This window comes from Zosterops lateralis, assembly GCF_965231275.1.
Source record: "Zosterops lateralis genome assembly, chromosome: 34".
Classification (NCBI taxonomy): Eukaryota; Metazoa; Chordata; class Aves; order Passeriformes; family Zosteropidae; genus Zosterops; species Zosterops lateralis.
This window is the reverse complement of record NC_139794.1, coordinates 2,171,800-2,242,332: the sequence shown is the minus strand read 5'-3', so window position 1 is coordinate 2,242,332 and position 70,533 is coordinate 2,171,800. Positions and strand designations below refer to the sequence as shown.

The 70,533-nt window shown below is 49.6% G+C and overlaps 2 protein-coding genes and 1 long non-coding RNA gene across 5 annotated transcripts; 2 read left to right on the top strand and 1 right to left on the bottom strand.

Annotated features, from left to right (window-relative positions):
• The first annotated feature begins 30,068 nt into the window (after positions 1-30,068).
• Positions 30,069-36,915, top strand: LOC310921469 (uncharacterized protein). The gene is made up of 5 exons (XM_083881599.1): positions 30,069-30,179; positions 31,011-31,092; positions 31,277-32,025; positions 34,578-34,784; positions 35,825-36,915. Exons 2-5 carry the CDS (start codon positions 31,038-31,040, stop codon positions 36,737-36,739), a joined length of 1,926 nt encoding a protein of 641 aa, XP_083737725.1. The 5' UTR covers positions 30,069-30,179; positions 31,011-31,037; the 3' UTR covers positions 36,740-36,915.
• A 131-nt stretch (positions 36,916-37,046) lies between these two features.
• On the bottom strand, positions 37,047-41,252 carry LOC310921422 (cytochrome P450 4F3-like). The gene is made up of 12 exons (XM_083881551.1): positions 41,030-41,252; positions 40,610-40,754; positions 40,158-40,211; positions 39,638-39,765; positions 39,185-39,315; positions 38,607-38,874; positions 38,309-38,375; positions 38,106-38,235; positions 37,903-38,036; positions 37,757-37,821; positions 37,590-37,672; positions 37,047-37,490 (listed from the first exon to the last, which is right to left on the bottom strand). Exons 1-12 carry the CDS (start codon positions 41,213-41,215, stop codon positions 37,310-37,312), a joined length of 1,572 nt encoding a protein of 523 aa, XP_083737677.1. The 5' UTR covers positions 41,216-41,252; the 3' UTR covers positions 37,047-37,309.
• Positions 41,253-43,591: 2,339 nt separating this feature from the next.
• LOC310921381 lies at positions 43,592-57,150 on the top strand. Of its 3 annotated transcripts, XR_014592123.1 has the most exons (4): positions 43,598-47,797; positions 48,659-48,753; positions 49,114-49,298; positions 49,382-57,150. It is a non-coding gene; the product is annotated as an uncharacterized lncRNA (long non-coding RNA). The 3 variants fall into 3 exon arrangements; XR_014592122.1 differs by having other exon boundaries at positions 43,592-47,797; positions 49,114-57,150; XR_014592124.1 differs by lacking the exon at positions 43,598-47,797 and adding an exon at positions 47,926-48,203 and having other exon boundaries at positions 49,114-57,150.
• The last annotated feature ends 13,383 nt before the right edge of the window (positions 57,151-70,533 follow it).

Sequence of the window (70,533 nt, the reverse complement as noted above, 5' to 3'; positions counted from 1 at the left end):
AAAATGATGAGAGGAGTGGTATTTCACCGATGGCTGGGCCACCAGCAGGGGGTCATCCCACACTATTGAGAGTGCACCAGGCTCAACAGGGTCTTGCCCCACTGATTCCACCAAGCCCCTTCCCTTGGCTGTGGTTTCACTGGATAGTGGGTAGGGACTGTGGGAATCTTATTCATTCATTCATTCATTCATTCATTCATTCATTCATTCATGTCACTAATTAGATGATGAGGCATTTTGCTATTTATTGAGCATATATTTTCATACATGTTCCTTTTTTGGGTTAAATATAGGTGGCCCATCCACCTTGGTCCAAATCAGTAGAATTTAGTCTCAAATGTGGGTGAAACACAATGCTACATCCTTGGAAGAACTGTGTCCTTCCCACTCTCCTTATGTACCATACAGCTTTTAACTTTTTTTTAAATTAGGATAAACAATAACGACTCTACACAACCAAGCCAGCCTTGTTTCCAAACATATAAACAATATCAACCAAGGTAAAGAGTGCTTTGGAGGCCAGGGCTGGGGCAGTTTTCCCCTGCCTTGTTTTGGAGAGACCTTTGTCTTGTAGGAGCCCATTGTTTCTATGGAAACAATTCCCCTCTCTCCAATGTGAAAGCCCACAAACTTGATACCTCCTGCATTGGCGAGGTCCTGAATTTGTTTGGGAAGATGTTGATATTTTCTCACTTTCCCAGTTGCAGCTTTCTGTAAAGATGTGTCTGCATTCATATCTAATTGTCACATCCACCACAAATGCCTGTTTTTCTTATACCACTTTCCTCACGCTCCTATAAAAAAGCCCACGAATTCAATGTCTGCTACATTTGTAAGATCTTCAATTTGTCTATGAAGCTGCTAGTATTTCTTAGCCATCTCATTGGCAGCAACTTTCAAGGATAGGTTGGAGTGCTCATATCTGACCATCATGTCCACCACTAATGCCTTTCCTTCTTTAACAAAGATCAAGTCTGGCTTGTATAACTCGTTGTCATCATGTCTTATATGCAGCTCTTGGAATACAGTCCAATTCTTCTTTTTAGCCTTGCAGCTCACAGATGTGTCTTTTCGTGTCTTTTAATCCTGGCCTCTTGAGCGATTGGACAATTCCTGGTAACATGGGCTGATGTTTCATTATTGGCACCACAAATTCTAGTTTTTCACACATTCATCTCATGTACCTCTGGCCAGGATCTCTCTTGTGGGGTAGACATTGGCTCTCAGTTGTAGCACAGTTGCCAACTTTCTGTGAGGTGTGCCTCTGTACCTTGTTATCCACCAATTACTGATCAGCTGCAGATGTCTTGGGTTCATCTGTGTTTCTGTGGTCTTCAAGCATGCACTCAGCTGCTCCGTCCAGGGCAGACCTAGTTGGTAAGGTTCATATGCCTAGGGATACTTGGCCAACCCCTCCCAGTTTCCACCCAGTTGGATTCCCACATCATACTCAATCATGGAGTTAAAAAACTCCAAACACAGTAAATTGAGCTTCTCGGCTCCCACCGTGGAGGGTAAAGGTGGAACAATATCAGTTGCAATGATCCTTAGATCTAAGGGGTCAGTCTGAGTGGCCATTGATATGTAGAGCAATCTCATTGATTGCACCTTTGTTCCAAAACCAGTAAAAGATATACAGTCAAAATGAGGGTAGTCGAAGTTGACAGTGGACCCTCATTCACACTGCCAACTGTGTCCAACATAAGCCTGTGGACTGGGCTCTGGTTAACAGCAACATGAACTGCTACAAAAAAAATTTGTTCCAGCTAAGGCTTGAAACTATTGCTGGTTGGCAAATCCAAGACATAGGGATGGGCAACTATTAGACCCTCTCTCACACTGAGGTGGAAGCTGACTTAGTTACCATTAAGGGTATCCAGTAGAACTGCAGAAGATGTGTCTTCCACAGCTGAGCCCAGTTAGTAACTGTGCTCAGTAACTGTAACTTTTCTGGGTTAAGTGAAAGTGGCCTCTCCACCTTAGTAAAAATCGATAAGTTTTTGGCCCAAAATTAGATGGTGAATGGATGATGTCATGACACATGCCACACGGCATGCAGCAAAATGAGTTTCCCACCCAGGGTTTGGAGTCTCAGCCAGTCATGGACTGGGGTGTAGCCATACACTACCAGCGACGTCTGGGGTATAGCCATGCACGGACAAGGCTGTGTCTCCTCTGCTCAACTCCACTGGGTTGCAATCAGTGCAGATCATCCAGGTGGCAGCACACGTCAACCAGTCCAGTCTTTCCCCCATACTGTGGTGTTGAGGTTTGAAAGCAAAACGAGTGAGAGGCTCCAAGTCAGAGATATAATTTAATAAGAAGAAAGGTAAAAAGGTAAAAATAAAATAAAATAAATGCAATAACACAAAGGACCACTGACAGAGTCAGAATACAACCTGAGCAGGATGGTGGAAACAGTCCAGATGAGGTGGTCTTCCTGAAGCAGTGATCCTGTAGAAAGGTCTAGTAGCTCTGGTCCCCTGGGAATCCAGTAGGTAAGGGCTGCTTGTATTGTTCCAAATCCCAGATTCTATCCAGGTGAGAATGCTTGGCTCCTCCCCCTGGGTGGAGCATCTCCCAATGGGATGATGAGTGTGAAGTGGGTCTTTGATGGCCTGTTAAACAGAGATAACTCCTGGAGGGAGTTACCTGTCAGTCATGGGCAAGGCATTGATGGGCCATTAGCAGAAGACAGCCCAACACTACAGCACTGTCCCACTTGCTTTCAACAGTTCATGAAGATGGTGATAGAATAAATACTTTGTGTACATCCTATACTACAACCCAGGACATGTGGGAACAAGCGGCATACACACCCAGGTTCTGATGGATTAGAGTTACAGCCCTGCATGTACAGTGGCTTGATTAACAAATGCTTCCCTCAAAACACAGAGATCAACTGTTGCCCTGCATTTTCTTGCTTTCAAGTGTTTGAATCATTGCAGTCTGATTCTCAACTGCTTGAGGTAAACTATATGTATTTTTAGAAATTATCTACGTGTTTTGCGTAGTTCTTCTCTGAGAGGAGAACTTGACTGATGGTCAGAGTGACCAATGGAGTCATAAGGTTGTAATATTCTTTGGCCAATCCTGGCCTTCTGTAAAAAGTGTATATAAGTTAATGGAGTCAGAAAAATAAAGAAGCTTTCCATGTCTGACCTGTTGCTGCCTGCTGTCCTCTGTGTGGGTCTGCAACCACGTGACAACTTCTGACCCCTCTGAGTGAGGGGACCACAGTCAACCAAGCTGGCCCTGGGTAGGCAAGTGGTGTATCCTGCTCCAAACTGGCGGGTCCCAAGAGTCATGGCAGTGCTACCCTACAAGCAGCTGCCTGACTTTACCCAGCTCATCACCACCTGGGCAAAAGGTCGGTGGCTCACATAATGAGTCGCATGAGTTTTGTGATACCAGTTTATTTAATATAAACTGGGTGGTGAAGCCACTTGAGAGGGCCAGAGTTTCCTATACTCCCACACTGGGGCAGACAATGACCAGGTTATCCTTGCAGGCATCCAGGGGGACCACAGGGAGATGTGACCTTTGCAGCTGAGCCCAGTTAGCAATGTAGCTTCCATCTTTTTATTAAACATATATAATTATACATTTCTTTTCCAGGTAAAGGTTTGGACACCTAGTCTACCTAGTCCAGACTGGAAATTTAGGCCCAAAAGTGGGCAGTGGGTGACACAGTATGAGTGAAAGAATCAGGTCATTCCCATGTATTTAACCCACTGTTAAAGCGATGCTGTACAACCATATTATATTTTCAATCAGCAGATACAATTGAACAAGCTTTGCTTGCAAACATATGTAGAGTGTCAATGGAGGAGAGGAGCTCTCTGGATGCTAGGGCCCGAGGAATCTTCTCTTGCCTCATCTTAGAGAGACCTAGGGCCAGTAGCAACTCAGAATTTTTTCCATATCACTTTCCTTGCCCTCCTTTAGGAAAGCCCATGAATTCAACATCTGCTGGATTCGTAAGGTCTTGATTTTGTTTGAGAAGGCACCAATATTTCTTAGCCTTCTCACTAACAGCATCTTTCAAGGAAGAGTTGGAGTGCTGATATCTCACTGTCACATCCACAATGAATGCCTTGCTCTCTTAAATTAAGATAAAGTTCATTATCATCTTCTCTTATATGCAGTTCCTGGAACACAGTCCAATTTTCCTTCTTATCCTCATATCTAACAGATAGAGTTATGTCTTTTAATCCTGCCCTCTTGAGTAATTGGACAGTCCCCAATTACATGAACCGATGTTTCATAATCAGTGTCAGTGCCACAATGTCTGCAAGTTTTCAGGCAGTCATCTTGCCTATCCCTGGCCAGGAATTCTCTTATAGGGTAGATGTTAGCTCTTAATCATAGCACAGTTATCAATTTCTGAGGTATGCCTCTATACCATGTTATCCACCAGTTACTGATGTTATAATTTTCAAAGTTCTCAATACCAGGGCAATCAGTTGTTTCCACTGATAAAATTCATGGTTTTGCCAATTGCAAAGTTTCAGATAGCAGATCTTTGGAACAGCAACCTCCCATTCAGATGCATCTTCATCCTCACATAAAAAAAAACTAAAAAAACTTTCCAGCATTGGAATAGGCTCCCAATCAGTGGGATAGTCTCCTTATCACCCCCAGCTCATATCCACAGTTTCTCATGCATTAGTTCCAGATGTTCCCCTCTTAGAAACCTTGTCAAAACCTCATCCAAAACTGAGCCAATCTATGCAGCCTCTATGCTTCTATACTTGGAATAAGCACTGTCAACTTGATCATAGTCAGACCACCATCTTTACAGCCCAAATACAAGATGGCATCACGTGTGTCTGGTGGAAGATGAAGCCATTCCTTGACAGAAGAATGAATTGGCAAGTCAAGAGATTCGAGGAGCCCAACTTTTACTTTGGTGTGATCAGTGTGATATACTAAGTTCTGGATGGTGTAAGTTTTTAGTATATCAGTTTTCTGAAGAGGTTTAAGTGGTGCATCACCAATCCAATGGACCTGCTCTTATAATTTTTCAGATAGACCTGTATCTGCTATGCCAGTCCAGAGATCAATCCATAAACCAAGATATTTTTCAGTGACCCAGGTTAATCATATTAAGGGGGTGCCATTCATCATCCACACTGGACAATCATTGATGGTATACAAGTCATTGGTTGGTTTGATGTAGAAACTATGACACTTTTCCCTCCTCTGTCTTGAGACCAGTTTGATAACAAAAAGTCTCCAGGATCTTAATGTTCATATACATACACTCCCATTAATCACTCAATAACATTAAGTCATCTGCAAAGGCCATTGCAGTAATTTTTAATCTTCCTTGGTGGTAACCTTCCCCCAGGTTCTCCAGTTTACATAGTAGGGGGTTGAGCATGAGGTTAAATAACAAGGGTCACATTGGGTCACCATGTTTGACACTGGTAAGGATCTTAATAGAATCTCTCTTTTCCTTTTTGGTAACAATGTACGCAAAGATGTTCTTTTACATTTTGCCAAAAGATGTATAATGTGGGGGTCAGCCCGTCTGCATCAGATCCATGATAATATGCTGATGACATATGGTGTCAAAAGCTTTAGTAATGTCCACGAATACAATCCCAAGCTCTTTGTGCTCCTTTTTTACCTGTTTGACAAGAAGTTGCAACAGCTTTAAATTTTCAGAACCTCCTGCAGCACATATAAATCCCCTTTGTCTGGGGTTTATGGGACATACTTTGGTCAATCTTGCCATTAGTGTCCTGCAGAATAACCTAAGCACCATTGAAGCAATCATGATAGGTCTCCGGTTATTGTTGTCATTAAGTCTATATCCATCCATTGACTTAGGGATCAAGATTGTCTGGCATTCCCTCATTGTATCTGGGATAGTTTCACTTACAAGCCATAAATTGAATATCTCCATCAACAGAGAATACTTGAGGTCCATTCTGACAAGATGGGCCAACATAATCCCATCTGGCCCAGGAACAGAGCTCTTACTCATCTCTTTGATATTCTTTTCCACTATTTTTTCAGTAATCAGGGCCTGAAAAGTGGTGTTATCTGCTTCCTTTTGTGGCAGGAAGAATTCAGGGCCCACAGAAAATCCTGGTATTTCCCATCTGGATTTAAAGGCAGAGTAGACAATCCTAGGAGGTATTTCTCATTTCAAGGCTTCAATCCATGCTAACCTCCCTCTATGCAAAGAAAACAGTCTCTGCTACTGATGCCTTAAGTTTTAGATTTTATGTTTTTCAGATTCTGTGATGCCTGGGGGTGTAGTTCTGAGCCTCATATTAAGTGCCTGCTGAAGACCAAGGACAACAGTTACAAGTTTTCAGGCCCAAAAGCACAAACAGTGGATTGAAGAGAGAAAACAAGAAAGATGGGACTTTATAACCTGAAGCTATAATTGGACAATTAAACCCCAATATGCAAATGGACCAAAACTTATAAAAGTGTAAGACCTTGTTGTCCATTTTGCATCCATTTTGTGATCATTTTGAGTCCACCTTGGGTGTAGTCCTGGCCAGGCTCTTGTACTGCCCAAGGTGTATCCTTCAAGACCTTTTAATAAACACCTACTTTATTCTCTAGCTCTCATCAGGCTCTGTTCCAGGTCTGTCTTCCCAAGGCATCCATACCAAAGATATTTCCATTTCCTCATGGCTCTCTTTTCCATCCATTTAGTTGACATTTTGGCAATCTCAGACCATGGGATCTTTGCAATTTCTGATCCCTAGTGGCATTTGTTACCTGGCACAGCATACTCAGGCCTCCAAGACACTTGTCAAAGTTATCATTCACGATCACTTGTGGATCTTGTTCTTCCAAAATTCTCTCAAAGGCCTTCTGATAATTAGTGAGTCTGCATGATGATAACCATTCTTTGATGGTATCACAGTAATGAAGCCTTAATGGTCCCTCTCTTGACAAATCAACAGACAGGGAATGTTCTCTTCTCCCAGATTGGGATTGTCTTCTATATCTGGTTGAACAGTTTTAGAGGGATCTTTCATTACAAGATGTTTCCTATCACTTATCTGCTTTGCTGTTTTAGATGGAATATGCTCTGCAATCAACTTATTGATGTTCCTGTTACCATCATACTTCACCACCAATTGTCTCAGAAGTGCCTCTTTCTTCTCAGTCCACACCTTTTTGTGGGCTCCTCTAGCACGTGTTTCTTTAAGATGGGAGGCAGCAATTAGTTCTAAGTTCCTCAAAAGAGGATGTGCCAGCCTCTTGTGTTGGCCCAGGCCAATCTTAGTAGAGAACATGGCATACCTCAAAGACCCAATTGTCCCATGGAACCACATCCACGTTCCCTTTGCACTGTGGGAAGTGACAGGTGATATTGTGGTACTTTAGATTTTTTTTTACTACATTTGACTCACTTAAAAATTATCTTTGTTTTCCCATTAGTCCTCTTTAGATGGTCAATCAGCCCCAGCATCTGATTAAACTGGGTAGAACAGCATGGACAAGATGGATTTTTGTCAGGGATGGATAATACAGGAGTTTCAACTGGTCTCATGTCCGCACTGGTCCAGAGAAGAGCTTCAGATGCTTCTGGCTCATCTGTATCTCCATGACCTTTACATGCCCACTCAGGTTCAGCACCCCAGTCAGGCCTAGATGATAAGGCCTCATACGGTTTGGGAAACTTGGCCAGCCCCTCCCAGTTTCCATCCAGTTGAATTCCAACATCATAATCAATTGTAGATTAACAAACCCCAAACATATTAGATCGAGTTTCTCAGCTCCCAACATGGACAGTAAGGACAGAATAATATTGGCTGTACTGACCCTCAGATCTAAGGGGTCAGTCTGAGTGGCTGTTGATACATAACACAGTCTCATCAATTGTACCAGTGTTCCAAGCCAGGTAATTAATACGTGACAATCCAAGTGAGGGAAGTCAAAATCAGCAGCTAGCCCTCACCCAAGCTGCCAGTTGTGTCCAGCATAGGCCCATGGACTAGGCTCTGGGCAATAGCAACACAAACAGTGCCAAACAATTTTGTTTCAGCAGGAAACTGAAACTACAGCTGGGTGGCAAATCCAAGTGATAGGGAGGGTTAGCTATTACACCCTCTATCACACTGGGGTGGAAGCTGACTCTGTTACCACAAAGGGTAAAGCGTTTATAATGTGTTATCCATCCATTACTGGTGTCATCATTGTCAAAGTCCTCAATACCGTGGCCTCAGGCAACGAGTTGTTTCCACTTACTAGACACTTTCGGTCAGGTGCAAGGTTTTGGGTAGTGGACTTTAGAAACAGGAGTCTCCCATTTAGATACGTCTTCATCACCACTGACAAGACTTTCCAACATTGGAATAGGCTCCCAAATCAGTGGGATGAACTCTTTCTTACCCCCAGCTCATATAATTTCTCATACAACAATTCCAGATGTTTCCCTCTCAGAAAGGTCACCAGAGCCTCATCCGAAGACTGAGCCAATTTGTGCAGTCTTCGTGCTTGTATACTTGGAATAAATGTTGCCAATTTGATGACACCTAATCCACCATCCTTACAATTCGAATACAAGATGGCACTGCACATATTCGGTGGAAGGTGAAGCCACACCTTGACTGAAGTTCAAATTAATAGGTCAAGGGATTCGAGGAGCCTAGCTCTTACTTCAGTGTGGCCAGCCAGATATACCAGTCTCTGGATAGTATAAGTTTCCAGTATATCGACTTTCTGAGGTTTGAGTGGTGCATCACCAATCTGATGGAGTCAATCCTCCAATTTCTCCGATAAACCTGAATCAGCAAGGCCAGACCAGGAATCAACCCATATACCAAGATATTTATCAGAGTGCCTGCCCTGGGTCAATCATATTAAGGGGAGGATGCCTTTTATCACCCAAGCATTGGTCATAACTGGTGACAATCATTGATGGTATATGAATCCTTTGTTGGTTTGATGTAAAAGCCATGACACTTCTCCCTGTGTCTTGAGACCAGAATGTTCACAAAAGGTCTCCAGGATCTTGATGTTCACACACATACCATCCCAAGAGTCACTCAGCAGCACTAAATCATGAGCAAAGGCCATGGCAGTAGTTTTCTATCCTCCTTGACAGAAACCTTCCCAATTTACATAGTAGGGGATCAAGGGCCAGATTGAGTAACAGCAGTGACATAGGATAGCCCTGTTCGACATCGGTAAGCATCTTAATAGGGTCTGTCTTCTCCTTTTTAGTGTCTAAGTACGTAACAATGTTTTCATATATCTTACAAACAAGATGTACTGCATGGGGATTGACCCCTCTCTGAACCAGACCTCTAATACTTTGCTGATGACATATGGTGTTGAAGGCTTTGGTGGTTTCCACAAATACAATGCCAAGCTCTCAGCGCTTCTTTTTTGCACATTTGATCACAACCTGTAGCAGCTTCAAATTCTCGGAACATCCTGCGGCATGAATAAATCCCCTTTGTCTGGGGTTAATGCTTAGGTCAGTTTGCCATTATAATTCTGGAGAACGACCTAAGCACCGCAAAAGTAATGGTGATAGGTCTCCAGTTATTAATGTCAAAGTATTTATTCAAAACTGAAGACTTCGGAATCACAACTTCTGACAGTCTTTCAGTGCATCCGGGATAGTTCTGGTTACAAGCCAGAGGTTGAAGGTCTCCGTCAACGGGGAGTACTTAGGATTTGCTTTGACAAGGTGACCCAACATAATCCCATCTAGCCCAGGAGCAGAGGTCTTACTCATCTCTTTAACATCATTTTCAACTTCTTCCCCTGTAATTAGGGCCTGAAAATGAGTGTTATCCACTTCCTTATATGGCAGGAAGGATTCGAAGCCTCAAAAATTAACTGGCATTTCCCATCTAGATTTAAAAGCAGAGTAGATAATCCTAGATGGTATTCCCTACTTCAGGGCTTCAGTGTTATCCAAGATAACTTGCATCAGTCTTCCTCTATGCCAATAGAGCAGTCTCTGATATTGAAGATATTTTCCTCTTTTTCTAGCTCTCATGTACATCCAATTAGTTGCTGTTTTGGATGATCTCTGACCATGGGATCTTTGCAACTTTGTGTCCCTGTCCACCTTTGTAACCTGGCAAAGCATGCTAAGGCTACCACAGCACTCTTCAATGATTAATTAGATGATGAGGCATTTGGCTACTTAATAAACATATAAAATTATATGCTTCTTTTCCAGGTTAAGTAAAGGTGGCCTGTCCACCTAGTCCAAATCAGAATTTGGAGCCCAAATTTGGGCAAACAACACATTACAAAAGATGAACCCCTCCCTCCCAAGAACCGATTCCACTGTCCAGCAATACCACAGCTGGAAGGCGACTTACTTTATTCAATAGGTACAATTAACTGAGCTTTACTAGCAAACGTGCACAATATCAACAGAAGAGAGGAGCACTGTGGATGCCAGGGCCCAGGCGATCTTCCCTAGCCTTGTTTTAGAGAGACCAAAGGACAATAGCAACTGAGATGTCTTCTCATGCCACTTCCCCCATGCTCCTATGGGGAAGCCCACAAATTCAATACCTGCAGCATTTGCAAGATCTTTAATCTGTAGGAGAAGTCGCTGATATTTCTTAACTTTCTCTGCAGCAGCATCCTTTAATGATGAGTTGCTGTGCTTGTATCTCACTGTCACATCCACAACGAATGCCACAGCCTCCTCCACAAAGATCAAATCTGACTTTGATTTGAATGATATAATTCATTTGCCTCATCCTTATATGTGGGTCCTGGAACACTGTCCAATCCTGCCTCTTAGCCTCATTGCTAATGGTCTCACAGATGGAATTGTGTCTTTCAGTCCTGGGATTTTGAGTTATTGGACTGTTTCCAATTATGTGGGCTGTTGTCTTACTGAGTGCTGCAATGTCTGCAAGAGTGAACGCAGTCATCATGCCTGCTCCTTGCCAGTAATTCTCTTGTGGGGTAAACATCAATTGCAGTGCAGTTATCAGCTTCCAGTGAGGCATGCCTCTCTACCATATTAACCATCCCTTTTCAATACCATGGCCCTGGGCAACCAGATGTTTCCATCTATTAAATTCGACTTTCCACCAATTGTAAGATCTCGGATAGTGGATTTTGGGAATGAGGGCCTCCCATTCTGATGCACCTTCACCCTCACCATCTAAACCTTCAGTCATTGGAACAGGCTCCCAGATTGTCAGGTTGGACTCTTTCCCACTACCAGCTCGTAATTTCTCATATAGCAACTCCAGATGTTCTCCTCTTAAAAAATTTACCAGAGTCATCCGAAGAATCAGCTATCTATGCAATCGTCATGTTTGTATACTCAGAATAAGCGCTGCCAATTTAATGAGACCTAATCCACCGTCTTTACAACTTGAATACAAGATGGCATGACATACTTGGTGGAAGGTGAAACCACTCCTTGAATGAATTTCTAACAAAAAAGTCAAGGGATTCAAGGAACTCAGATTTTACCTCGGTGTGGTGAGCCAGATATATCAGTCTCTGGATGGCATAAGTCCTAAGTCAACTTTCTGAAGAGGTTTGAGTGGTGTGTCACCAATCCAATGAACCCAATTCCCAAGTTTCTCTGATAAGCCTGGCTAGGCAAAGCCACTCCAAGGATCAATCCATGTGCCAAGATATTTCTCAGACTTCCCTGGGTAAATCATGTTAAAGGGGGTGCCACTTGATACCCAGGCAGGACAATCATTGATGGTATAAGAGTCTTTTGTTGGCTTGATGTAAAAGCCATGACACTTCTCCCCCTGTGTGGGGAGACAAGTTCACAAAAGGTCTCTAGGATCTTGATGTTAGAACACATATCATCCCAGGAGTCCCTCAACAGCACTAAATTGTCAGCAAAAGCCATGGCCAAAATTTCAATCCTCCTCATTGGAACCCCTGACCTTCAGTTTCCAATTTACATAGAAGAGGATCAAGCGTAAGATTGAATAACACTGGTGACATGGGATCACCCTGCTTGACACCAGTAAGGATCTCAATAGGATCTGTCTTTTCTCTTATAGTATCTATGTATGTGATGATGTTCTTGTATATTTTGCTGACCAGGTGAATTATAGGAGGATCAACCCGTCTCTGCACCAGACCCATAATAATATGTTGATGACAAATGGTGTCAAAGGCCTTGGCAATATCCACAAACGCAACCCCCAGTTCACAATGCTCCTTCTTAGCATGTTTAACCACAGGCTGTAACAGATTTAGGTTCTCGTAACACCCCAAGGCAAGAATAAATCCCCTCTGTCTGGGGTTAACTGGACACACCCAGGTCAGCCTTGCTGTAACAATCCTGGAGAATAACCTAAACACCACAGAAGCAATGGTGATAGGTATCTAGTTATTGATGTCACCAAGTCTGCCCACATTGGTAAACTTTGGGATCAAGACAGTCTGGCAGTACCAAAGTAGATTGGGAATAGTTCTGGTAACTAGCCAGATCATGATAATTGACAGACAGACAGGGACTCCATGGGTTGCACACATGAAGCTGTTTATTGATACACCTAGCTGAGTTTATATACCTTTTTATTATATAATAAGTAATATCGTCAAGTACATTGCTTAAGTCATGCCTCACACTAACTAACACAGGTATGTGCTGTCTTATCTAAGTTCTGCTTGCTAAGCACATATCATACCAAGCACATGGCTGTCTCTTACATTCCTTTCTCAAACTTCTGCTTTCAGTTGCCAAGAATTGCGGCCTACTAATGCTAACATCTCCGTTTCTGTCATGAGCTGAGCAGTGCTCCCAGCTCGGCTCTCTAGCTGTATTCCCACAGTCAGAAGTGGAAGATCTCCATCAACAGGGAATATTTTGGGTCTGTTTTGACGAGATGGCCTGACAAAATCCCATCTAGCCCAGGAGCGGAAGTTCATGTTCTTTTCAATTCCTCTTTCTGTAATCAGGGCTAAGTAAATAACAAAGATGATGTTATCTACTTCCCCATGTGACAGGAAAGTTTCAAGACCCCTAAAGTCAACCAATGTTTCCCATCTAGCTTTAAACGCTGTCTGGGGCAATACCAGATGGTATTTGTCACTGTAGGGCTTCAATGTTATCCAAAATAATTCATGCAAGTCTTCCTCTATGCAACTGAAACAGTTTCTGATATCAGAGATATTTTTCTTTTTTCTTAGCTCTTCTTTGCATCCAACTAGTTGCCATCTTGGATGCTCTCTGGCCATAGGACCTCTGTGACTTCAGATCCCTGATTACCTTTGTATGACACAGCTACAGGGAGTCAGAGTATTATGAGCCCCTTGCTCATAATGGTGAGTCACCTCTGGGATTGGCTGGCAGCCCCAGAAAGGTGTAAAAACATTAGCAAGACAGCAACAGTGGAGATGTTTGAAAAGCAAAAACGTTTTAATTCAGCTGAAAATGACAAATTATACAGAACAAAGGAAAAAAGCCATGCCAGGCACAAGGAAGATCCTTGTACTGGTTAAAACACCCCAAAAAATGCCACAAAGGCCTTTGTGATCTCTTTTAAGTATGTAATGACTGAGGCAGGATTCTTTGGCATCCTGCCCAATAGAAATAGCAACAAGTTTTGAGGTACAGCTCTAAAGATCCAACTAGGTGTCTCTGTGCTGGCACACAGCCAAATAAGATAAGAAAAACATTTCAGTTTTTGGGGGTTTTACCTTAAAAGTGAGACAAAGAGAGAAACCCAAATCCTTCCCTAATATGGAAAGCCTTGCTACTGTGGGATGCACACCCCACCATGGTGAGGTGCATTCCTACATTTCTATGCTGGCATATACCACCCAGGCTACTATGAAACTTCTCAAAAACATCATTCACCACCACTTGCAGATCTTGCCCATTCAAAATTTTCTTGAAGGCCCCCTGGCATTTGGTGAATCTGTATGCTGATAACCCCTTCCTGATGGCATCTAGTAGTGGAGCTTCAACTGCCCCTCCTTTGGCAATCCAGCAGCCTAGGGAAGCTCTTCTCTCTCCATTTCTCTGCCCTGTTTAATTGATTGAACTTTGAATTTTCCAAAGCCTTTGAATACACCTGGTGTTTCCCATGCAGACTTGAATACAGAGTTGACCTCAGGTGATGGAATTTTGCACTTTAATGCTTCAATATCATTCAGGATCATCTGTGGTAGTTTGCCTCTGTCTATGTAAAATAGTCTCTGAAACCTGAGGTAGTGACCTTTTTTAGTAGCTCTTTTGTTCATTTAGTTCTTTGGATGATCTTTATTTTTCTTAGGCTGAGATTTCCATTGTTTTGATCCTTAGGTGGTTTCCTCAAGGTGGTGCACCAGTGCCAGATTTTCCATGCAGTCTTCCTTTGCCTCTGTGTTAATGGGGATTGTGATAACTGGGAATCGTGCCCCTTGAGAATCTCCCAAAAGGCCCATTGATATGCAATAAAAGTATCATTGGCAGCCTTCATTGGCACAACGTTGTCATAATGGAACTTTAATTGGCTCTATGCTGTTGTTTCTGCTTCCACTGGTGGGAGTTCTTCCCCTGAAGCTCCTGTTCATTTACCTTAGTGGTTACTGCTGTGACCACAGTTTGGTGTGTACTTAATATGAGGCATTTTTTGTCACTAACTTGCTTTGCGGTCTTAGATGGAAAATGGTCAGCAATTAGTTTATTGATGTTCTTATTGCCTTCGTATTTTTGCATTAATTGGACCAGGAAATCCTCTTCCTTGAGCATCCAGCACCTTTTGTGGGCTCCTCTACCTGACGACTGATTGCTGAGGCCACAATCTATTCTGCATTTCTTACCACTGGGTGTGCCAACCTCTTATGTTGCCCAAGGCCAATCTTTGAGTGGAAGCCCTTTTGGCATATCTCATAGGTCCATTTGCCAGGTGTTGTTTCCTCAGTTTTGCCTTTGTACTTTGGGTAGTGGCAGGCAATGCTATGGAATTTCCCATTCTCTCTTCCACATTTGGTGCATTTGAACCTGATCTTTCCAGTAGGGCTCTCAGTAAGCGGTCAACAAGCCCCAGCAACCTGTTCATTTGAATGCCACAGCACAGACACGGTGGATTTCTATCTGGTACTGTTACCACAGGTGGTTCTTGTGGGGTCCTGGTTACCGATGATATATTTTCAGCATCACTCTGTGGATGTTCAGCCACAGTTGAGTTTGGTATTGTCCTTGGATGAGGATGTAGGTGGTAACTCCTTGTAAACATCTGGATATCTGGTCAAGCCCTCCCATTCCACACATCAATTGAGCCCTTCATCATCTACCAGGCTGTTGCAATCTCATCAAGCCTTACAATCTCATCTTTCCCACCCCCCAGGTCTAAGAGTATGGGCAGAGAATTTAGGGCCAGAACATCCAGCCGATCTTCTGGATTGGTTAGTGTTTCCATGGACACATGGAGCAGCCGTAGTGATTCCCACCATGATGTGGGAATTTGGTTAGTAAAAAATCCAAGTGAGGGAAGTCAGAGTTGACAGCAGATCCTCAACTGCTGTCAGCTTTTCTCCAGCTGTTGCCTGTGGACTAGGCTTTGGGTAGAGTGCTCCAAGGAGGCTCTACCTACAATTTTGTGACAACGGGTTGTGACACTGCTGTCTGTGGCAAATCAAAACACCAGGAAGGGGTAACCAGTACACCCTCACTCACACTGGGGCAGAAGTCAACTTAGTTACCCTTGCGGGTATCCAGCAGGACTACATGGAGGTGCGACTTCTGCAGCTAAGCCCAGTTAGTAATTATGTTCTCAACTAAGAGTCATAGTTACTCCCGCCGTTTACCTGAGCTTCATTGAATTTCTTCAGTTGGACATTCAGAGCACAGATTCACATCATGTCAACACCCACCTGGGGTCACATCCGCCATGAATACTTGCTTTGCATTCACTAATACTAGCTCCTGTTTCTATAACTCATAGCTGTCATCTGTTAGATGTGGTTCCTGAAACACTACCCACTCTTTCTTTTTAGCTCCCTTTGATAACATTTCAGAGATTAATTGTGCCTTTTAATTCTTGCATCCTGCATGACTGGGCAGTTCCTGATGATCTGGGAGCATGTAATCTCAGCCTGGCAGTGTCTGCAGGATTTGATATGCCTTTCTTATCTACCCCTTGCCAGAAACTTTCTTGTGGGGTAAATGTTGGCTCTCACCTGCAGTGCTGTTCCAAGCTCCCCATGGGGTATGTGCCTCTGTAGCTCTTGATCCAGAAGTTGGTGGTCTTTTCCCTTCAATGCTGCCAATACCCAGGCCTTGGGATACCATTTTGCAAATTCTATCGCCAGTTGGAAGGTTTCAGAGAGCTGACCTTTGGAGTGGCTGATGTTATTTCATCATCATTGGTAATATGGTTCCCATAATTGGGTACTTCTGTCACTGGTTTGGGTTTCCATATTGATGGCATCTTTTTTGTCTCCTGCAGCTTGTATCCATAACTTTTCATAGGCTTGTTCTATTTGTTCTTTCTTAAGAAATATTTTGACTGTTTCATCGGAGAATTGAGCAAGTCTTTTCAGTCTTTGAGCTTGTACAGCTGGAATCAGTCCCATCAGCCTGGTGGTAACCAAACCTCCGTCCTTTGTGCTTGAATACAGAATGGTGTCACATGTGCTTGGTGGTAGATGCCACCACTCCTTGACAGTCAATGAAGGGACTAAAGGAACCCTGCTTTGATGTCTGTTTGTTCTGCCAAGTAGGTCAGTCTGGGGGCGATAACAGATTTCAAGATGTCCATTTTCTGTAATGGTTTTAGTGGTGCCTTATCAATCCATTCTAACCAATGTCCTGATTTTAGAGATAGTTTCAGTTTAGATACACCAGCCCAAGGGCCAATCTGCAGGCCTGGATATTTCTCAGAACTACCAGGGAGCAGTTTACCATTAACTGTCCATGCTGGACAATTTTTGTGTGCCCCCAACGATATTACATGGCTGAGATTTGCTCAAGCCTGCCATGTGACTGAGAGATGTACTTCAAAAGAGGGGGTGTGAAAGTAATCTAGGCAGGGAGCCTTAAGTCAAAGCTTGAGCAAAAATAGGTCAGTTTGAGTGGAAGTTAAAGTTTATTGAAGTCTAAACTGAAGTCAGGGTAAAAAGGAGTTGAAGCCATTGAAGCCATTGAAATCAGATATTCTCACAGTATAGTGTTGCATACTTGTTACAGCTCAAAATAGGCCACAGCCCTAAACAGTCACAAGACTTCCCACAAACTACAGAAAGCTTATTGTTCACATAATTTGGCAGACTCTACAAAATTACATAGTTTTAAAGACCTTGACAGTTACATATGCAGCTCTCTTCCTATTTCTTTTTCATATCTGTGATCGATCTACACCATGGCCTCTACCCAACCAAGCCTAAAATATCTTGATTCACCAGCTCCACCATGCCCCCTGCTCCATCTCTTATCTAATCTGGGTGAGATTCGCTCAAGCCTAACAGAAATCAGCAGTTTTGGCATCACAGCTTTTCTCGGCCTCCCACCATCAGAAGAGTACATGCAGAAAAGAGGACAAAGAGAATGAAACTTCCACTGAGTTTGCCCTTTCCACATTTGGCAGCTCCCAGCAATGGAGAGTCCCATTTCCCTGGTTTTCACCCACTCTGGTCTGGGACCATGATGGAAAACACCTTCTTAAACCACAACCCCTTCCCCACTCTGAACATCACCTCCAGCAGTACATTGCTCAGGATCCCTCCCAAGGCCTTCAGTGCACCCCAGGCCCCTCTACAGAAATGCCCTTGCACTGGGGGCTGCCCCCCTGGGCTCTGCAGTCCCAATGGTGCTGATGTCAGTAGCCCAAGGAGTCTTGCCTGTGAGTCTGATGGTGCTGAGCAGAAAGTCTGTGCTCAACCTGAAAAATACCATGACATCCAGTGTCGAGGCTAGTAAGCCAATTAATAACTTAGCCACACTCACCTGGAGAGAGAGCAGACCTTAGGCTGAAGCTTGCTGCAATCCCCTAGGGGGAGAAACCCTAGCTGACAGTCTTTGTGGTTATGTGAGCAAAAGTGTTACCCCCAACATGCTTTGCTCTCCAAAGTAGATTCTTTGTATCCTATTGCCCCTTCCCCCTTGCTCTGCCCCTGAGCCCTCAGATGATTTGCCCTGAAGTTCTGCCCCTGCCTCCCATTGCCTTTCCTATAAAAACCCCTGCTCCTTGTGACTCTCCAGTTCTACATCCCTGGACTCCTCTGAGGAAGAAGCTGAATAAAGCCTCTTGTGGAACTCTATATATAAAAGCTCCATCTCTTCCCTTCTGCATTGCCTCAAAGAGTTGATTTCACAGAGAGCTGAAATCACTCATGCCCCCAGGACATCCTTTTAAGGACACTTCTCCAGGAGGGTTGTGGCAGTCTGACCACCACTGCCCACCACGACTATTTGGTATAATTTTAGTGTGCTAACCATGAAGCTTCTTCATGTTTCCTGGGTTTCTGGGCAGTTCCCAGGCAGTTGCTCGAGGAGCTCCTAAGGCAGATCCCAGGTGGTTTCTGGGCAGGTCCCTGGGTGAGTTCCAGGGTGGCTCTCAGGCACTTCCTGGAGAATTTTCAGGAGGTTCCTTGATGAGTTTTGAGTGGTTCCTGGGCTGTTTTTTCAGAGAGGTTCCATGAGCACGATTCTGGACAGTTTACCACATGGATCCTGGGCAGTTCCTTGGAGGGGTTCCCAGGTGAATTCTGGGTGGCTCCCTAGACAGGCTCCCATGTGGCTCCTGGGCAGGTTCCCAGGTGGTTCCCAGTCAGGTTCCTAGGCCATTCCCATGGCAGTTCATGGGTGATTCCTGGGATCCATTTCGAGTCTCAGGCAGGCAGTGCAGCTGCTCCTGCTGTGGCCGTGTTGCTGCCCCAATCCTGTTTGTCCTCCCAGTGTGTCCCCGCCAGGCCCAGAGCAACAAAAAATCCCAAGTCAATCAATCCAAACTGAAATATGCTGAAAATTATCTGTCTGGAGGAGGGTGTGTGTCTATGTGTCTTTTATCTCAAAAGGATAGAAAGAGTAAGGATAAAAAGAACAGGGCCAAAAGGCTCAAGAGGACTTAAATTTAAACTCAGAAATATCTAACTTAGTTGATACCTTAAATACAACTTAATAGTTTAGCAGAGAAACAACACTTAATAGCATTCAGCCTAACTGTACTTCACCTTAACAACACCTACCTTTAGAACTTCACTTAAACCCAACATCTCAGCAAAGGACCTATATAGGATTTGCCATAGCACAACAGGAACTTACAGGCGTAACTTAGGGACAAATCTAAAGCACTTCAGAATCCACAAAAGTAGCCCTTCTCCCACATGCGAGAGAGCACATGCACACCTGCACACACACAAGGACATAGACTTTTAGAAACCTGTGAAAAATTCCTCTCTAAGGCAGTGAAATTCTCCCTTCAGATGCCTTGGCATCTTCTCATCAAAGGGAACAGGCTGAGGCCTCCAGGAGTGAAGGCATTGGCAGCCCAGGAGCCATCATCTTTCAGGGACCCCCCCCAAGTGCAGCAAACAGGTGAGTTCCTGGCTCACAGAGGCCCCACTCCCAGGGACTTTGCTGCTCACTGCTGCTGCAGCCTAGCACAGCTCAATGGGGCTCCTTTGGCACCCCTGTTCAGAGGACCCCAAGGGATGGTCTTTAGCACAACAAGGTTTCATCCTGGCTCTGCTTTCGATCGGCAATTTTGTCTGCAAGTGTGAGAATGAGAATGTGATGCCATTAAAGCAAAGAAAAATTTCAAAGTCTATTCAAAAAGGAAAAAAAAAAAAAAAAAAAGCAGGAGTACATTAGAACACAGCAGTTCCTGGGAGCACACAACATTTCTGAGAAGCTCCAGAGAAGCTCACCCAGGTGGGGTACATCAAGGCCTGAAAAAGGGGATGTGGGGATGCACCAGCACAAGCCATGAGATCACACCTGCTTCCAGGCCCCCATGGGGACATCTAATGTTATCCTGGGGCTCTTTCATCTTCCAAGGATATCTGGGCTCATGTGAGCTCAGAGTGACTCCATGAGGACATCCCAGGGCTCTCTATGTTCCTGAGGAACAGGCAGGGGAAGGGCAATCCCAAGGCCTCAGGGTAACCTCCCACCAATCTCCATGCTTCTAAGGAGCCACAATGTCACAGGAACACAAATGCCATCTACAGTGACATTAGAGAGGGATCTCTGCTGCAGCAGAGTGGTGATGTCACAGACATTCACGCTTAGCCCCTGGAGACATTCCAGGAGTTTACATGTTGCCAAACAGTTGTGATGCCACAAGCACTCACAATAGCTCCGTGGTCACATCCCAAGGGTCTCAAAGGCTGCAAAAGAACCATGAGGTCACGTGCTGTCCCAGGAACTCCACGGTGACATGCCAGAGCTCTACCTGGTCCAAAAGAACGCTCAGCTCATAGGCGGTCCCAGGAGACCCAGATGCACATCTCTGGAAGCTGCAGCTGCTGACAAGCCCTGGTGGCACAGGCACTGCCAGGGCCTCAGGGCTGCCAGCCCACGCCTCTCTCTCCACGCTGCTAAAGGCATGGTATGGCACAGGTGTTAGCCGAGGAAAGAACACACAATCGCGAAATTGTATGCGGTGCTTTATTTCAGAGCTCTGGAAGCCGGGGGTCTTGGACGACCCAGATCATGGCTTGTCCAACATGCTTTATGGTTACAATTTTATACCTTTCTTGTTACATAAGGATTCGTGTTAATCATTAAACCCCATTGTTCCATTGATTCCATCCCAAGGAACAATAGTCTGTGTGATTCTAGCTCAAGATTCTGGTTAGAGAAAATAATCATATTTAATTACCAAACTGATATTACAATTGACAATTCTGGCATGCGTTTTGCTAATGATTATATTGGTACAGATCCTCCTGACCTAACTTTATTCTTTTAGGGCCTGTGCGTTCTACCAAGGTTCCCCCTTTCTCTCCCCCTACCACCTATGCAAAGTTATGCTTTATACTTCATTTAATTAAAACAATAGCATGGAATAACATCCTGGTTACAAGTGGAGCTGATCCCTGTTCTTGGGCCCTTGCTATTTTAGAAATCAATTTAACCCTATGTTATCACAGGCACTTGAACATCACTTCAAGAATTAGGGCAGACCTCTGTCCTGGGTTGCAGTGTAGGATGTACACAAAGTATTTATTTTATCACCATCTTCATGAACTGTTGAAACCAGGTGGGCTAGTGTTTTCCCAAGCCCCTGCCTTTGGGATGTCTTCTGCTAATGGCCCATTAATACCTGGCCCATGACTCACAGGTAACTCTCTCCAGGAGTTATCTCTGTTTAATGGGCCATCAAGGACCCACTTCACAACTCCTCATCCCATTGTGAGATGCTCTGCCCAGGGGGAGGAGCCAAGCATTCTTACCTGGATATAAGGTGATATGTGGGACAGTGCAAGCAGCACTTACCCACTGGATTCCCAGAGGACCAGAGCTACCAGACCTTTCTACAGGATCACTGCTTCAAGAAGAGCACCTCACCTGGACTGCTTCCACCATCCTGCTCAGGTTGTATTCTGACCCTGTCAGTGATCCTTTGTGTTATTGCATTTATTTTATTTTATTTTTACCTTTTTACCTTTCTTCCTATTAAATTATATCTCTGACTTGGAGCCTCTCATTCTTTTTGCTTTCAAACCACAACACCTCTCAGCAAAGAAAGATTTCATAGCAAAGCCACAGCAGGACAAGGTTCCTTGCCAAGCTTCACTGTACAACTTATTCAATACTTAAGGCACAGCCAGGAAAAGCAACAATCAAATATCCAGAGTCAGTCAATCCAAAATTGAACAAAATGAAAACTGTCTCTCTCTGTCAGTGTGTGTGTTTGTGTGTCTTTGTGAAGATGATATCAAAAGGAAGGATCAAAAGGAGCTGGCCAAAAGGCTCCAGAGCACTTCACTTAACAGCACTTCAGCTTAGCACCAATGAAACTTAGCAGTTCAACTTGACCATTTAGCAGTGGAATAACACTTCAGATCTTTTCAACCTAACCATACTTCAACTCAGCAACTCAAATCCAACAGCTCACAAAAGGACTCCTAAAGGATTGACCATCTCTCAAGAGGAACTTGACTTACAGGCAGAAATGATTTACAATTCTAAAGTAGTTCAGACTCCCAGAGAGCAGCCCCTCTCCCACATTCCAGGGAGGACACGATCACTTGCACCCAATGTTTACCATTCAGACAAAAACAATGTTTCCAAGGCTGGGAAAATCAAAAAACAACAGGAACACATCAGACAGCAGCCCTTGCAGGGAGCACACAGTGTTTCTGATAAGCTCTAAAACACCTCAATCAAGCTGCACTTTCTCAAGGCCAAGGCTCAGCAGCATTTCTCAGATCATGCTGGGGCTGCAAAGGGGAGGCAAGGGCAATGCACCAGCACAAGCCAGGAGACCACACCTGATCACAGGCCCTCCATAATGACATCCCATGCCACCCCAGGGCTCTTCATCCTCCAAAGACTTTGGGGATCATGGGCACTCACAGCCACAACACAGGGGTCTCTATGGCCCACGCTGCCCATTTGGCTCAGGCACTCCCTGGTCTTCTAGGATGACCTCCCAGCGCTCTCTGTCCTTCTCAACAACACTGAGGCCAGGGCCAATCCCACAGGCTCCATGGGGACATCCCAAGGCTCTCCCATCTACCAAAGCACACCCTGCTCACAGGCGGGAACAGGATGTCACTTGGCACAGCAGTGCTGTCTCTAGGCTGCTGAGGGGTCCTGATGTCACAGCATCATCTCACAGGGGCTCCATGCTGACATCCCAGGGATCTCCAGGCTGAAAAAGAGGCATCTTGGCACAGATGGTCACACAGATGCCACTGTGACATCCCAGTGCTTGCTATGCTCACAGGGGCACTGAGCTCCCCAGAATTCCCAGTAACTCATGGGGACATCCCTGTGCTCTCCAAGCCACTAAAGACCTCTGATGTTGAAGAAAATGAAAATTAGAAGGCTCCTAAGTGCATATATGTTGAAAATTTAGAGTGTTAAGCCACTTAATTTTTGTATAATAAGTGTATCAATATTTTTAAAGTTTTAAATTGTAAGTTCCTGTAATATAGCAGTAGAAAGCCATGTTTATACTCCCCTAGAAGAGCAGGGGGGGCTCTTGGAAGGACAAGCCCCTCCCCACCGACACCGGAGCGGGCCAGCCCGCCATTGGGGCTGGGAGGAGAGCCCGCACCTCACCACCGAGGCCACAAAAAAAGCCGCTGCTCCTCCACAGCAAGTGCCCCCGCTCCTGCCAGCGTGCAGCAACCCCCCTCAACGCCAGAGTAAGCCCGCGTGGCTGCTGCTTGCCGCTCCCGCCGCCGCCCCTGAGGCCCACACAGCAGTTGCTGTTGCCGCTTCTCCCCCCTCCGGGCTGCTAGCATGAGTCTGCTGACAGAGCAGCCCACTGCCGCTCCCAAAGCCCGTGTGGCCGCTGCCAGCTGCTCCCCCGCGCGTGGCCGCCCCTGCTCCCCCGCAGCACCGCCATTGCCGTGGCATGGCCACCCGGCCGCCGCTGCCACGCGGCCGTCCCGCTGCTGCCGGACCCTGGCCCAACTCCCGCCATGAAACTCTGTTGGTGCCGGCACCATCGAAAGCCCGCCCCGCAGCTCCCGGAATGGGCCGCGCCAGACCCGGGCCTGACTCCCACCATGAAGCTGCCGCCACGGCAATTACGCAACCACCCACGGGCGACCCCATGCCACCAACATGTAAATTAAAAACCCCAAGGTAACCTGGGACTCTTTTTAAAACAAAAAAAAACCCTATAAAAACAAATCAATGTGAAATTTAAACCCACAAAAGGCAGTACTAAACTGTGTATACCCTAAAGTATTAAAGAACAATTTTTTGTAACTCGCTGTAACCTAAAAAGTACCCAAGAAAAAAGCAGGACCCCAAACCAACCCAATGAAAATAAGAACTCCTTGGACCCCCATCGAGGAAGGAGTTCCCGACTCTATAGCAACTTGAGCTGCAGAGCCGAACAAGACCCTCCTCCTCAGGGTGAAACCGGAAGGGCTGCCCGTCCCTTGAGCTACCCTTGTAAGAGCTGATTAATAAAGACATTTTAAGGAGAAAAATATTATCTCCGCCCATTTTTAACAATGTCACCGCCAGTGACACAAGCTCCTTGGGGACATCTGTGGCTGCTGCAGTGGCAGCTTCAGACAAAGGCTTCTAGAACAGAGCAGCCACTGCGTCACAAGGGCCACACAGGAGCCCCTGGCTTTCTCAGCTCCTTCTCTGACACACCAGCCTGGGGCCACTGCATCCAAGCCCAGCCTCCCACTGTCACTGCTTGAAGGAACCCTGTCCCACAGCATTTACAAAAGCCAATCTGATCCAGGTAGAGAAAACAAAATTTTCAGTAGGAGAAATGATTTGTCACAAGCAATTCAATCCCAAGAACATACTACATGGTGGAAAAGCTAAACCTATTCCAGGTGGTGTATAGTCGAGTACAATAGAATGCACTCTAACAAAGCAAGTACAAATAGAAGATGGAATAAAGAGAAAGTATGAGAAGAAGGGGATTTGCCTTCTTGTCAGAGGGAAAAGGAAATAGATCTCCCTAATCTGTGCCCAGCAGGACAGCATCAGCTGCAGAGTTGTCCTGCAGCCGGAGGAGGAGAGAGGGGGAAAGGGGCAGTGACTTCCTCCTCACCTGCCTCAGTATCACAGGGCATCTTCCTCTTCCTCACAGCCTTTTCCTCCATCTAGATAATGTTTGGGAATGGGAAATGCTGGTTTGGGGGAATAAGAAAGTGTGAGTGCATTGGCTTTGAATGTCCTGCTGTCCAAGTCCATCCCTAGAAGTCATTGGGTATCTGGTGTCCATAAAAACCTTCAAAAATTCAAGAGGGAGTCAAAAAAACTCTCTCCCAGGAGTTCTCTGTTTCCAGTGTCCTTACTTTGGGGTTATGAGAGTTCCTCTTCTCAGAGATGCTGGGGGGGCTGTGGGGCCTGGGGATGTCCCCATTCCTGGCTCCAGCTTAGGAGTACTGAGAGGGTTTGGGGGCTTCCAGGGATCATCCTCTACTGATTCTGTCTTGGCTCTCAGGTGTCCCAGGGTCCCCTTCTTCAGCATTCCCCCGCTCCAGGCACTCAGGGCTTCCCCAACTCCCCAACAACACTTTCAGCATTGAGGGGCCTGGACCCCACTCATCTCCAGGCTCCAGGCTCACCCCTCCAATCTGCATGAGGTCTCCCAGCTCTGCTATTGCCTCGTTCCCCACATCATGGCTCCTGTGTTTCATCACCACGTGGGCCCTCAAAATTGCCCCAAGGGGCATTTACGGCTCTACTTTGGACTCCTGCAAGATCCCAATATTCCCATCTCCACCCCAAAAAAAACCCTCCCAGGGACACCGAAATATATTTGGGGCTCGATTCTGGAATCTGCGAGCTCCTAACGCCCTTCCCAAAAAAGCCCCAAAACCCCACAATCCTCTCAGGGACCCCCCAACAGATTTGGGGTGAGTTCCTCCTCCCTAGTCACCTGCAATGCTGCCAGGGCTGGAGGTATTGTGGACTCTGTGGACAGGTGGTAGAACTTCATGCTTCTTTTCCTGTTCTTGCTCCTCCTCCGTTCTCCCTCCTCTTCCTCCCACTCCTCCTCGATAACCACGACCCCCCTTGCCACCCCACTCTGTCCCACGGCTGCTGCAGCACCGGCTTTTGGGGAGGGGACAGCCCCCATGAGCCCCCCAGAAATAGATAGGGCGTTTGGGCACCTCCCAGTGTTGATCCCTCACCTTTCTCTCCCCTCTCCTCCCCATCCATGCCCCCACATGTCCCCATCCATGGCCATGTTCTCTGGGAAATGGATTTTTAGAGAATTTTCAAAGCTTGACAGAAGGCTTACACGGTCATGTGTATCTGTATGCATACCTTGAGATAAGAAATGCAGAAATGCTGACTTAGAAATGCCATGGAATTGGATGGACACTGTTGAGAGAGAAATGGAACTAGAAACAAGTTTCAAAGGATGGCCTTGCAAATAAGACTAGATACTTTGGAGAAATAGAACAATGAAAGGTGCATTGTAGTAGGACCCATGAGGGGTGATTTTAGATGATTGGCTATAAGGCATTAGCAGCATTGTGTGGGAAAAGCTGATAGGCCAAGAAACACTCATAATGTATTGTAATTAGGAAATAGTTCGGCTTCTGCTTGTGATGGGATGAATTCTAACATCCATATTGTCTCACCCTCCACATGAGACTGAAATGGAATACAAGTTTTTAAAATGCCTCTCAGTTGCCCCATCTGTGGGTCAGAAAAGGGTATAATTGGACAATGTTCCCTACCAGAGCAATTTGGGGCAGGTTGAGTTTCAGGGAGGGGTCTCAGTGACATTCCTGTCCCTGCAGAATCCCCAGCTGCAGTGGTTCCCGGGAGTCACTGCTGTCACCCCTGGCAGAGCTGGACCCCACTAGGGACAACTTCATCATCCGGCCTGTGCACAGCAGCATCGCGGCAGAGAGATTCTGTTTCCAGGTAAACAAGACGGGCTCAAGGTACCCTGGGTGACATCCCAAACATTCTGGAGAGACACCCAGGGCAACCCAGCACATCCAAACCCTATGAAGGGGCACCCAGACCCCACAAGACACCCTATGAAGACACCCAGGACACCCCAGAGCACCCAAACCCTAAGAAAGGACACCCAGACTCCCCTGTGAAGGCACCCAGAGCACCCCAATAGGACCCCCAGGGCTCTCTTAGCCAAGAGTACCCAGAGCCCCGGCACATGCCCACAGGGTGGCCCCATCATCCTTGGTGTCCCTGCAGGTGATCGTGGCGAAGGGCAGCCACTCCTTCCTGCTTCCCTGGGCAGGTACAGCTGCTGGACTGAGGAGCTGCGACAGACAGCCCAACAAGGGGACCCTCGGGACACCCTGGGTACCCACTGCCACCTCCAGCACCCACACTGGGAGTGCCACTGCCCTCCTGTTCCCTGGATGGGTGGGGAAACTGAGGCACAAACTCCGCAACCCATCATAGAGTCTCCCCAGTGTCCTGCCCTGTGTCTCATGTCCCCCCCTGACCCCATGTCCCTTCTTGTCCCTCTCATGTCTCCTCTTGTCTCTCCATGTTCTCTCTGACCCTCCACGTCCTCACCATTCCCATGTATTCCCCTCAAGTTCTCTCCTGTCCCTCTATGTCCCTTCCCATCCCCTCCATGTCCCCTCCTGTTCCTCCATGCCCTGTTGTGTCCTCCCCGTCCCTCCACATGCTCTTTTGTCCTGCCATGTCCCCTCCATGTGTCCCCACATCTCCTCCGGTCCCTACCCCTACATCCCCATTAAGAATTCCCTTTCCCCCACCTCAGATTCCCCCTTGTCTCCTGCCCCTCCAGGAGAACTGTGAATGGCTGGAGCTGGTGCTGACCCTGTGGGTGTACGAGGGCTGGGACCTCCTGCCATGCCAGCGCCTCCACTGCCACCTCCAGCTGGACATCACCTGTCTGCACCACAGCCAAGGTGGCCAGCACCAACAGTGAACTCTTCCGTGGGGAAGTTCTTCCAGCTGGCCATGCTTCCCTGGATCTGCACCCTCACCATTGCCGTGTGCTGTGATGACCAACCAGGACACCGGTGGCCACCGTCACCACCCCACTGGCTGAGCTGGCTGTGGCCTGGCAGCCCCTGGAGGGTTGGTACCCCCTGAGTCACCCTGGGGGTGGCTAGTGGATGCCAGCAGTGTGGCCGCTACTGTGAGGTGAGGGTGTGTGGGTTTGTTATCTTCTTTTCTTCTGCTAGAGCTGGGACTATATGCTCGAGAGATGGCAGTGTTCATGTTCAGACTCAGATGTTTGTTAATTCTTATCTACAGTACAGTCTCACAAGTTGTGAGTTCTAGCTAACAAGGTAGAAAATGGCGCTGTCTCTAACACTTTCTAAGGTCTTTTAAGCACTAATTGTCCAATTACGAGATTACACCTCTATTATTTTTACTTTTAGCCCAATAACCAAACAACTGTTGTCCACACTGCAGATTTTCTTACCCAATTACAAGATACCACCCAAACCCATGAAGAAGGTGAAAGAACAAATTTGCCTACTCCCTAAATTCTCCATCTTGCTTTATATATATTACTATATGCTAAAACCTTAAAATCTAAGTTTTCCACCCTGTGATAGTATACACTTCTATTCAAACTCCACACCCACAATCCCAGTGCTATCACTCAATTCTAGAAGCCTGTTCCATGGCCTCAGGTCAAATGCAGTGTTTTTGAGGCCAAGTACCTCCAGGACACACTGAGTACACTGGGTGGTGACATGGGGGACATCTCGAGGTATGGCAGAGTATAGGAGATGTCACTAGCCCCTAGTCCTTGAGGAAGAGGTGCTTGAAGGCCACCACCAGCTGGTTGCTGAGCCTGAACAGGATCAGCTGGCAGACAACAGCTACCACCATCAGTCCCTGTCCCGCAGCCTTCTGGTGACACTGCCATATTTGGCCCCAAAATGGCATCACCTTGTACTTTGGTGGCCTCGAGAGAACAGGGGGCAGCTGGAACATACCCAAGGTTATCCCCACTACAGCTGAGGACAACAAAACTTCTTAAACTGCCCCATTTTCCCATGGCAAAGGTCCTGTCCCAACAGAGATGGATGGGTGGTCTCCTTGAGGACATGGGTATCACAATAGAGATGGGGGGAATCAATGTCCTTAGGGACACACATACATTGCAGAGGGACAATCTCCTTGGGGACATGAGTGTCCCACCACAGACGGAGAGGACAGACTCCTCAGGGACACAGATGACAGTATAAGGAAAAACTCCTTGGGGACACTCATGTGAGATGGAGGGCATGATCTCCTTGAGGACAGATGTCCCACAACCACAACAAGCAGGATGAGAACAATCCACTTAGAGGCACACATGTCTCACCACAGTGGAGAGGATGACCTTGGAGATGTGAAAAACCATGTTCACTCTCCTGGTAAAATTTAAAATTTTAATTAAGGACAATAGGAGACAAAGATAATAAAGCAAATTTTAATGGCCAGGTGCTTGGCATTCAGCCAAGAGCACACGGACTATTTCAGAAACACCCTTTACATATCTTTTTTTATTACATCAGCCTATTATATATTAATAAAAATTATGCATATTTTAACTTTTCCCCAAACTAGTTTACATGTTCCAGGAACTGTTTAGCATGGCTCTGCCTCGAGTCTACCTTTTTAAGGCATGTGCATTTCTTGGATGTAGTTTTTGTCAGTTCTTATTATCACCTCCAGCTTGGGTTTTGGTCCATAATTTCTACAGACAGTAGGTGCTGATGGTTGACATATCAGTAGCAGATCCTCATATGTTAACTGGATGTTATCCCAAACAAGAAGGCAGTTCAATTACCACAAGCATAACAATATCAGCTATTTCACTACTATGTCCAAGTTTACTTTATAGCAGAAATAAAATCTATATTTTTATAGCAAAGTTACTTTAATATAATATTAATTATACATATAGCATCCAATTTAATATTTGCGAAAAGCCAGTATTATAACATGTATTTATAACAGAGCTCAAAATAAATCTGCTAAACCATTTGAGGAAATAATACAACTTAACGGTACAAGACAGCAGACTGAAGAAGTGGGTGTGTACTGGCTTAGCCAGGCACCCAGGCGCCTGTATCTTTTGTGTTTTATCCTTTAATATAATTTATTAAAACTCTTAAAAATATTAAGAGGAGTGTGTTTCGTTTCACACTGAACAAGAAATGTGAGGTAGAGAAATAGGAAAGAGGTCGCAGAGAGGAAAAGAAATAGGAAAGACTTGTGGCTCGGACTCCGCAGTTGCTGGGGAGACCCGCAGAGCGCAGCGCTCCCCACTTCCACCCCACCTGCGCCACCCCCTCGTATCCAGCGCTCCCCGGGAGCAGAATTTCGGCTCGAGGGGCAAGGGGATAGAAGGAACGGATCTGTACTGGGGGTTCCCCGAGCCCCGAGCCCATCCCTGGGGGCTCATGGGGGGCTCCCCCCCTAGCCAACAGCCGGTGCTGCGGCGGCCGTGGGGCAGACGGGCTGGGAAAAGGGGGCCGGCATGGGAGCGGAGGAGGGGCCGGAGGAAGAAGAGGCAGAGAGGAAGGGGAGGAGCACGAAGAGGAGGACTGAAGGGAAAATGGCGGTGTTCCACGGCGAGCCCCGCAGCTCCGGTGGCCACGACAGCATCGCATTTCCCGGCATCCCGCAGGTGACGGGGAGGGGAAGCTCGCCCCAAGTCTATCGCGGGATCTCCGGGAGAGTTGGGGGTTTATTTTTTGGTTTTTTCTTATGGGAAGGCGGGAGCGGGAGGGGAAGGAATGTGGGGTTTGGACCACACAGATTCCGGAATCGAGTCCCAAATCTATTTCGGTGTCCCTAGGAGAGTTGCTTTTTATTAGGAGTATTTATATGATGAGGGGATATTTTCGGATTTTGCAGGAGTCCAATGCTGAGCTGTAAATGGCCCTTGGGGGGATTTGGGGTCCCACCTGGCGATCGCAAGGTGCCGGCGAGGCGGGACATTGGTTTTGGGGATCCTGGGAGAGTCAGCGGATGAAATGCGGGAGCCCCGGCATGGGGAGCGGGGCAATAGCAGAGCTGGGGGACCTCTGGCAGCCTGGAGGGGTGGTCCCCCGACGCTAAAAGTGTTGTGGGGGAGTGGAGGAAGCCCTGAGTGCCTGAAGTGGGGAAATGCTGAAGAAGGGGACCTTGAGACAGCTGGGAGTTGTGTCAGAGTCAGTAGAGGATGACCCCTGGAAGCCCCCAAAGCCTCTCAGCCTAAGCTGAGAGCCTAAGCTGGAGCCAGGAGTGGGGGGATCCCCAGGCCCCACGGGCCCCCCCAGCAGCTCTGAGAAGAGGGACCCCCATAACCCCAAAGTAAGGACAGGGAAACAGGGAACTCCTGGGAGAGAGTTTTTTGGACTACTTGATTTTTTGAGGTTTTTATGGACACCAGACACCCAGTGACTTCTAGAGATGGACTTGGACAGCGGGACCTTCAAAGCCAATGAACTCACATAATGTTTTTCCTCCAAACCAGCATTTCCCATTCCCAAACATTATCTAAATGGAGGAGGGGAAGGCTGTGAAAAAAAGGGAGATGCCCCGGGATACTGAGGCAGGTGAGGAGGAAGTCACTGCCCCTTTCCCCCTCTCTCCTGCTCCATCTCCCAGCCCAGCCCCTGGCTGCAGGACAACCCCGCTGCTGACACCGTCCTGCCCGGGATGCTTTCAGGTGATCTCATTCCCCCCCTTCCTTCTGGCATGGAGGTAAATGCCATCCTCTCCTTGTCCTTTCTCCCCCAGACAAGGAACTGAGGATGGAGACCAGGGAGGACAAATCCCCACAGCAGAACCTCGTGGAAGAAGCTGTTTTGAGTGGATCCATGCCACAGGAATCCAGCGGGGAGGAAGAGCCCCAGAGATCCCACAGGAGGAGGGCCTCCCAACCCATCCCAGGGTGCTCTGAGGAGGAAAGACCCACCCTGTGCCAGGAAGACAGCCAGAAATCTGGCCAGAGCTCTGAGCAGCTTCACAATGGCAAGAAGCTCCACCAGTGCTTGGAATGTGGAAAGGGTTTCAGCACAAACTCCAGCCTGGTCCGCCACCAGAGGGGCCACAGCGGGAAACGGCCCTACAAGTGTGGGAAATGTGGGAAGGGCTTCAGAGACACCTCCGACCTGATCCGCCACCAGACAGTCCACACTGGGGAACGGCCCTACGAGTGTGGGGAGTGTGGAAAAAGCTTCACTGCCAGCTCCAGCTTGATCATCCACAAGAGGAGCCACACTGGGGAACGGCCCTACAAGTGTGGGGAGTGTGGGAAGAGCTTCACTGTCAGCTCCAGCCTGATCGTTCACCAGAGGACCCACACCGGAGAGAGGCCCTATGAGTGTCCTGTGTGTGGGAAAATGTATCATTGCAAAAACAGTCTCCTCAGCCATCAGAAGGTTCACACAGAAGAGAGGCCCTTTCGCTGCCTGGACTGTGGGAAGGGCTTTAAGCAAAACTCCACCCTCAACACCCACCGGAGGATCCACACCAGAGAGAGGCCCTAACAGTGTCCTGAGTGTCCTGGGAAGAGCTTCTCCCAGAGCTCTAGCGTGACCCAACAGCAATGGAGGCACCAGTAAGGGAAGTCCTACAAGTGCTCTGCATGTGGGAAGAGTGTTGTGCACTGCTTCAACTCCATCCCTCGTTGGAAGACCCCCATTGGATGATCACAGTGACTCCATTGGGCAGAGACTTGGTGATCCCTGGTCCTGGTGATCCATGTTGGGAAGACAGCTGGCTGGTGGTCTCCACATGCTCCTGCCTCCCTGTGGGCACCTGGATGCAACAGGTCCTCAAGGGGACATGGCCATGGATAGTAACATGGGGGCCCGTGGACATGGATGGAGACATGGGTGACATGGACATGGGTGGGGACATGGAGGGCCATTAATGGGGACATGTTGTGGATACAGGCATGGATGGGGACATCAGGGGACATAGACATGGGTGGGGACATGGGGTGAACTTCCAGGGAATGTGGGAGAGTATGGGTATGAGTGAGTCAAGGGTTCTTGAGGGGGATGTGGGGTGCTGTGTCATGGAAACTGAAATTCCAGATCATTTGAGCATGTGCCATGAATCCAAGAGGAGAATTCCCAAGGTTCCCAGTGTGCTGCTTCCTAAGGGAGCTGTGCAGGGGCAGATGACAAGGTCCAGAAGCTGTGTAGGCTAACAAAGCAGACAGCAAAGGTTGGTTTGTTGGACGTTTTCCAGCACATTCCCAGCTCAAAGCAGAGGGAAGAAGAAAAGCAAAGTGAGTCCATGACAGAATCCCAGAACAACCACAGTAAAAAGGTACCCTGCCCATGGGTTGCAATGCCAGGAGGGCGTGACACCTCTACCCCAGTGAGGGTGCAAATATAGGACCACAACCTGTGGATTTTATTGAACATGTATTTTATTGAATGTTACAAACAGTCATGTAGTAGTTGGATTTCGCTATAATTTATTTGCTTTAATTATAGAATTGCAATTGCTTGTAAATAATTATGGTGAGTTTTAAACTGCTTTGAAGTATGATAAAATTTGTAAACACTTGTAAACAATGTAAAAGGTGAAGCAAGGCTTTCACAAGATGTAAGTAGGCTCGTGAAAGATGTATTTTAAGATATGACTATTATTGCAAAATATATGTCCAAGATAGCATAAACGGAGAGCAGAAGACCATACAAGAAGTACCAAAACCCCATAAAGTGGCATCAGAAGACCACCCTAGACTGCTGACATCTGCAACTATTGAATTGTGCAATGTTGCAGAAAATCTGAAGCTAGATTGTGTTCAACAAGCTCAAAATAAATCTGCTAAATCATTTGAGGAAATAATACAACTGTTACAGTATAAAAGACTGCAGACTGAAGAAGTAGGTGTGTACTGGCTTAGCCAGGCACCCAGGCGCCTGTATCTTTTATGTTTTATCCCTTATTATCATTTATTAAAGCTCTTAAAAGTTTTAAGAGGAGTGTGTTTCGTTTCTCACACTGAACAAGAAATGTGAGGTAGAGAAATAGGAAAGAGGTCGCAGAGAGGAAAAGAAATAGGAAAGACCTGTGGCTCGGACTTCGCAGCTGCTGGGGAGACCCGCAGAGCGCAGCGCTCCCCACAATTCCAGCCCATGACACACAGACCGGTTTCCCCAGCAGTGACTCCCCAGTGACCGGGCAGACCCACAGCTCCCAGTGCTCCCCACTTCCACCTGTTAAAAATTACCAGATAACATTGGCTTTCACGTTTATGTATTAGCTTTTGCATGTTGTTATTGGTCATAAGTATTTAAATATGGTACAAATTATAAATCTTTTTAACTGCTTGTTAATAAAATCTAGTGTAAGTGTGAACTGTACTGCTCACAGTAGTGTAATTAATATTATATCTATGTATTGCTTATAGAAGTAATAGTGTGACAAACTAATTGTACTATATACCTTAGCAAAACATAAGCTGTGAAAAGGCTTTTGTGTAACTAGGAAAAATAGTGTAAGTCCATCCACTGACTGACCTGACAAAGTGATAACAGTGACACAAGACAGAGCACTGGAGGAGACTGGGGAAAAGCTCGTTAACCCCTCTTATCAGAAAAGTGTAAAAAAACAAGGAAGAAATCAAGAGAAGGAATCAAATTTATTCACTTGATCTCAGGATGTCATACACGTAAGTCAGGATGGGAAACCTAAACACGAAGAGCCCCTGCAACATCAAAAGCTCTCGGAAATGTTTAAAGAATGTATAAACTAATGAATATGCATGTAACCCTACGTATATAACCTATAGAGAGAACATGATTTTAGTTCTTTTCGTGCACTTTGGCCGTTAGTCAAAAGCACCCCAACGCTGGAAATATTGTCCCTCTTTTTTTCTATAATTAAACTTTAAAAAATTCTAAAGAGTGAACCCTGTTTTTCACACATCCCACCTGCGCCACCCCCTCGTATCCAGCGCTCCCCGGGAGCAGAATTTCGGCTCGAGGGGCAAGGGGATAGAAGGAACGGATCTGTACTGGGGGTTCCCCGAGCCCCGAGCCCATCCCTGGGGGCTCATGGGGGGCTCCCCCCCTAGCCAACAGCCGGTGCTGCGGCGGCCGTGGGGCAGACGGGCTGGGAAAAGGGGGCCGGCATGGGAGCGGAGGAGGGGCCGGAGGAAGAAGAGGCAGAGAGGAAGGGGAGGAGCACGAAGAGGAGGACTGAAGGGAAAATGGCGGTGTTCCACGGCGAGCCCCGCAGCTCCGGTGGCCACGACAGCATCGCATTTCCCGGCATCCCGCAGGTGACGGGGAGGGGAAGCTCGCCCCAAGTCTATCGCGGGATCTCCGGGAGAGTTGGGGGTTTATTTTTTGGTTTTTTCTTATGGGAAGGCGGGAGCGGGAGGGGAAGGAATGTGGGATTTGGACCACACAGATTCCGGAATCGAGTCCCAAATCTATTTCGCTGTCCCTGGGAGAAGTGGGTTTTTTTTTACTTACATGATGAGGGGATATTTTCGGATTTTGCAGGAGACCAAAGCTGAGCCATAAGTGCCCCTTGGGGACATTTTCGAGGCCCACGTGGCCATGAAACGCGGGAGCCACGGCGTGGGGAGCAGAGCCGGGGGACCTCCGTCAGACTGGAGGGGTGGTGGAGACTGCAGATGACTGGGGTCTGGGCCCACGACCCTGAAAGTGTTGTCGGGGAGTGGGGGAAGCTCTGAGTGCCTGAAGTGGGGAAATGCTGGGACACCTGGGAGCTGAGTCAGAATCAGTAGAGGATGACCCCTGGAAGCCCCCAAAGCCTCTCAGCCTAAGCTGAGAGCCTAAGCTGGAGCCAAGAGTGGGGGGATCCCCAGGCCCCACGGCCCCCCAGCAGCTCTGAGAAGAGGGACCCCCATAACCCCAAAGTAAGGACAGGGAAACAGGGAACTCCTGGGAGAGAGTTTTTTGGACTACTTGGTTTTTTGAGGTTTTTATGGACACCAGACACCCAGTGACTTCTAGAGATGGACTTGGACAGCGGGACCTTCAAAGCCAATGAACTCACATAATGTTTTTCCTCCAAACCAGCATTTCCCATTCCCAAACATTATCTAAATGGAGGAGGGGAAGGCTGTGAAAAAAAGGGAGATGCCCCGGGATACTGAGGCAGGTGAGGAGGAAGTCACTGCCCCTTTCCCCCTCTCTCCTGCTCCATCTCCCAGCCCAGCCCCTGGCTGCAGGACAACCCCGCTGCTGACACCGTCCTGCCCGGGATGCTTTCAGGTGATCTCATTCCCCCCCTTCCTTCTGGCATGGAGGTAAATGCCATCCTCTCCTTGTCCTTCCTCCCCCAGACAAGGAGCTGAGGATGGAGACCAGGGAGGACAAATCCCCACAGCAGAACCTCGTGGAAGAAGCTGTTTTGAGTGGATCCACGCCACAGGAATCCAACGGGGAGGAAGAGCCCCAGAGATCCCACAGGAGGAGGGCCTCCCAACCCATCCCAGGGTGCTCTGAGGAGGAAAGACCCACCCTGTGCCAGGAAGACAGCCAGAAATCTGGCCAGAGCTCTGAGCAGCTTCACAATGGCAAGAAGCTCCACCAGTGCTTGGAATGTGGAAAGGGTTTCAGCACAAACTCCCGCCTGCTCCGCCACCAGATGAGCCACAGCGGGGAACGGCCCTACAAGTGTGGGAAATGTGGGAAGGGCTTCAGAGACACCTCTGACCTGATCCGTCATGAGAGAGTCCACACCGGGGAACGGCCCTACGAGTGTGGGGAGTGTGGAAAGGGCTTCACAGTAAGCTCACATCTGATTGTCCACCAGAGGAGCCACACTGGGGAACAGCCCTACGAATGTGGGGAATGTGGAAAGAGCTTCAGCCTGAGTTCCAGTTTGATCCGCCATCAGAGGATCCACACCGGTGAATGGCCCCATAAATGTGAGGAATGTGGGAAGGACTTCAGGAAGAGCTGCCACCTCAAACGCCACCAGATGATCCACACTGGAATACGCCCCTATGTTTGTGGGGAATGTGGGAAGAGCTTCCGTGACAGCTCTGGCCTGGTCATCCACCAGACCATGCACACTGGGGAATGCCCCTTCACATGCTCAGAATGTGGGAAGAGCTTCATGCACAGCTCCAGCCTGACCATTCACCAGAGGACCCACACAAAAGAGAGGCCCTTCCGCTGCTTGGACTGTGGGAAGGGCTTTAAGCAAAACTCCACCCTCAACACCCACCGGAGGATCCACACCAGAGAGAGGCCCTAACAGTGTCCTGAGTGTCCTGGGAAGAACTTCTCCCAGAGCTCTAGCGTGACCCAACAGCAATGGAGGCACCAGTAAGGGAAGTCCTACAAGTGCTCTGCATGTGGGAAGAGTGTTGTGCACTGCTTCAACTCCATCCCTCGCTGGAGGACTCCCATTGGATGATCCCAACATTGTGGTAAAAATAAAGACCTTGAACTAAGACATGGATGGGGACATTGTGGGACATGGATGGGGACATGGTGGGGGTAGGGACATGGACATGGGTGTGGACATGGTTGTGGATGGGGATATTGGGCATGGGGGATCACACACATAGAATGTGACATGGGAGTATGTGGCCATGGATGAGTACATAAGGCACATGGCTATGGATGGTGACAAGTGGCCTCAGGGACGAGTTCCTGGGTTGACATGTTCCTGCCATGAGGTGTCTGTCCCATGACCAAGGACAAAGCATCCCCACTACCACCATGATACTGTCCCCTTTATGCTATCATTTATTTCCCGCTCCTCCCCTGGGTGTGACACCTGCCTCGCAGGGTGTCCCGATGTCCAGGTGACCTGTGTCCCTCAGGCCACTCCCACCAGTGGCTCCAGCAGCAGCCAGATCCCGTCCTCGGCACGCAGGATCAGCTCGGGCTTGCGGCACGGGGGTGGCCTTGCTGTGTCCCTCCGCAGCATGAACCGGGACAGTGTCAATGCCACTACCACCTTCATCTCAGCCATGGCAAAGCTCTGCCCGATGCAGTTCCTGCCACCACATCCTCACTGTCACTGTCACCCCACTGTGAAACCAGCCAGGGATGGGAGTGGCACTTGCGAATACTCCTATCCCCACTTCACCACATACCTGGGGCCAGCAGAGAAGGGGATGAAGGATGACGGGGACCGTCCCTTGCTGTTCTCCGGGCTGAACCTCAGGGGGTTGAACACCTAGGGTGACACTGACACTGTCACGCTGAGGGGACACAGCTGTCACCACCATGGTGACAGGGACACCTCATAGTGTGGCCCTACCTCAGGTTCGGGCCAGAGGTCTGGGTTGTGATGGGTCCCGTAGATGCTCATGAGGCAGATGACCCCTGGTAGGATGGGAATGGCCACTTTAGGGACAGCAGATAAGGGTGAGTGGTGACACTGGGGACACCCTGGACATGCTATACCTTTGGGGAGGACACGGCCATCATGCAGGGGGATGTCTTCAGTACAGCGCCGGGACACGGCTGTGACAGGAGGGTGCAGCCGCAGGCTCTCCTTGATGCACATGGTGGTGAAGGGCAGCTGGGACAGGTCTTCCCTGGGGATAAAACAGGGTGGCACCATGTCCCTGACCACATGGCCAGGGGTGGCCCTGGGGACATCTCACCATTCAATGTCTGCGGTGTCCCGTGCGGCCAGGAGCTCCTGGACCTCCTGGCGGCACCTCTCCTGGTGCTCAGGGTGGCTGGCCAGGTTGTAGAAGAGCCATGCCAGGCCACTGGCCGTGGTGTCGTGGCCTGTGGAGACATTGGGTGAGTGAGGGGACACTGGAGTGGCTCCCCCCAGTGGTGCCTGGGAGCTCGTGCTCACCCTCAAACATGAAGGTGTCAGCCTCAGCTGCTATGTCCTCATCTGACAGGGTGTGGCCGTTCTCATCCTGTGAGGGTGAGATGAGTCATGGGCCACCTGGGGCCACCTGTCTATGGCCAAATGCCATCCATGGTCACCACCTTTTGGGCACCACCATCCCACTGGTCACCAGCTCTATGATCAGTGCTGCCCATGGCCACCACTTTTCCTCTGTAGCCACCAGTCTATGCCCAACCCCACCGTGGCCAACACCGTCCCCTTGACCACCATCCCCCCATGGCCACCACCCCATGGCCACCTTGGTGAGCAGCAGGAGGTCAATGAAGTCCATGCTGCGTCCCCGGTGGCCGTCCAGCCAGGTCTGGTGGCCCAGGCAGGCAAGTGCGCGGCGCCGGCGCTGCACCACATCAGCGGTGAAGGCGTGGACAGTGGCGCAGGCGCGGGCAAAACGCCGGCCATCAGAGGAGAGCCTGTAGAGCCACCATGGGTGAAGAAGTGGCTGGAGCTGGCGCCGAACAACCAATGAGCTCAACTCCAAGATGGCCTGGATGTACTTGCTGGGCCGCCTGTGGGAAACGGGGACAGTGGGGGGACACTGTGGCCACCAGCATGGCCAACAGGGACAATGGCAGGACCATTGGGACCACCATAATGACCAATGGGGACAATTGCAGGGCCAGGATGGCCAACGGGGACAGTCACAGACCATCCTGGCCCCCAGGATGGCCATTGAGGACTATGGTGGGGCCTACGTGGTCACCAGGGTGGTCAGCAGGGACCATGGCAGGGTCAGCACAACCACGAGGATGACCAGCAGAGACAAAGATGACGTCACCACAGCCACCAGGATGGTCAGTGGGGACAGGTCATACTCACTCCTGGCAGTGGCTCTCATGGCTGAAAATGCATTTCTGGAGCGTGTCCAAGGTGAGGAGGCTTAGGGGCTGCAGCACCTCCATCTCCACCGGCCCCCCGCCAGCTGACACCACTGCTGCCCCCCACTTGGCCTGTGGAGATGGAGTGGGTTGGGGAGGGAACAGGGAGGGGGTCAGGGACAGGGGCAAGGAATGAATTGGGTGGTGGGACAGGGGTGGGAGAGGGGGCAGAGTTGGGGTGGGGGTGTGGGACAGGGATGTGGTGATGAACGAGGGGTGGGGCTGGGGTTTGGGGGCAGGATTTGGGGTACAGGGTGGTAATTGGGGCACAGCAGTGGGTGCAGGACAGAATTTTGGGTGCAGGACTGAGGGTCTGGGATACAGGTCAGAGTTTGGGGTGCGGGTCAGGATTTGGGGTGCAGGTGGGGACTCGTGTGCATCTCGGATCTCTCACGAGCATCACGCGGGTGCTCTGATTGAAGATTCCCAGGTAATTCCGGAGCACATCCCCGTGGAAGGCGGGCGTCAGGAGTCGCCGGTGCCGCGCCCAGCGCTGTCCGCCGCTCAGCAGCAGCCCCTCCCCTGGGGAGGGGACACCGGAGTCTGCCGAGGGCACCCAGGGGGTTGTCCCTGTCCCCCACCGCCCCTATTCCAGGTGACATGTGACACCCGCATCGACCGGGGGTGCCCAAGGGTTCTGTCCCCAAAACCTGCTGTCTCCTCCCCTGTGATACCTGTATCCACCGGTCACACCCAGGGGGTCTGACCCTACCCCCTACTACCCCATCCCCTGTGACACACCCAGCTCCATCCTGGGGGCACCCAGGGGTGATGCCCCTGTCCTCCACTGCCCCTGTGACACATCCATATTCATCTGTGGGACCACTCAGGCGTGTTATCCCTACCCCGAGATGCCCAGCTCCATTCACAGGGCACCCAGGGGTACTGTCCCCACCCTAACCCCCTCCACTCACCCAGCCAGGGCTTGAGGAAGCCGTAGAAAGTTTTTTCCTTGGGGGCCACGAAAGCTGCAGGGTACAAGCACAGGGTGGGCAGGGATTCACTGGTGGGGCATCAGGTCCTCTGGGTGGAGACACTGAGGGTGAGGCTGCCCTGTCTGCACCCATTAACCCTCAGGTGGGGACCCTGGGGTGGGGACCCTCTCCCAGCACCCATGGCCACTAAAGGATGGGGGTTGGGGGACAACAAGAGGCTGGACATGGTGACACCTTTGGGTGGCCTTGGGGAACCTCAGGGACAGGTTGATGGCCACTATGGAGTGGCATTTGGCCTGGCTGTGGCGACACCTCTACGGACCTGTGAGATTGGGTTGGTGGCCACTGCCTGGGCACTGCCAGGTCTCTGTGCCAGGTGTGGTCACACCCATGGGTGGCCCTGGGGACCCATCTGATGTCACATGTCCTACCTGAGGCACTGAGGAGTGGCCGGAGGGTGCTGGGGTGGAAGAGGCGCAGGACAGGCAGCCAGGGAAGTCCCCACCAGAGGCAGCCATGACGATACCGGGCCACCAAAGTGTCCACCTGCTGTAGGCCTTGCTCTGTGCTCTGGCCCTGGGGACAACAAGGGACATGTGTGCCACTGGGGGCACAGACAGGCTTGGGGACACGTGTGTCCTCAGAACATTGCCAGCCTTGGGGACATGTGTGTTTGTCCCCACTGTCCCCTCGCAGGTGCCACCACCCTGCCCTCACTGTCCTCCCAAGTGCCACCGCCTCATTCCTTCCGTCCCCTCGCAGGTGCCACCACCATGTCCCCATTGTTCCTTTGCAGGTGCCTCCACCTCCGTCCCCGCTGCCCCCGCAGGTGCCACCTGCTGTCCCCTCACCATGCCGGTGTGTCCCAGCAACCAGTTGCGCCAGGGTGGTGTGGGGAACTTGTTCAGCTGTCGACAAGTGGCCCGGAATCGAGTGACAGCCACCAGCGCATCCCAGAGCCACCGCAGCAGCAGGGACACCACGAAAGTGCCAAGGGCCACCGCGCCCAAGGAACCTAGCGCCGCGGCCACCGCCATGGAACTGCTCCCGGGGCCACACTGAGGACCGAGCAAGGGTCGGGCGTGGGCGGTGTCACCCGCGGGGTCACGTGGCCCTGCGCTCGGTGTCACCGGATGTGGCTTTTGTCGTAATGAGGGTTGTGGTGGCTGTGCCGTATAACGCGTCCTGGTGGCTTCTTGCACTGACATGTCCTGGTGGGATCGTCCCTGCATGTGTATCCTGGTGGCATCGTGTTCCCCCGCCGTGTGTCCCCGTCTCCCTGTGTGTGTCCCTCTCCCTCCATGTGTCCCTGTCCCCCAGCCCGTGTCCCCCTCTGTGTATCACTGTCCCCCACTCGTGTGTCCCTGCCCCTCTGCAAGTGTCCCTGTCCACTGTTGTGCGACCCTGTTCCCTGCGAGTGTCCCTGTCCCCATGTCCTCCGTGAGACCCTGTTCCCTTCCGTGTGTCCCTGTCCCTCCTTGTATGTCCCCAAAGTGCCGGGGCCGTTTCCCGTGGGATATTCCCGTGTCCCGCAGGGTGTCTCCTTGTCCCACAGGATGTACCTGCGGCTGTTCCTTGCATTGAGCGTCTGTGGCCGTCCCGGCACAGGTAAGTACATCCCATGACACCCCACAGCACCCCATGACACTGGTTTTGACCATTTGACCTCTGGTTTTGTCTTTTCTCCTTGGTTTGGATCCTTTCCCCCTCTTTCAGGTCCTTTCCCCCTCTTTTGGATCCTTTAACCCTGTTTTGGGTCCTCTCCCCTTCTTTTGGATCTTTTCCCCCTGTTTTGGGTCTTTTCCCCAGTTTTAGGTGCATTGTTCAGATTTTGGGCCTTTCCCTTAATTTTGGGTGCCCTCCCCCTGGCTTTGATGCATTTTGGAGTGTCTTTCCCTCCTCAACCCAATCCCCACCCTTCCCCCCACATGCCCCTGCACCCTGCCCACCCCTGTCCCCCCAGGCATCCTCACGGATGTCCCCCTGCCTAATCTCAACCCCCTGCTGATCCTCTCTTCACTGTCACCATCGCTGAGGCTTTGGGTACATCTTTCCTGGTGACAACAATGGGACCATGCTGGGACCAGCAGCTGCTGGGATGATGTGGAGAACTACTAAAATTACACCTTGCAGGGCCTCCTGTCCCCTCTCCCCAGTGCTGTGGTCATCAGGCCCATGGATGGGGTGGTGCTGGGGGCACGACTGGCCCAGGAGCCCCTCAGCTGGCCAAGCTGCCCCAAGGCTACTACAGGAGCAGCAATGGCTTGGAAATGGGGAGCCCCTCCAGTAGTTACTGGCACCCGGATTTTGGGGCACTGGTGGGCCAGGACGGCTGGAAAAGGAGTAGACAAAAGGAGGTTTTGGGGATGCTGTGGGTGCTGTCACCCATGTGTCAGCTCCTGAGGGATATAAGGACACAGCAGGTGGTGGCCTTGACTTGTCAGGTGTCACAGGAGTTCAATGAGTGCTACTTGGGTATGGGCTGGGGATGTCACTCCCTAAACGGGGTTGTTACCACAAAAATGGAGGTTGTCACCCCCAAACGGGGCCTGTCACTGTGTGAACAGGAATTGTTATCACACAAAGGGGGTTTGTCACCACACAAATGGGGGTTGTCACTGCACAAATGGGGTGGGAAGGTGTGGGAGGGGACCCCAGGTGGGTAGGTGGGTGGAATCACTCTGGTGGGTGGACACTGAGAGTTTATGGCAGGGACAGGTAGCTTGGTGTGGTGGGACATCTTCAGGTCCCCTGGGTGGACACGATTGGGTCCCCTGGATGGCTACCACTATGCTGCCTGGATGGACACCATTGTTTTCCCCTGATGACTGCCATTGTGTCCTCTGTATGGACACAACTCTGTTCCCTGGCCAGCACTCTCTCCCCTAGGTGATGGTCCCTGGGTGGCCACCACCATGTCCCCATGGCCAACACTGTTGTGTCCCCTGGACACTGGCCACTTCATGTCTCAGCCAAAGGACACCCTGACACCCCCTCCCCATCTCCTCAGTAACTTCCAGGAGGACCCTCCCACATTCAGGCTCCGGTGTCCCCACGTGTCCCCTAGGATCCACTGAGCTCCTTGTCCCCATGTGGACTCTTCTGTGTCCCCAAGGGCTCAGGGGATACATGGAGCCCCTTCTCCTGCTGCATGTGGAGGGCCCATCCCCACTGGGGCACCCTATAATTGCTGTGGCTCCTGCTGGGCTCCATGTTCCTGCATCCTGGAGCCAGCGTGGCCATGCTGGAGCTTCTGCATCTGTGCCTGTGCCATGAGGGACATGCAGAGCTTCCACCAGGACACCCACACCTGGGACAACATTGGCTGCAGGTCACTGTCACTCTCTGAGGGAGCTGGCACCCCCCAAGGGAGCTGTGATAGTACCCTGGTGGGCCCTGTCACACCCTGAGGAACCCGTTGCCCTCCAAGGTCCCCATCACCGCCTGCTGTCCCTATCACCCCCTGTGGTCTCTGTCACCCACCATAGTCCCCATCACTGTCCCCCTGTAGTTCCCACTTTTGTCCCAATCACTTTTCCACCATGGTCCCTGTCATCCTCTATGGTCCCTTTTGGCCCCCATGGTCCCCATCCCTGTCCTTTTGCAGTCACCACCACTGTTCCTGTCGGGTCCTTGCAGCTTTGTGGTGGGCTCAGACGAATACCTGTACAAGGGTCGGGGTGGCACTGGGTTGGTTCCCCACGCCAAGGACTACAATACCAACAGCTTCAGCACTGGCATCATCTGGGACTTCTTGGCCACTCTGCTGGACCCCAACACCCTGGCCCTGGTGCAGGATGAGCTCCTGCCCTGTGCCATCCACTCTGACTGCATCCACCTAGACTTGACCCTGTGTGGGCACTGCCAGCTCAGCCCAATTATTGCCCTGGCAAAGCCCTCTTTCAGGAGATCCAGAGCTGACCCAGCTTCCAGGGGACAACGGTGTTCCCAGGGCTTGGAGTGGGTGTCCCAGGGGGGTTGGTGGGAGGGGGTTTGGGGTGATGATGCTGGGACTGAATGCTCTGTGCCGTGCTTCATGGTCATATCCTGTGCCATGTCCCATGTCCTGTGCCCTGTGTCTGGTGCTATGCTCCATAATCATGTCCAATATTCCTGTGTTCTCCACCTATGTCCCATGTCCTGTGTCATCTCTTGTGTCCTGTGCCATGCTCCAGGGTCATGTTCCAACCCACAGCATGCCCTATTTCCTGTGCCATGCCCCACGCCACACTTCACACCATGCCCCATAGCATGCCCCAGGCCCCACACCAAGCTGTGCATGGCTGCCTCATTCTGTCACTGCCCATCACTGCTTCCTTCCTGCTGCTGTAGCGGCTGATCCCTGGGTTAAAACTCTCAGCTTCCTCCAGGACTGGCATGGCATTGCCTGGCCCTGGTGTCTGCTGGTGGCTGCCCTGTGTCCCCCAGGATGGGGGGTGACACTGGCACACATCTGGCACACACCTGGGACTTGGGGCTGGCAGTGGGGCTGGCACCCATCCGGGTCTGGGGTGGGACTGTCCTGGATCAGTGCTTGCCATCATGGCACCAGGCCTGGGAAATGAGGCTGGGAACTGGGACTGGGGCTGTGGAGTGGAGCTGGACACTGAGGCTGGGCAGTGGGCAGTGGGACTGGCTACCAGTACTGGGCACTGACACTGGGGACTGAACAATAGGACTAGACAGTGGGGATGGGCACTGAGGCTGGACACTGGCACTGGGCACTGGCACTGGACATCAGCACCAGGCATTGGGGCTAGACACTGGGACTGAGCACCAGAACTGGCTAGTGAGGCTGGACGCTAAGGCTGGATATTGAGGCTGGACACTAGGACTGGGCATTGGCCCTGGCACTGGGCACTGAACCAGGAGCAGGATAAACCCCTCCTCCCCTTCTCCTTTGTCCCCCTGAGTTCCCCTTTGCCTACCCAAACCTGGCTGCACCAGATCCTGGCAGGATTTGGCACCTTTGGGGGATGTTTCCCAGGGAAAGAGAGGTGGTCTGGGAGTACTGGATGTGCTGACTCTGGTCTCCCCAGACCCAGATGGGAGGAGCCCCTGGGGGGGTTCCCATAGGGCAAGAAGCCCTAAAATGAGAACTCCCCCCCAATGTCCCAGTTCATCAACCTCAAGGTGGGCACCCCCTACCCCTGATCCCAGCCCCTCCAAGGGTGTTGGCCCCAGGAATGATATGAAGCTGTCCCTGTCCCCTCCTCCAGGGGCTGTTGTGGAAGAGGCTCCTTCAGGAGAGGAAAAGTCACAGTGGCACCAAAGTTCACAGAATTAACTGGGTTGGAAAAGACCTTTGAGATCATCAAGTTCAACCTATGACCTAGCACCACCTTATCAACTTAACTATGGCACTGAGTGCCACATGCAACCTTTTTTAATACACCTCCAGGTGCAGTAAGTCTACCACCTCCCTGGGTAGCCCCTTCCAATGCCCAATCACTCTTTCAATAAAGATTTTTTTCCTAATGTCCAGCTTAAACTTCCCCTAGCACACCCTGTGTCCTCTTGTTCTCAGTGGTTGCCTGGGAGAAGAGACCAGCCCCCATCTGATTACAACCTCCTTCCAGGGAGTTGTAGGGAGTGCTACAGTTGAGACAGCAGTGACAGTCCTGGTGATGAGAGTTGCAGGAGGGTGGAGTGTGAGGGGTCCCAGTGACACTCCTGTCCCTGCACAGTTCCTGTTTGGGGGTCCCAGTGACACTGCTGTCTCTGCACAGTCCCCACCGGAGCAGTTTTGGGGGAGTTCTGACGACGCTGTTGCTTCTGCAGGGTCTCTCTGAGTGCAGCAAATGGGAGAGTTCCTGGCTCACAGAGGCCCCACTCCCAGGGACTTTGCTGCTCACTGCTGCAGCAGCCTAGCACAGCTCCAAGGGGCTCCTTTGGCACTCCAGCGGGCCCCAAGGGATGGCCTTTAGCACAACAAGGTTTCATCCTGGCCCCACTTTCAATTGGCAGCTTTCTCCACAAGTGTGAGAAAGAGAATCTAATGCCATTCAAGCAAAAACAAACTTCAAAGTCTGTTATTAAAGAAACAGCACAGGAGTACATTAAAACACAGGAGTTCCTGGGAGCAGACGGTGTTTCTGGGAGCAGCTCAGCCCAGGTGGGGTTGGTCAAGGCCAAGACCTAACCAGCATTTCTTAGACAATGGTGTGACCTGAAAAAGTGTGTGTGTGGGGGGGATGGTATGCAGCATCACAGATTCACAGATTTAAAATTACTTTGGGAAGTATTGTCTCCTCATATTCATTATCATCAAGAATGTGTGTGCCTCAAATTGGCAGGGAATTGCTTCCCTCAGCCTCGATGCCACTCCCAGGCTTTTCCAGATGAGCTGGCAGTGTAAAACAGTAAAAAATACAGGTGTTATCTGAGCCTGTGTGGGCTCTCAAGTGGTTCTTGGCCTCTTCCTCTCCTCTCGATTTGACTTACACAACTGAGGTGGACAGAAGTGACAGTATGAACATAAAACAGCTTCAACTGGTTGAAACAGGGATATTTGATAAGTACTGATGACTGAATCTGAACTGCATTGTGTGATCTTGGCTTTACAATAGCTGGGAGAAAAGTGAAGGCAAAAGTGGTCACCCCCAGGCCCTCAGGAAACCTGGCTCAGGCTGGATGCTCGAGGGCTCCTCTGTCTCGGAGATGTACCATTGAAATGTGGGATTAGAAACTAGAGGATATTAATCACAGAAATTAGAAGGTATTGATTAAGAATAGGCATTCAGATGATGTGTATTGCTTAATATTTGCTTTTTATACTGTATTAGTTGCTTGAGAAGGGAAAGGACAGGACTATGTGCAAGAACAACAAGAAAGAATGCAAGGATGTCTGATAAGATGCAGGATGGTTACCAGAACAGGACACAAGCATGCAAGATTACCAAGGATACTGAGGTAACAGGGCTCCTGGAACACCCGGAACCAGATGAAACTAGCCTTATAGCTTGGACTATGACCAGAGGATCAGTGGGCATGTGCAAGGCAGTAGGGTCAGAAGTTCATCTCTGAGGAAGACAACTTTCTTCATCTCTTGCGATCCCCGAGGCGACCACCGGAGACAACTGCGCAGGCGCAGAGAATTGATAAACCGATTGGGATACGAAGCGGAGAGGGGGGGAGCCAGGGAATGAATATGCATAGGAGTATTATGAAACTTGATGCATATGTAACATTCTAGAGGATAAAAGAAAACGCGAGTGAGCGAGAGGTTGAACACGCCTTTCAAGGAGATATCCTCTGTGCGCCCAGCTGCTGAATAAACTACATACCTACTTTTAAACTCACTCTGAGTTTTAGAGTCTTTCCGCGTGTCACCATTTCCTTAAATCGTACTTCTTTCTTTTTCACCTTCAGGCCCAACCAGATTTTCTTTCTTTCCTGTTGCACCTACAGGAGCCCCGCCGCGCTCCCGGCGAGCCGCCTCCCCTGGCTCCGCCTGCGCCGCCGCTCCCCCGCTGCCCCGCACAGCCCCACGCACAGCCCGGCTGAGGGCACCGCGGCCAGGCGGCAGAGCCCCGGCCCGAGCTCCCCGCCCTCCGCCAGAGCGCAGGGCCGGGCGCCCTTGGCCGGCTTTCGGCTTCGGTTCCGCGCTGTGAGAGGAGGTAATTTTGTGTTTCTGTTGCGGGGTGTTTTATTTCTCGGCGCGGCAGGCGGAGGTGCGGGTATGGGCAGGAGTCGTAGAGGGGGCATGCGATAGTTGGTTGTTTGCTTCCCTTTTCCACCCCCCCCCTCTCCCCCCCCAAGCCGCTTTTTCTCAGTGATTTCTTTTTTTCCTTCTGTTTTCCCTTGGCTCCCCGCGCCGCCTTTCGGGGCCCGCGCGCGGTCGAGGCCGCCCCGCTGTCCCCGCTGAGGCGGAGCGGTGGCGCGGAGCACCACGGGAAAGACTTTTCCCGCCGCCGCCCGGGGTCCCCGGGCGCGGGTGGCGGCGGCGGCCGGGGGAGGAGGAGGCTGCGCGGGGGCAGCGAGCGCGTTGGGCGAGCGGGGGAGGCGGGCCCGGCCGAGGCTGGGGTAGGGGTGAGGCTGGGCACGGGCTGCGTAGTGTCTGTTTGCGAAGGAGATTTCTGTGTGGGTCGCTTGGAGTCTTGTCGCTTGTTGGTTCGTGGCGTTTTTTGCGACGCCTCCCGCGCTTCTTCAGCCCGCGGCGGGGGCGAGCAGGAGCGCAGCGGGGCGAGGGAGTGATGCAGAAATGAAGGCGGGAGGCGGGGCAGGGGCACGGCGGGTTTAGAGAGCCGTGCCCCGGGCTTGGAGATCTCACCTGCTGCCTGTCCGTGGACGGGGCGGGGAGCAGGAACTCCGGCGGTTCCTAAAGAATCCCTCCTTCCCTCCCCGGGAGCAGTGGGGCGTGGTGAGGCACAGGGGAGGAGCAGAGGCGGTGATGAGGGTGACCGAGAGGGGAGGAAGGTTAAAGAGCCTTGGGATGTCACCATGGCGTACCCGTGACTGCTCCTGACTCCTCTCTTTAGCAGCCCAGACTCTTCTAGGTTGTGACCATGGAGTGCCTGGCTCCTTAGAAGCCTCAGAGAGCCCTGCGATGTCACCATGGAAGCTCTGAGTGCAGGTGAGCTCAGGGCTCTTTAAAAACCTGTTCCCTCTGGGGTGAGAGGAGAGAAGCCTTGGGAGGGCCTTTGACCTGACTGCTCTTCAGCAGTTCAGAGAAACCTGGGATGTCACCATGGAGCAGTTGTTCGTGCCGGTGACATCCGAGTTCTTGGGCAGCCTAGAGACGCATGGGATGTCAGCACAGAGCTGCTGTCATTGCCTGTGACCTCACTGTTCTTTCGGAGCACAGTGGCCGCTGGCATGTCACGATGGAACCCCTCAGAGTGGCTGTGCCAAAGTAGTTCTTTAGCAGCCTGGAGACCTGGGATGTCCCTGTGGAGTCCCTGTAACAGCGTGTGACCTCATGGTTCTTTTGCAGCCTTCGAGACCTTTGGAATGTTGCTGTAGATCCTGTGAGTGCCTGTGACATTCCAGCTTTTTAGCAGCATGGAGACTTCTAGGATTTCACCGTGGAACCCCTGTGAGTGCCTGTGACATCATGGCTGCTTAGCAGCCTGGAGACACTTGTGATGTTGCCATTGAGACCCTGTGACAGTCTGTGAGGTCAGTGTGGTTTGGCAAATGGGAGACTCCTGGGATGTCTCCATGGAGCCCCTGTGATTGCCCATGACCTCACTGTTCTTTAGGAGATCTCTGGGATGTCACCGTAGACCCTCAGTGAGTGCCTGTGCCAAATGGGCTCCTTAACATGTAGAGACATCTCTGTTGTCCTCATGCACACTGGTGACTGCCTGGGACCTCGCAAGTCTTTGGAAGATGAAAGAGCTCTGGGATATCACCATGGATGCCCTGTGCTTGTTTGTGATCTCTCTGCTTTTGAGCAGGCTGGAGACAACTCCGATGTCACCAGAGACTGGAGTGGAGGTGTGGTGGTTCAGGGAGGTAATGGTGGGGGGAGGAACAAGTGGCAGGGCTGGCTGGGAGCTGCTCAGGCACTGAGTGGGCAGGGACGGCACCAGAACCCAGGCCTGGGAAACTCTCTGTAGTATGTAATCCAGGCATTGCTAGTGGTGTCATTCTCAAAGTGTGCTAATCCTCGGCCTTGGAATACAAGCTGTTTCCATGTTTGAAATTCTTTGTTTCTCCAGTCACACGGTTTTGGATATTTAAATTTTGGGGTTGGCCTTTCCCAGTCAGACAATTCTTCTGTCGCTGGTACTTGTAACGTGACCATTGGCTTAGTAGTCCATCCTGACGGGATCTGCTTTTCACCTCCTTTGGCTCTCATCCATAGCTTGGCGTACTTAGCTTCTACACCATCCTTCTTCAGGACCTCTTTGATTATCTCATCTGAAGATTGTGCTAGTTTGTGCAATCTCCTAGCTTGAATGCTAGGGATAAGTCCCACCAATCTAGTCAATCCTAAGCCTCTGCGTTTAGTTATGGAGTATAATAAACTGTCACAAGTGTCCCCCACTGCTCAGGTTGGGTCCCAGGAAGCAGGTCTGCCCTGTGCTGGGGTGGGAGGCCATGTCACCCCACTGGAGCAAGGGACCAGGTGTACCTTGTGTCTCCAGCATGCCAAATCTGGTTATGGAAGGTCAGGTCTACCGACTGGGGTCTCAGACATGGTCTGCCTGCTGCCAGCATGGGAGGCCTTCCCTCCTCTACCCAGGAGGCCAGGTCTGCTCACCAAACTGATGAGAGTAGTGGTATTTCACCGATGGCTGGGCCACCAGCAGGGGGTCATCCCACACTGTTGAGAGTGCATCTTCTTTCTCAGCTGATTCTGCCAAGCCCTTTCCCTTGGCTGTGGTTTCACTGGATAGTGGGTAGGGACTGTGGGAATCTCATTCATCTATTCATGTGCATCACTAATTAGATTATGAGATATTTGGCTCTTTTTGAACATATATTTGCATATATGTTCCCTTTCCAGATTAAGTGTACATGGCCTGTCCACCTTGGTCAGCTTGAGTTTAATTTTGTCCTGATTGAGGGTTGAACATAGGTGGCCTGTCATGACTGCTTTCCTCACTTCTGTCTGTAAATTATATTTCCTTCTGAGGCAGGTCTAGTTGGTAGAACCTCATACACCTCAGGATTCTGGCCAAACCCTCACACTGGGTGTAAAGATGGAATCCCTCATTAATCTCTACCTAAGAGTTCCAAAACTCCAACCTCACTAATCAGCCTTCTCTCCACCATTTTAGAGGGTATAGGTGTAAAATTTGGGGCCAGGACTTTCTTCAAATCTGAAGGATCAGTTTATATAGCCATTCATACATGGAGTAGTGATATCGACTGCACCTTTGTGCAAATTTGTATGATTAGTCATTCCAGTTGAGGGTGGTCTAAGTCAACAGCAAACCCTCAGCTATTGTTGAGCTGTGTCAATCTAATGCCCATGGACCAGACTCTGGGTAGTGAATTCCTTAAACTGCTACCAGAAAATTGATTTCACCTTTTTGTGATGGTGTTGCTGGGTGGTGAGTCCAAATGATGGGAAGGGGTAACTATTACCACCTCTCACACACTGGGGCAGAAGTCGATTCAGTTACCCCAGGGTGTCTGGCGGGAGCTATGATTTCCACGGCAAGGCCCAGTTAATAACTGCTCTCATAGTTGGCTGGGTAGTAGGTACAGACAATGAGAATCACATTCGTCTATTCATGAGCATCACTAGTTAGATGACGAGGCATTTGGCTATTTTTTTAAACACATCTAAGTACTATATGTTCCTTTTCCAGGTTAAGTATAGGTGAGGCAGAGGTTCAGCATTGGGCTCTTCCCCCTTTGTTTCCTGTTCCTGAGGGAATCCCCATTAGATTTTCCCTCCTCTGACTGATATGCTCAAATCCAGGGGGCTACCAGGTCTGAGATAAGGTCACAAGCCCAAATCTGTGCTGCCCCATGCAGGGGTTTCTGTTCCCTTGGTGTCTTTTCCTTCCATGGCTTCCTGTTCTCGCCATACATAGGTAACCAGCTAGCATCTAACAAAAGGGAGAGAAGGGAGGGTTGCAGAGGGTCTGGTGACAGGGGAGAGCAGGAATAGATCTTCTCTCTCCCTAGCCCTATGCTTGTTCCCCTGGCACAGCCTTCCCATGCAGATCCTGGCTGGAGGGTGCCCAGCAGAGGAGCTGCCATGCTGGAGCATGGCCTGCAGGGGAAAGCCTCAGTGCTCAGGGCTGAGGAATGTGCTGACAGAGGGACAGGAAAGGTGCAGTATCACACTGCCACCGAAACTCAGGACATAAACTCTCCAAACAGTTTGTTAGGTCAGAAAGCTGGCATTCCTTTATTAGCAGTGCTGGAACCATGGAGACTCCTCAAAGCATGCATGCTCAGACCAAGGTTTATATTTCTGAAAGTAATACTGAGTCATCACTTTTTCAAATACATGCATGTAGGCTAATTATTTCCATGGACTTGTTTGCATATGGTTCTAGATCTTCTGATGAGTCTTTTCTCCTTGAGAGTATCTCAGATATCATCAAGTCATAATGTACTTCTCTTACCATTCTTTCTTCTGACACCCAGTCCTTGTTCTCAAATCGAAGACAGCAGCTCGTACATATTAATCACTAATGCAAGGAACCAAGGAGGCATTAGGTGGAACACGACTTATTAGTCACAGATGTAAGGAGTTAACACAAGGCCACACTGATCTCTGGCATTTGTACTGGGCCCTGTAAGTGCAAAACCAAAAGAATCCCTCACTCACCCATCTGCAGGGGCTGCACCTTGGGGGTTTCTGCTGGGGAGCTGCTTTCCTGGGGAGCCCCATCCTCCTCCCAGGCCACCCTGGGCTGGCTCGGGGATCTCTTCTCCATCCTGTGTGAGAAGTAAAAAGGCTGGAAGTGGGAAAGGGGAAAATGGGAATCTTTGGGGGAAATACCTCAGCACCACAGGCCGCTGAGGAAGCAGGGGAACTCTTGGGCTTGTGTGTGGAGACTCCTCACTAGCTCCATGTTTCTGTCTTGCTGGACACTGACCACAGGGCCTGCAGTAGGGGGTCTCAAAGGGCTCCGCTGTGACACAGCACCTGCCCCCAGCAACAGTTCCCAGCCATTGTTTACATGAACCTGTCCCCAGCAAGAGGGCCCAGTGACCCCTGCCTGGGCAGGGAGGCTCTGGGTCCTTAGGGGACATGGGTGCTCCCAAAGGACTTCCAGGTCCCTTTTGCCTTCCTGTCCCCTTGGGACATCCCTCGTTCCCTCCAGCATGCCCCAGAGCCCTGTGTTCACACACCCTTATGTCCCTGTCAGTGCCTTGCAGAGCCCAGCCTCCGCCCCCTAACAACGACATGGATGAGATTTGTTCAAGCCTAATAGAAATCCCCAGGTTTGGCACCTCAGCTCTTCTCTGCCTCACACCATCAGAAGAGCTTGTGCAGAAAAGAGGACAAAAAAAATGGAACTTCCTCCTCTGAGTTTGTCCTTTCTGGATTTGGCAGCTCCCAGCAAGGGATATTCTCCTCTCGCTGGTGTTTGCTTGCTCTGCTCTGGGGCCATGATGGTGAACACCCTCTTAAAACCACAGCCCCTTCCTTCCCCACTCGGAACATCGCCTCCACTCAGGATGATGGTGCTGGACAGAAAGTCTGTGCTGAACCTGGAAAATCTCATCAACAACAAAAACAACTGAGCTGGAGTGTGACACATGCCTTAAGTCACCGGTGTCCCAGCCAGCTCCAGGTGGCACACCAGTGCTGTACCAGGTGTGGGGAACTGCCTTGGTGTTAGAATTGCCGTAGGCAGAACCTTAGAGCCACCAGCTCTAGGACCCTGTTCTAGACGGCGTTGCCGACCAGGTAAAGGAGGAGAGGGAGGCTCTTGGTCTGAGGCTCCAGCAGGGTAGGTTTATTGCTGAAGGGGTCAGGAGCCTAAGAGAGCCCCGAGGAGGGGTGAACATGGTTTTTTAAACAGGGGCGCAACGGTGGATGGATAAAACAACAGGACCAATCAGAATTGAACAGGGGAGGAGTGCAGGGAGGGACTTACAAAACTCTGACCAATGGGGGAGCACAGGGGAGGATAGAACGTAAGAGGACCAACAGGGTGTCAAAGAACACAGAAGTTTCTAGAACTGTGGGTAGAGACTGAGGAGAATTGACAAGTTGGTGGGAAGGGAGAAAGGCAGGTCTAGGGAAGATGGACAACTGGGGTAAAACCAACAACATAGGCAGAAAGGACCAGTCCATCAGGGATACGAAAAAAAGCACTGCAACATCTCCTGCTTTCTTTTTCAAAAAGAGATGTCAAGGTGGTATTCAGAATTGGGGTACAAACCAAGGAGGGGGAAGCTGGGAGTCAGAGAGTGCAGTGGCATTGATTTTGGGGGAAGAGGATCTTCCCCCAAACTGAGACAAACAACATTTTTTCAACATTGAGAACATAACTAGAACATTAAAAATGAATGATAAAAATGAACCAAAGATCAGTCCTTAAGACTGAAGAAAGCCATCCTGACAGGCCCCATCCCAAGAAGATGTTTTTTAGCCAGTCCTCAGATTCAGTCTTGATTTTACCTACCACTTCCTCCATCTTTATGCGTGGACAGCCTCCTTCTTTGATGTCAGGTTCATGCAACAGAGACCCTCAAACTGCAATCATGCTTGTGAAGCAGCAACAGGAGGTCGATGGCCACCCTGTTCTGCAGGGTGGCCTGCCTAGTTATTTCCTCATCTGATAGGAGGTCACTTAAAGCATTTGACATTAAGTTGGCTTGTTTAGCGACCCAACACTCTAGGTGGCCCAATTCACCTAGAGCTTTTGCTGCTGCAACCCAGGGCAAAAAGATGGAGACAGCAACCCTTTTTATCTTAGCCCAATGAATAATTTCTGCATCACAATTTTTATCCATATCTTTTAAGCTCCTTTTTTGGATGGCCAAATTGTTCTTCATTTTCCACTTGTCAGTTTGGGTTTTGTTGGAGGCAAACAGCAACAACCACGTGAGCCTACATGGGCCTCCTATTAGGTGGGAGAGGATGCCAGCCCATGCTCAATCCCCACAGATGACAAAGGTTCCCTTATCTAGTTTTCAGAGGTTCCCATCCTCTGTGGAGGGCCTACTAGTTCTGGCAAGGGAGGTGCACCAGTTAGCCACAGTAAATTTCTTTTATATTGGCAGACAGCTTGATATAAGTTCTGGTGGTAAGAGGGTTCATAATGAAATTGGGCACACTGCAAGGCAACAGAGGAGGTCAGGAGTTCAAATTCTTGAGGTTCTTGGTCCAATTTAGGTAATGACTCCACCAGTTGCTCGAGAGGATAAGGGGGGTTAGCGACAGGGAGCTGGAGCTTACAGGTTGAGCCTCCCCTATAAATCATTTTAAATAGGATCTTTTCCAAATTTGTTTTCTTTTAAATCTCAAGCAGGGATTTGGGGAATTCATTGAGACTAAATGGGATCCCCACTAGGCATGATGACAATGGGTTCTCTGTTGCTGTTGCAGACAAGGCAGATTTGGTCCTGTCAGAGAGTCTCTGCAAGCGCAACCCAAACGTTCTTCCTGGGCTGTGGAACAGTCCATGCTTCTGAACCTGGCCTCAGGATGGTAGTGATGGCAAGGGCCCACATTAAAGGTGACATTTTTGGGCATGGCTTCTTCCTAGGAGAATAAAACATAGGAGGATTTAAATGTTCTTTAAAAATCATCAATAAGCATATTCAAGAAGGGGAAGTCAGGGTAAAAAGGGGGAACAGGGGTTTCCTTCTCTACTGAGGTGCTTCCCTTTGACTACTGACACATCTCAGTGTTTATCATCTGGAGGTCTCATGGGGTGCACTGGGATGTACAGTTTCACCCACTATTGTGAGATCCACCGTAATCCTTGGGGCATGGACACGCAAGTGTACCTACATCCCTGTGTTACTAGTTCGTATGGCCCTTCAATCTGCCTGCTCTCTGAGTCCCTTGTTAGAACCCGGGGATGTTCTTTGGACTTGTGATCTCCATGAGGGGAGAAGTGCCTGACCACTGGGGGGTTCATATTCTCAAAAGAGCAGTTTAGGAAATTGATGCTGAAGAGGGCTTTGCACAGACTCTCTTGAGGGGTTATCCCGCTACTTCTCTCTAATTGGTGGTCCAAGACTCTCTTGAGCAACTGGTGGGCTTGCTCAATCACATCTTGGCCAGTGGGGGAGTGAGGGATGCCATATTTATGCTCCACTCCTCACTTCTGCAGGAAGGTATTCAGGACCTCGGAAATATAGGCAGGGCTATTGTCTGTTTTGATCTCTTTAGGGACTCCCAACACTGAGAAGGCCTGGAGCAGATGTTTCACTGCATCCTCTCTTCTTTCTCCTGCATGGGCAAAAGTGTACACTGTCCCAGAGAAAGTGTCAATAGATACATGTACATACTTAATTCGGCTGAATTCGGGGACGTGTGTGATGTTCGTTTGCCACGCTTCGCAGCTTTTCAACCCTCTATGGTTGACTCTGTGCCCAGCGATGGTAGTGCTGAGCGTTGGCATTGGGGACATGTGGCCACAATTGCTCTGGCCTGATCACATTTCAGGTGGAACTGTTTGACCAGGCCTGGCACATTCTGATGGAACGTTTGATGGCTCAGCTTTGTCTGTTGGAAAAGGTCAGGAAGTTTTGCCAGACCAACCGCAGCAGCAGCAGCCAGGGAATCTGCTCTCCTGTTCCTCTCTGCAATTGGACCTGGCAAATCGGTATGCGATCTTACATGCATCACAAAATAAGGATGCTCTTGATGGGAGATGACATAAATAAGTTTCAAGAGCAATTCACAAAGTGTTTTGTTTGAGATCTCCCTGAGAACCGCATGTTCTGCCCTGGCCACTACCCCTGCAACATAGGCCAAATCTGTAATCAAATTGAATGTCTCTGCAAACCTCTCAAAGGCTCTAACTGCTGTGGCCAATTCAGCAATTTGAGAGGATCCCTCAACATATTTAACATCTGTTTCCCATTGCTGAGTCTGAGGATCCATCCAGGTCATTACTAATCTGTGGGATGCTCTGGACGCATCAGTAAAAACTGTTAGGGCTTTGAGTGGCTTGCAGCTCTTTTTTTCTTTTGGTTCCAATTTGAACTTGGAAGCAAATAAATTGTGGGCAGGGGCGTGGATGGAAATTTGTCCACTGTAGCTCTCCAGCGCAGTCCGTAGTGCCTCATGGTTTTGCAGGAGATAGTCAAACATCTGTTTTGTCAATTTGGTTGGAGATGTTCCATTATCGGATAAACTAATTGGCAAGTGTATGCGCGTAAACTTGCAACTGGCCAATTCAAGAAGCCTTGTCCTGGCCTTGCTGACCAGCTGTGCCATCATTTCCTGTGTAATATTCTTGGACTGAAGATGACTGAGGAAGACATACTCTGTGATCAAGAGTGGGTCCCTCTGGTCTTGGTCCCACTGGGAGATCAATCCATGAAAGTGTGGCAATTCACCTAACACAATAAATTTGAAGGGACACTCTGGGTTGCATCTATATGCCTGTTTCTTTTCCAGCAGTTCTTCAGCCTTTTCCAAGGCAGCTTTTGCGTCTGGGGTCAGCATCCTTGGAGAGGTCAGCTCCTCTCCCCCTTTCAATAAATTGAAAAGGGGGGTTAGGTAATCGGTGGTGAGGCCCAGCCAAGGCCTGATCCAATTTAAGGTTCCACACAGGGAGTGCAGGTCCCCCAAAGTTTTGGGATCACTGTTAAAAACCAATTTTTGAGGCACAGTGGTCCTCACAGTGATCTCTAGGCCCAAATACTTCCAAGGAGGCATTCTTTGGACCTTTTCCTCCTGTAAGGAAAATCCTGCAGAGATCAAAACCTTGACTACTTGGTCAAGTGCGTGCTGCAGCATGTTGTCATTGGGGGTGCACTGCAGCAGGAGTGGACTTCTTGCTGGAGTTTTTCCCCAATCCTATGGAGTCTTCATAGTGTTGTAAAACAAACAGGTAGACTTTGAGAAGCACATCGTAGATAAGCACCCATTGCATGATCTACTTTGAGTAGGTCCCACACCTTTCTGAACCATGTCATGGTCACTGTGACTCCAGTGTGACAGAGATATGCTGTGATGCCTCTTTCTGTTCCAGGGACTCCAGGACTCAATTTGCCCAGTAAATAGTAACTAGTAAATTTGCTAACTGTGGAGTTTCTTCATATCCCTGGGGTTTCTGGGTGGTTCCCACACCATTCCTGGAGTGGTTGCCAGGCAGTTCCTAAGAAGTTCCTGCAGGGCTTTCTAGAGGGGTTTTCAGATTATTTCCCAACAGTCCTCAGGTCATTCCCAGGTGGTTTCTGGGCAGTTCCTGGGGTAGGTCCCTGAGAGGGCTCCTGTGGTGGTTCCTGGGCAATTCTAGGGCAGTTCTAGGGCAGTTCTGAGAATGGGCTCCTGTGTTGGTTCCCAGGTGATTCCTGCTCGCGGTTTTCCAGGAAGGTCCCTGTGTGTTTCCAGGGTAGTTTTAGGGAGTTTCCTGGGGTGGGTTTCTGGCTGGTTCTGAGCAGGAGGTTCCTGGTCAGATACCTGGGTGGTTCCCAGAAGATTTTAGGGAGGTTCATGGTGTGGGTTCCCACAGTGACTCCCTGCATGCATTCCCTCTCATGTCTCTTCACAGCGGCAGACTAGAGTCAAACTCAACAGGGTCTTTCCCAGCTAATTCTGCCAAGCCTATTCCCTTGGCTGTGGTTTCTCTGGGTAGTAGGTAGGGACAGTGGGAATCTTGTTCATCCATTCATGCACATCACTAATTAGATGACGAAGCATTTGGCTACTTAATAAAGATATATATGTTCCTTTTCTGGGTTAAGTAAAGGTGGCCTGTCCACCTGATCCAGATCATAATTTATTGCCCAAATGGGCAAACAATGCGGTATGAACATTATGAACCCCGCTCAGAAACCGATTCTGACTATCCAACGCCCACAGCAGGGAAGGGGCTTAAGACTTTATTCAGTGGTTACAAATAGCCGAGCTTTACTAGCAAAAATGTGTATAATATCAACGGAGAAGAAGAGAGCTCTAGATGCCAGGGCCTGGGCAATCTTCTCTAGCCTCATTTTAGAGAGACCCAGGGCCACTAGCAACTCAGAGTTCCGCCCATACCACTTCTCCCACGCTCCTAAGGGGAAGCCCACAAACTCAGTATCTGCTGAATTAACAAGATCTTTAATCTGTGGTAGAAGCCACTTATATTTCTTTGCCTTCTCCACGGCAGCATCCTTTGGTAATGAGCTGCTGTGCTCATATCTCACCATCACATCATGTCCTAGGTTGGTTCCTGGGTGCTTCCCAGGTGGTTCCCAGGCTGTTCCTGTGGCAGTTCCCAGGTGCCATTTCCAGTCTCGGTTGCACAGCACATCCCTTCCAGCCGCAGAGGTGCTCCTGCCCCACTCTGTCTCACCTCCCAGTGTGTCCACACCGGGTCCAGAGCTGGGAGCAGCTCTGCATCAGCAGTGCTGCCTGGGGGCTGGCATTCAGGGGGCTCCTGGTGAATCGAGTAAAATTGATAGAATCACAGACAAAGACTGTTAACCAGTTAAAGTTAGAAAGTGGTATGTTTTATTCCTACATCGGGCAGCATGGGAGTCACCTCCTAGACTCGTGGCCACAAATTACAAGGCTCGTTGCCCTCTTATTTATTTCCCAAATCTTACATACAGAAAATGCTTATACATATCCATAATCCCAGCATGTCCCATTCCCACTTTGTGTTAAAACCAGGTTAAAAGTCCTTCACATGTGTGCAATTCTCTTGAATTGGGTCAGTGGTCTCAAATTGGGTCAGTGGTCTTGAAGGATGAAGTCAGGAAAATCTTCATCATAATGACCTTTTTACCTTCTTGCTGCTGTCAGGCCTTCATGACCTTTTGGCACGATCCAGTATCCCCTGTTTTGTGATGATTAGGATTGAGTCCAGGTGCTGGTCATGGTTTTATTGGTTTCCATTTGTATTGTGATGGTCCACCGATTTAATTTCCTTTTATAAACACAACTAAAACAAGCACATAATAGCAAGTAATACATCATCTAGCTCTAGTTTAAGCATCTAATAATCATTAACTTATCTTTTGTTTTCCTAACTTGCGTCCTAATCAATATAAATTGCTTCTAGCCCTTGGATAAAATCTTAACTCTTTAAAGTCATAATTCAGTGGTGCCTGCAGGGCTGCAAGACAGCAGGAGGGAAGAGACATAAAGAGCCTGTTCCAAACCTGTCTTGGCATTTCACTGCTCCTCAACCAAATTCTGCACCGAGAGCTCTGCTGCTCTTCACTTGGTCTGTAAACATCACATCGATGAAATGTGCTGCACAGGTAACTGGGGCTACAGTTAGAGAAAACTGGGGACTTCTACTGGCATTCTAACAGGACTTATAAAAGTATGGAAATTATACAGTAAATCACAGTTGCTGCTCTCTGGATGGAATGCAGTTGGCAGGACTTGAAACCTATTCCACAACGATTTCCCCTACATACACTCCGGCTGAGAGGGATGGAATGGAGGGTGGAGTGGAGACACCATGGCTGGACTCTAGGGAATCCTTGCAGGGAAGGGAATTCAATGGTACTTTGCAGCTAATAAACCACATAGCACCTGTCAGCCAAGGGAAATAGGGGAAGATGTCCTGATGTGGAGCCAGAAATTGTGCTGAAATCTCTCGCCTCAGATGAACTTGATTCATTAAAGCCTAGAACAGTAACATTAATGCACACCTCCAGCCCAAAGTTACCCACCCGCAAGATATGACCACCCCTGAATGGGCATGAGTTCTGTGTTCTTTCTGACTCTCTTTAAAAACAAAGTGAGAGAATTTTACACCCATCAGTAACAAAGGTATGGCGGACTCAAGTCAGACTCAAGCTCCACCTAAACAGAAAGAAATAGTATAAAATTAAAATCACAGAATCACAGAATGATTAGGTTGGAAGAGACCTTCAAGATCATCGAGTACAACCCATGCCCTAACACCTCAACTAAACCATGGCACCAAGTGCCACATCTAATCTTTTTTTAAACACATCCAGGGATGGTGACTCTACCACCTCCTCAGGCAGATCATTCCAGTACTTTATCACTCTTTCTGTAAAAAACATTTTCCTAATATCTAACCTATATTTCCCTTGGTGCAACTTGAGACTGTGTCCTCTTGTTCTGTCAGTTGTTGCCTGGAGAAAGAGACCAACCCCCACTTGACTACAGCCACCCTTCAGGAAGTTGTAGAGAGTGATAAGGTCACCTCTGAGACTTCTCTTCTTCAGGCTAAACAACCCCAGTTCCCTCAGTCGTTCCTCAAAGGACTTGTACTTCAAGCCCCTCACCAGCCTTGTTGCCCTCCTCTGGATGCACTCAAACATCTCAACTTCCTTGCTAAACTGAGGGGCCCAGAACTGGACACAGCACTCAAGATGTGGCCTCACCAGTGCTGAGTACAGGGGAAGAATGACCTCCCTGCTCCTGCTGGCCACACCATTCCCGATACAGGCCAGGATGCCATTGGCTCTCTTGGCCACCAGGGCACACTGCTGGCTCATGTTCAGCTGGCTGCTGACCACTACCCCCAGGTCCCTTTCCTCCTGGGCACTCCACTCTGTCCAGCCACTCTGTCCCCAGCCTATAATGCTGCAGGGGGTTACTGTGGCCAAACTGCAGGACTCGGCACTTGGACTTATTAAACTTCATCCTATTAGACTGCCCATCCATCCAACCATTCCAGGTCTCTCTGCAGAGCCTTCCTACCTTCCAACAGATCGACACACGCTCCCAGCTTAGTGTCATCTGCAAATTTACTAATGAAAGACTCAATACCCTCATCCATGTCATCAGTAAAAATATTAAACAGAACAGGCTCCAGCACAGACCCCTGAGGGACACTACTGGTGACTGGCTGCCAGCTGGATGCAGCACTGTTCACCACCACTGTCTGGGCCTAGCCATCCAGCCAGTTCCTGCAAAGAGTGCTCCTGTCCAAGTCATGGGCTGCCAGCTTTTCTGGGAGTGTGCTGTGGGAGAGAGTGTCAAAGGCCTTGCTGAAGTCCAAATAGACAACATTCACAGCCCTTCCTGCATCCACCAGGTTGGTCACCTGGTTATAAAAGGAGATCAGGTTGGTCAAACATGACCTACCTCTCCTAAACCCGTCATGGCTGGGTCTGAGACCCTGGTAATCCTGTAAATTCTGTGTGATGACACTCAGTATAAACTGTTCCATTATCTTGCCAGGAACTGAGGTCAGGCTGACTGATCTATAATTACCAGGATCCTCCCTTGTCGCCCTGAATTTCTTGCCTGTGAAATTTTGTGCCTTTGCAGCAGCTTTCTCACGCTGCTTCACATAAACAATATTGTATTCTTAGAACTTATCTATGTGTTTACATATTTCTTCTCTAGGAGGAAGAATGTGATTGATGGTCAAGCCCACCAATGATGTTCATAAGGTGGTGACCCTTTTGGCCAATCTTTGGCCTTCTGTACAAAATGTATACAAGGATGGAGTCAGACATTAAAGTAGATTCATAGCTGCTTGACCTGCTGTGGCCTGCGTGTCTTTTGTGTGTCCGACATAGCGACATTCCCTCCCACCCTTTTTGTGAATGGGTGTCACATTGGCCAGTTTCCAATCATCTGGAACCTCACCAGTGATCCAGGACTGGTTGTAAATGATGGAGAGCGGCTTTGTAAGGTCATCTGCCATCTCCCTCATCACCCTGGGATGGATCCCATCTGGTCCCATAGATTTATGAGTATCCAAACATCTCAGCAGTTCTCTGTCTGCCTCCTCTTGGATAATGAGGGGACCACTCTGTTTCCTGATGCCATCAACAAACCCAGGGGGACAGTCATCCTGAGGGCAAGCCGCCTTCCCACTAAAAACTGAGGCAAAGAAGGCATGAAGTACCTCTGCCTTCTCCTCATCTGCAGTTACCAAGTTCTCTCACATATCTAATAAAGAACATAGTTGGTCTTACCCTTCTTTTTATCATTAATGTATTTATAAAACCATTTTTTATTATCCTTCGCAGAAGTTTGCCATTTTAACTTCAAACTGAGCTTTGGCCTCCCTAATTTCTTTTTCTACATGCTCTAGCAACCCCCTTAAATACTTCCTGAGAGACCTGTCCCTCCTTCCAAAGATGATACATCCTCTCCTTATTCCTAAGTTCCTCCAAAATCTCCTTGACCATCCAGGCTGGACGTTTGCCTTGTTGACTCATCTTTGGCACACAGGGACAGTCTGTTCCTCTGCCCTCAAGGTCTCTGTTTTGAAGCACGCCCAGCTTTCCTGAACTCCTTTGTTTTTAAGGGCTGCTTCCTAAGGAACTCTCTGAATAAGTCTCTGTCCTGAGTTGCAGTGTAGGATGTACACAAAGTATTTATTCTATCACCATCTTCATGAACTGTTGAAACCTGGTGGGCTAGTGTTTTCCCAAGCCCCCTCCCTCTTCTGCTAATGGCCCATTAACGCCTTTGGGGTGTCTTCTGCTAATGACTTTTGGGGTGTCTCCTGCTAATGGCCCATGACTCACAGGTAACTCCCTCCAGGGGTTATCTCTGTTTAATGGGCCATCAAGGACCCATTTCACACTTCTCATGCTATTATGAGATGCTCTGCCCAGGGGGAGGAGCCAAGCATTCTCACCTGGATATAAGCTGGTATGTGGGACAGTGCAAGGGCACTTATCCACTGGATTCCCAGAGGACCAGAGCTCCCAGACCTTTCTACACGATCACTGCTTCAGGAAGAGCACTTTACCTGGACTACTTCCACCATCCTGCTCAGGTTGTATTCTGACTCTGTCAGTGATACTTTGTGTTATTGTATTTATTTTATTTTACTTTTACCTTTTTACCTTTCTTATTAAATTATATCTCTGACTTGGAGCCTCTCATTCATTTTGCTCTCAAACCACAACAGTCTCCTAAATAGGCAAAAATCTTCCTTCTAGAAGTCCAGTGTAAAAGTCTTATTCATGCTCCTGATTTCACCAAATATTCAGAACTCTATAATTTCATGATCACTGTACCCCAAGCGGCCTGCAACCACCACATCTCTCACCAGCCCTTCTCTATTTGTAAACAACAGATCTAACATTGTACCTCCCATGGTGGGCTCATCCACCAGCTGTGACAAAAAATTGTCCTCCACACACACTAAAATTTTCCTGGACTGCTTTTTTTCTGCTGTATTAAATTCCCAGTAGATGTCTAGCAAGTTGAAGTAGTTTACAAGAACCAGGGCTGATGATCCTGAAACATTCTCTAGCTGCTTAGAGAGTAAGTTGTCCACCTCTTCTTCCTGGTTGGGTGGACAATAACAGACTCCCAGTAGGATGTCAGCCTTGTTGGCTTTCTCCTTAAGTCTTACCCATATGCATTCAGCCTCATCATCATTAGTTTCAATATCTATGGTGTCAAAACCTCCCTAATATAAAGAGTCACCCCTCCACCTCTTCTCCCTTTCCTGTCTCTTCTGAAGAGCTTGTAGCCATTGAGTGCAGTGCTCCAGCTGTGTGAGTCATCCCACCACGTTTCCGTGATGGCAGTTACATCATAGTTTTGCTGTTGCACCATTACCTCAAAACACCAGTTATGGTGGAATTGCCATCACGGACACATGGTGGGATGACTCACATAGATGGAGCACTGCACTGTGATTCTGTGGTTCTGTGAAACTAAAATCAGGAATGAGAGAAAAGTTAGGGAAGACTCCTTGGTAACTGCTGGCATCAGTCAAGGGGCTGAACCGGTCTTCTTCCCTATAAGGACACCTATGGGGTAAGAATCATACTTTGTGCACGCTTTGTGATTGCTTTATTGGGGATTAGAGCTTGTCTCTGTATTCCTTTGAGTATGTTTTTACAGTCAGACACCATCACTGACAACCCCTGAACCTTAACCTGTCACGATTTTATATTAATAAAGGGTGTTGTTATTGCATAAACTGTCAGTGTGAGTCCTTCCTGAGTGCTGGCAGTCCCTGGCAGCAGGGAACACACTCTAATAAAGGGAAGAGCTGCTGAGGGGTCTCCTTTGTGCTGTTGGTGTTTCCCTAAGTCAGTTAAACACCCCCCAAATAAGCAGGACTGCTCAGTGAAGGATCCCCCTAAGAGGACACTGACAGACTGGTTGGGTACAAGGGGCTCGGCTTTGTGGGGGCTCTGACAGATGTATTCAAAACTGAGGGCTGAGTAAATCTCCCTACACTAATGGACAAAGGAGGCTCTCCTTTTCACATGGCAGTCACAATGGCCCCTTGGTTCCATGAGGTTCTGTTGTGTCACAATAGAATCCTTGATTTTGTAGTGTCACAATGCTTGGCTGCATGCAGCTTTACGCATTGGTTGAATCATCTTCCATCATGTCACAATGGTCTCCTTGGTTTGAAAAAGCTCCACTGTGTTATAATGGCCCCTTGGTTCCATGAGATTCCACAGCATGACAAGGGTGTCCTTGGCCCATTTTTTTCCATGAGGTGCTGCTGTGTCACTATGGCCCCTTTCTTCCACAAGACCCCACAGTGTCACAGTGGCCCCTTGGTTCCATGAGTGAGTTTGGAGCTTCTGTACCCTCAGCAGCTGGAGGGATGCTGTGCCAGATCAACCAGGCCTCAGCCTCATTCTGCTTCTCAGCAGGCCAAGCAGCTCCTCTCAGAGCACAGGAGCTGCAGGAGCTCAACACCCAGGGCACCTGTGCACTGGCATCCTCTTCTCCAGGGACACACAACACTACCTTTAGCTTGGAGGCCCCAGGTGCTTCCCTCTCCCAGCAGCATCCACTGTTCTGCTGGGGACACAGTGCTGCTGCACCCTGAGGCCAAGGCTGGCTCTGGTGTCTCCTGACGGGGTTTTCCCCTTTTCTCTCCTGGGTCCCAGCAGGAAATCTCAAAGCAGTTTGGGAACACCTCAAATTCCCATTTCTTGTCTCAGGGACAGCTCTGGCCTCGAGTGGTAAAACTGCACAACAGCTTGCAAGAGCCTCGTTGTGCCAGTGAAAAATTGAATCTAATCATTTGCTGAAGAAACTCTTTATCACACAATGATGGTTGGCAGTTGCTGAGGAACAGGACAGTTCCTGGCTGGTCCCTGCACAGCTCTCCATGTTGTTCTGCTGGTGCTGTTGGTCTTGGGCCAGCTGCAAGTGCAGCAGGCACACCTGAAAGAGGCACAAAGGCCCAGCTCAGACAAGCCCACACTTCAGAAGCACCTGCAGCCCTACAGTACCGGCTGTTGGGGCACACACAGCCCCCAACTCCAGCCCTGGCAAACACTTTGACCTTGTAGGAGGGGAAGGAAGAGGGTCCCAGACTGCTCCTGAACAGAACTCAGGGCACTGATCCCTTTTCCATAGGCTGTGCCTTGGCAGGAGGGCTGCTGCTTACCCAAGGCACTGAAGAACTCTTCTAGTTGAGCTCCTTGGAAGCCCCATGCACAGAGAGCAAACTCTCCCTCTCCTGACGCCTACCACGTCCCTTCTGGCTCCTCCGTTGATGTTCCACCTGCACACAGGTTGCGAGAAAGGGTCACATGGAGCAAAAGGACCTCTGGATGTCAAGGCAAGGAGATGTCTCTTCAGAGACCCTTAATTGCACCAGAGAACATTGGGGGCAGAAAGCACTTGCTGTAGGCTCTGGAAGAGTGTCAAGTGTGTGTGTGGGGACACTGGGGCAAGGAGGGACCACGGGAGCGAAGGTGCCTTTGTGAAGGCCAATGGGAGCCTCAAGTGAGAGAAAATACAAGTGTGTGCCCACAGGGAGAGGGAGAGGGAGGGAAACAAGCAGAGGACTCCAGAATGCTGCTTGGGGAAAAATATTGTGTTCCAGAGGAGTCTGAGGCTTTGCAGAAGCAGTGAAAGCCCATTTTACCTGCTCGAGATTCCTGTTGGGCTCAGTGCTCCGTTGCCTCCACTCTGTCTTCTCTTCTGATGCAAGCAGACTCAGCACACAGTCCAGACCTTTCCTTGGGTGCTGTGAGAGTCGCTTCCCTTCTGCTCCAACAGCCTGCTGGGTATTCAGAGAGGAGATGATTCCATTCTTTTAAAGCATCAGAAAACTGTCCCTCAGATCTCTGCAAGCATCCTCCAAGCACCAGCAGTGCAGCTGCTGTTCAGCCCTTGGTACAAAACTCTGCTCAGTTTAGTCCATCACTCAGCTGCTCCCTTCCTTTCTGCACCAAATCCAGACCACCACGTGTTGCTTACCCTTGCCTAGGCATGGGAGAAGCAGCTCCCCATGCCCAGCTTTTGGACTGGAGCTGATTTAACAGCAAGCTCCAGAGTTGTGTCAGTTGTTGCACATGTGTCAGGAAACCTTCGTGCAGGCCAATGGTCTCTGGCTGGAATCAGTCAGCCAGACAAGGCTGCCTGCTGCAGCCCTGCCTGCTTTGGCCAAGCGGGCCATGGACTGACAGGGATATATATTCCCACCTCTTGATGGGAAACAGCACTGGAGCCCTTCAGGGATGTTTAAGTGGACTGAAGATCAATCCCAGTGCCTACCTGCAGACGAGACCAGTCTGTGTTCCTGCCAGGGGCTGCTCTCTGCAGAGTGGTTAATTTTTTCCTCAGAGTCCCTTTGGACATTTCACTCTTTGCAAGGGCAGCACTCAGGGCTTCAGCCTTCTTTCTCCATTCAAATTCTCCATTTTCTCTCTGCTTTAAAGCAGCAGCCACATGCTCCAGCTCTTCCCTCATGGCTTCCTTCTCCACTTCCTTTCTCATTTGGTTTATTTCATTCCTTCGCAAGGAAATTTTGTGCAATAAATTCTCCTTTTCCAGCATTTTTATCTGCTCCTGGTACAACTTGATTTCCCTCTCTCTCTGAGACAGGTTGGCAGTCATGCAAGTGAGATGCCCCTTCAAAACTTTGGCCTCTGCTGCTTCTTTCTGGAGCATCTCTATTTCCTTTTCCTGTGTTTCAAGTTTTTCTTTTTTAATTTGAAAGATGGACCTTATAGTCTGGAGTTCTTCTTGAAGGGAACGATTCCCATCTATGGCTGTATTTGCTCGGCTTTCAGAGGCTGTAACTGTTTCTTCCAGAAGTTGGATCTGACACTCCAGTTTTTCTTTATTTGCCTGCAGACTGTCCCGTTCATGCTCCAAAAGAGGGAGAAAAAGACTCAGTGATTGCATCTCTCTTTGCTTTTCATACCCGATCTGAACTCCTGCTGCAGGGGCAGGCACGGGCTGCCCCTCTCTCCCTGCCTCTCGGGATGCTGCAGATCTTTCCTGGGCCCCCCTTGTTGCTGCATCTTTCCCAGTTCCCTCAGCTGACATGTCCCAGGTTCCTTTCTGCCCCTCCCCAACCTCTCGGAGCCCTGCTCAGGTTTTCCTTTGAGGAGGAGGAGAGCTCCAAGAGTGGACACTGAGAACTACAGCTTCAAGGGCAGAAAGCTCCAGCAGGGAGCAAAATCAGCAGCCTCAGGCTGAACTGGGTTTGACATGACTATGACATCTTTTCCTCCTCTTTCAGAAGAATGCAATTATGAAAGGTAAAGTGGAGAAAGGTGCTCCTTAGGGATAGCAAGAGAAGGCCCCAAAACCACAAAGAAATGGTCTTTCATGGCATCTGCCACTCTCACCAGCACATCTTTTCTTTCCTTCTCTGTGTTCTCCAATTTCCTCTGTAGAGATGCCACCTCCTGATGAAGAGTTATAGCCTCTTCCTTTCTTGCAGTGGCCTCTTCCTTCAGGGCAGTTTCTAGAGAGTTCTTCTGGAGTTCTGCCCTCCACATCACTGCACCAGGGAAGGGGGAGAAGGGGCAAAGCAAAGCAAGGGCAAACTGATGTGCATTCTGCATCTCTGCCTGGCTGTGTTTGCCGGGCCCTAAGCCCACAAGGGCTTCCACAGCTGACAGAAATGAGGGAAACTTGTGGGCAGAAGAAAAAAATAGAACAAAAAGGGCAAGGTTCAGAGGAATAGGAACATGTGTTTGCCTTTAAGCTTAATGCAGAGTTGGCAGTCAGAGAGAGTGAGAAGAGCTGGGAGGAGCCTGTCCAGCCCTGCTACAGAGAGGCCAAGAGCCTGGAGACTCTGGGATGGTCCGGAGGAATCAAGCCTAGGCATCCAGCTGCAGTTCCTTGGCAGAGACACGGCATCTGAGAGGAACCACTTGTGCAGGTGATCACTCATAGCACAGTCAGATGCACTGCCAGCCACAGGATCTGTCTCCATAAAACAGCTTTCACTGACACTGCTATGGATAAGCCTCCTACTGGTAGTTTTTCTTCTCTGCCATCTCTGGGCGCTGCAGTTTTGCTCTGTGTGGCATCAGAGATTCCCACTGGCAAGACAGGATGGGGCAGTGGGTGGGAGAGGAGAAGCTATACCTTCCTGTCTTTCAGCCAGCTCTTTTTGCAGCTCCTGATTACGGCCACTGAAATAGTCCCTCTGAGCCTGTGTCGTGCTCAGCTTCAGCTTCAAGGCCTGAATCTTCTTCCTCGCATCCTTCTGGAAGAGGTAAGAAGAGCAGAATCACCTCACAGAGCCACTGCTGGCAGGAGACAAAGGGCTACAAACACTAAAGCAGAAATAGCCCAGATGGGAGAGTGCAGCTGGACAGAACTGGTAGATGTGATTGTGATCCTCCTTCCTCCCCTGGCAGTGAGCAAACCTCCTTACAAGGACTGCCCCCCAGCCTGGCGCTGGCGCTCTGCTTGCCCGGCAGCCCAACAGCAGGACAGGATTTCTGGGTGCACCGGGCACACATTACCAGATCTTTCTGGGAATGCTCCAGGTGCTGCCACAGGTCTTGCAGGGCTGCTACCACTCTGTCCACCGTGAGCTCTGCGGGGACATCCCTGGCCTGAGAAGCAGTTAGGCTCATGACATGACCCTTTTCTGAAAAGAGAAGACATTCTGGTTCAATATTTAATCCCAGGGTCTCCAACAAACAAGGCCTCTTTCTAGCCAGAAGGTGGCAGTGCCTTTGTCACTGTCCTAGAGATCCCCTTGCAGCAGGACCTGTGTCACAGGCTGACGTTCATTTGATGACCACTGATGCCAGCACTGCCCCAAGGATCACTGCACAGGCCCTGTGGCTTGACAGGCTCGGGCCCTTTTCCCTCCTGGTGCTGATCATTTCTCCCCATACAAACACAGACTTGTGACTCTGCAGGGATGTCAATCTGCTAGGACTTCCCAAGGCTGGAGTCAGCCTAAACTGAAAGGCTGAGCCTGTCATAACAGGCTGACCATGAAGCCCTTGTCACTCCACTTGCTGTCCCACACTCTCTGCACACGTGCTAGCCCAGCCTGCCACGCTTGCCTGAGCTCCAGGTGACAAAGTCGCTGCTGTCCCTGATCATGCGGTGGACAAGCAAGAGCAGTTTGTCCAGCTGGGACTGAGCTTTGCAGTGGGCACCCCTGAGCTGTTGACACTGTGTGGCCAAGGCCTCTGCTCTGTCCTCTGAGCTTTGGAGCCTCAAACGCAGCTCAGAGACCTCAGTCTCCAGAACTTGCACCGAGTCCCTTAAGCGCCGTTCGCGTGCTCGGGACTCCTGCAGCTCCTGCAGCAGCTGCTCCTCTTGAGTTGCCTGGGCAGCATCCTTCTCCTGCACTGCTTTCTGCAGGGAGCGGATCTGGAACATGGATGCACACAGCCTCAGGGGCAGGGCTCCTCCTGAGGCAGCAGAGCAGACAGGACGAGGAACAAAGGAGGAACAGCTTCAAGCAAAAAACGCGCTGGACACAGAAGGGGCAAAGCCAAGGATTCCAATGGAGACAAAGTCCAAACCAAGAAAGGGAGGCAATGGGCATCCTTGGTGGGCAGCTCTAAACAGCAGATGAACATGGCTGTGCTGGAAGAGTCCTCCCCAGCCTGCCATAACCACGCCTGTCTACCCCCATTGCTCAGTGCCCAGCCCAGGCACAAA

What these genes read in the sequence shown, in the direction of transcription:
- LOC310921469 (XM_083881599.1), top strand. Translation starts at nt 31,038, where the DNA reads ATGGAGGAGGGGAAGGCTGTGAAAAAAAGGGAGATGCCCCGGGATACT. An exon ending in GCCCCGGGATACTGAGGCAG is followed by an intron (nt 31,093 to 31,276) that starts GTGAGGAGGAAG and finishes TTTCTCCCCCAG; the next exon opens with ACAAGGAACTGAGGATGGAG. An exon ending in CATTTCCCGGCATCCCGCAG is followed by an intron (nt 34,785 to 35,824) that starts GTGACGGGGAGG and finishes CCCCCAGACAAG; the next exon opens with GAGCTGAGGATGGAGACCAG.
- LOC310921422 (XM_083881551.1), bottom strand. Translation starts at nt 41,215, where the DNA reads ATGGCGGTGGCCGCGGCGCTAGGTTCCTTGGGCGCGGTGGCCCTTGGC. An exon ending in TGCTGGGACACACCGGCATG is followed by an intron (nt 40,755 to 41,029) that starts GTGAGGGGACAG and finishes TGTTGTCCCCAG; the next exon opens with GGCCAGAGCACAGAGCAAGG. An exon ending in TGGCCGTGTCCTCCCCAAAG is followed by an intron (nt 37,822 to 37,902) that starts GTATAGCATGTC and finishes CCATCCTACCAG; the next exon opens with GGGTCATCTGCCTCATGAGC.